The sequence below is a fragment of the Squalius cephalus genome (assembly GCF_949319135.1).
Source record: "Squalius cephalus genome assembly, chromosome: 11".
Taxonomy (NCBI): domain Eukaryota; kingdom Metazoa; phylum Chordata; class Actinopteri; order Cypriniformes; family Leuciscidae; genus Squalius; species Squalius cephalus.
Genome location: NC_137132.1, coordinates 25,740,647 through 25,812,735, shown reverse-complemented (window position 1 = coordinate 25,812,735; position 72,089 = coordinate 25,740,647). Strand labels below are relative to the sequence as shown.

The window sequence follows — 72,089 nt, the reverse complement described above, 5'->3', positions numbered from 1 at the left end:
CAGAAATTATGGTGACAGAGGAATTATGCTGAAGGAAGAACTTCAAAAGCAAAAGATTTGTTTGTAAAAGTACTACTATTTTTTCCAATATACTACACTATATTCAATAATATTTTTTTTGTAGGTTAATGTTATTCGGAAACTATACAAAGAATGCGGTCTGGACTCCACTGGATCTCGGAGTGACCTCCTCCTCAGATTGTCTAATGAAATGAAATCGAGGCAAACCTATGACAAAATCTTCGAAAAAATCTGTGGTGCCTCTGTTTTTCATGTCAACGGTGTGTTATACTTAGCAGCAGTCTGTTATCAAGAAATAACAGAGCATATTCTACATTAGAATTCAACCAAGCCATGTAATAAACTTGCTTAATGGTTACTTGCATGATGTTCTGATTTTGCATGCTGTGACAGTTTTTACAAAAAAATATATTCAGAACGTCAAACTGTATGTGCTGCACAATGTAACTTCATATTAACAAATCTGTTTTATTATTTGTGTATTTTTGTTGCAGTAAGATGACAGCCAAAATTTCACCTGGCAAATGGGTGCTACTGAAAAACAAGGTTGGTTATAAAGAAGTCGGCTAAAGTTGGGACTGAAGTGTCAAACCCTTAAAAAAAAAGGAGAAACATGAGGTTATGCTTCTCCTTTTTTTTTTTTTAGGATATCCCACAACAGATTGGTGGTGTAGACTGTGGAGTCTTCATGTTGATGGTGAGATATTATGTTTTGATATAAATAAACCAATGATTGTTGTGTTTTTTGTTTGTTTGTTTGTTTGTTGTTGTTGTTGTTGTTGTTGTTTTAAGTTGTTAAAATAAGGAACATGGAAACTTTTTTTTTTTTTTTGACGATAATGTTCCTTAACTTTTGCTGTTTTCCAGTATGCTCTACATCTTGTCTTGGGAGCACCCTTTGATTTTACATCTGTAAGTAATTACCAGGTCAAGTAATTGACCTTTATGATGTTGTAGCAGTTGAAATATCAAGATTTCTCTATTTTTGTCTTCCAGTGCGACGTTCCAAACATACGGAGATGGTGGGCTCTTATTCTTCTGGAAAACTTTGGGGTTTTCTCTGAAAGGTAGATACTGGACATTTACTCCAGCCCACTGTTACATTTTTACCCTCTTCTGATCAATTTTAAATTAACCAAGATATGTATATTCCAGTGCAGAAACCCCTACAAGAGTCAAAAGAGAACAAGCTACGCTTAGCAGCAGTGAGGCAGTGTGTATATATTTATATAATTATATTTATAATTATAATATATCTTAACTTACATTTATAAGAAATATTTAAGTCACATTTTCCTTTAATATTCTGTAATGAAGGAGCTCTCAATAATCTGGCACATCAAAGAATCTGTGAAATGGCTCCATTCCAACAGCCATCTGCTCAAGGGTCCTGTGGAGGAGCCTCTTTTCATTCGAATGGATGAAGAAGATGAAGAAGAAGGGAAAAGGCCCTCAACAATCTCCGGGAACAGTCAGAAGCTTCCAGAGAGCCCTTTGTATTTCGTTTTGTGCTCAGGGATGACATGGAGGTTTTTTTGCAAGAATGTGAGTGTGGTGATGTGATCAATTACGGTAGTGATTAGGGGCGGATACGGTACGTTCAATGAGTATAAAAGATGAGATTGAATCTCATCTTTTATACTCATTGACATCTCACTAAGCGCGTCTTTCTTGGTCCTGGGATTGACGTCATTTCAGGCGCGCCGTTTTTTTTTTTTGTCCAGGAGGTAAGAGCTACTAGTGGCATTCTCTTCATGAACGTTTCATGTGTAAGGGTAATTTGAGACTCATCTGATTTAACAGTGTGTGGCTGAGGAGTACGTTAGACATGTCGAACAACTATTTGTCAATGTGAGGCCATAATTGGCACGCTATCGAGTGCACTGGGCACACAGTTAACCATATGCAGGTATGTTACACTTACTTTAATGTTAGGTTCACAGGACAGTGATTTCTTAAATTGAAATGTGTATTATATTTTAACAGTGACACGGGAGGCCAGGTGTTGCAGCAGGCTTCGTGGGCGCTGTTAGGCTTTATGCGACACATTGCTGGTCCGGTGAAGTTGGGATTGCCTGCAGCTGGTAGTCATTATTCGAGTTGGAGTGCTTCAGAACGGAGTTGGATTCTCCTCTGCAAGCTGTCTTCGACCATTCCTTTGCCTTTTACTGGAATGACGCATTTACTGCCGATCTGTACTTTCACTCTAATTACTTGACGATCTCCTTTTAGCGAACGAGGGTCTCCTTGACGACCGGAACAACGCATCTGTTGTTTATCTGTAGGCTACTTTTACTCTAATTACTTGACAATTTCATTTTAAGGAACGAGGGTCTCCTCGACTACCGGAAAGAGAGCGCGTTCACAGCCGTAGTAGTGACGCATCTAAATTTAGTCTTCTCCAGAATTGATGTTGAGACTGAGTGATTTGCAGTGGCGAGAAGCTACTGATTTTCTTTGCCACTACTATTGTGTTTTGTGTATATTATGTCTCTTTGAATGTCGGTTGTTTGTGAATGTGCTTTGAGTATTGTAGTGTGAGAATACATTTTTATAGGGCGGCGCTGGGCTGACAGAGTTAACTAGTACCAGCCAGTGAATGATTGCATCATTTTGATAAACCGATTCTTCTGGCAGCATGTGACAAGTGTAATTGATAGACCATTACATGGAACGTGTATTTGTGTGTTTGTTTGTATCTCCCACTCAGAATTGGGGTTCCAGATTAGCCAGAGTCCTCTGTGTGTGGTGGTGGTTCGGCTATTGATCTGCAGTGTTCACAGCGGGTGAATTTGGTGTGGTGTGAGAGCACAAGTAGCTGCTGTGTTTATTGGATAGGCAAGACGAACTCCCCAATTCTGAAGTGGTAAAGTGTGTCTGTGTATCGTGCTGCATGATTGATGCATTTCCCCCTTTTTTAATGTTTGTATACTAAACATACCAGTTTGTATTATCGTACGAAGTATTGAATAAAATCTGTGAATTGTTTATCCATTGTTTGATCTCTGACTCAGCCACTGCGAATCTGTGTGCTTTACAGTTTATGTGACTGGGTCCCCGGCCCATTTCCGGGGTGGCGTAGTGCCGTAATTGGCATTTTAGTAAACATTTGAAATCCAGATTGCCACATGAGGACAAAATGGGCCTCAGAGTGAATTCCTCATTTGATAGATTTTGAAGTTTATTTACATTTTTTTTTCTTTTGTTTCTTGATGCTGCTTTTCAATTTCTTTTTTAGATTTTTGACATGTTTTAGTTTACATAAAGAAAAATGTATGCTGCACATGTTCTTGTGAAATAATGGATATTTTATATAAAATGCCCATAAGTTTCAAGCATTATTTTTCAACATTGTGATCAGTAAGTAACTCTCATAATACAATGAAATGGATAACTATACAATTATATACAATACTAAATTAATGTTTTAAAATGCTTATTGTACTGTAACTGTACCTCAATGTATCATTATAACACGTATAAAGAATGACGTTTCGTGTGTAATAAAAGCTAATTATGCTCCAAAACCTTAAGTGGCGCTACTCGGCAGTAAACTCCGCCCCTCACTTCCGGTTCTGTGGCTGGGGTTCTGGCACTGGGGTTCTGAAACTGGTGGTGCTGCGGGTCTGCAGCTGGATACTATAGAGAGCCTAAGTCCCTCAACCTTCCGGTGGACCACCATGGGACCTTATTTCGTAAAAATATTGTATGGTAGTCAATGGCAAGAGACACCAAATATTTTGATCTCGTTTGAATTGTGCCCTGAATTACACATATGATGTTTGTCAATTTAAAAGATACATTTTAAAGTCAAGAAAGTTGCAGTTTGATGTAAAACTGTTGAGGTATAAGACTGTGAAAATATGTAATTACAAAGACTACAAACCCAAAAGGCGCACATGTGACGTCATACCTTTTCTCTCAATGAATGAAGCTAACTTTACTGAAGCGAACGTCTGTCATTTTTTCTGTAGTCTTACGTTATAATCGTAACATTACGCCGTCATGCCTGAGTGTTTTGTACCAGACCGTACATAGTGCGAGACGAGAGATGTAGTTCATTGAGCGATTTTCACATAAAACTAAATGTTACTCTTCTGTTTTATGACAAACTGCAACTTTCTTGACTTTCATAATTATCTTTTAAATTGACAAACATCATATGTGTAATTCAGGGCACAGTTCAGACGGAATAAAAAGATAAGTTGTCTCTCGTCATTGACTACCATACATATTTTTTCCGAAATAAGGTCCCATGAGCCGGAAGCGGAGGGGAGGGACTTAGGCTCTCTATCGGATTTATGAGCTCATCTACATGGCCCCTCCTCTACTGAGTTTGAGGACTCTATACGGCAAGTCTGAGAGGACAATCCAGTTTGGAAGAGCGCGAAAATGACAAGGAGAGGATTTGTTTTGCAGCGTAAACACACTGTAAATGACTGTGAGTGTGAAGTGTAAATGTAAATGAATTTTGTTCAAGAAAAAAATAAAATAATAAAATAAAAAGGTCTAGCTTAAGATCCGGCGCGATGTAGTCTGGCTCGCCCCTCCCGTTATCAGAGACCAGAAAAATGTCTGTAGAGTCAAATAATTGACTGCGATTAGGGACTGCATAAATGCCCAGCTCATTTGCGCATCAATATCCCTTAATTTCCCTTTATGCAATCCCTTAAATACATTAAATTATATTTAAATTATAAATAACAAAGTTCGGGAGGAGCACGTTCAGATAATCAACCAAATCAGCACGGGATGAGTTAATCAACTCATTGATAGTTTTGAGTTAGCCATTTGGCTTAGAACTAGGCTATTAATGTCGCTGTCTTCACGAAGTAAAAAAAGCAAAATCGTATTTCCAGGCCATGATTATATCGCATATATTGTACTGTATGTCATCGTGGTCTCAAGCCAAACAAACTGTTTTAAACCCTCTTAGATCATTACATAATCAGGCCTTGAAAATCCTCGATAAAAAGCCTCGGCGGTACCACCACTGCAATATACTTGAAAAGTACAGTATACTAAGCTTTGACAACCTGATCAGGTATTCTGATATCCGTTTGGTTCATAAAATCCTTAATGATGCTGCCCCACCCCCTTTAAAAACTTATGTACAGCTACGCTCTGAACTAACAAACAGAGCGTTGAGGTCTGTATCTAGGGGTGATTGTAATGTACCCAAAAGAAAGTCTGCCTTCTCTCAATCAGCCTTTTCCTATAAAGCCATCAAAGAATGGAATGGGCTTCCAGACAATCTAAAGAACAATGCAGATTTTTACAGTTTCTCACGGACAGTCAAAGACTGGCTTTTAGACCACCAGTCAGTCCTGTTCACACTAAAAGTACCAGACGGGTATCTGGCCATCAGATGATACCCTCGTGGGTACCATTTGATGGCTTTTACACTGTATTGTGTTTTGTGTGTTAAAAAAAATAAAAACTGTTGCACTTTATATATTTAGCACCTTATAACATTGCAACTAGCTAATTTTTGCACACAAATTGGTAATTTGCACTTTATATTTGTATATTGTACCTTCTCTGTAAACTGTTTTTTATATTGTATTAACTGTCTTTGCTATGTAATTTTAACTTTATGTAATTTTAACTGTGTAGGACTACAGATGGAAATTAGCATAGTGCTAAATCTGGTGCAGCCATCTTTTTAATGTAACTGCACATTGTCCTGATATAAATAAACTAAACTAAAAAAAAAAAAAAAAAGTGCTGAAATGTCAATGTATCATCATGACATGGCCTGTCAGGAAAAGAAGACCCAAAAGCTGGGAATTTGTAGCAAATCAAACTTTATTTTTATGGGGTGGCCAGCCTGAGTGTGCGACTCCCGGCCTAATGGTGTCCCTGACCGGCATTAGCCTAAATAATTCACAACAGTAAGCATTTAAGTTAACTGAAATAAAGCTGAAATTATAATATTCGTTGAATTTTTTTTACGAAAATTAGAAATGTTGCCTTGCAATAGACTGAAATAAGTTTAAGTTGAAACTCTAAAATTATGAACTGGAAAGAAATAAAAACTTAAACTAAACTTAAATAGCCTATAGCTAAATTATACTGTATATAGGTGTAACATCAGCGGGTTGAAGAAGAAGGTCAAGCAAAGATACAAAATACTCAATATTTATTTCCATAGGCAAAATCCAAACAAACACGAAACAGTGTGCTAGTGCACAAACAATAACTGGCCAAGACAGACTGAACAGAGAGAACCAAATACAGACACTAATGAACTATAACGAGGTGAGGACAGGTGACACGGATGATGAAGACGATGAACAGGTGGGTAATTGAGGGAGTGAGTTCAGGTGTGGAGACAAGGAGGATTCTGGGAAGTGTAGTGAAGACGAAGACAGAATGGTGCATACGATGACTGTGACAATAGGCTAGGCCTAAACAATTTAATATAGCCTAAATTAAACCTAAATAGCAACATTTAAAAAAAAAAAAAAATTAAATGACAAAAGCTAAAATCACCACAAAAAATAAAACTAATTAAAAATCAAAATATTAATAAAACTAAATTAAAAAAGAAAATAACTGCAGATCTCCGCAGTCACGTAGCCTAAATAAAAACGATGAAAGCCGTGACCGGCCAACCAGTAAAAAAATAAAAATTGAAAAATAAAATAATAAAAAATAAATTAAAGAAATGTTTCCCTCTGATCTTCTATTTCGTTAATAAAGTTGGATTTCCTACATATTCCCACTTTTGGGTCTTCTTTTCCTGACTATAGACCATGTCATAATGATACTGACATTTCAGCACTTCGTGAAGACAGACATTACTAGTTATAATAAAGCGCTTAGAGCTTGTGTGAATTGCACATAGAAAAGGAAGTTCAGTTGAATTTGAGAACTTGTATGCTAAAATTTACACTTACAGCTCTGATGTGAAAACCTGTCAAATAAAAATCTGAAATTGAATGTTGAGATTTGCACTCACAGTCACAACAAACCTGCATTTCTGAATTTGTAATTATTATAAGACATAGCCAACTGCTAATTCCAAAAACAGGTCATTGTGCTATAAAAGACAAGTAATATTTTTTCCAGAACATTTTACTGTTAGTTTGTTATCATAATGTCACATGTGTGTGAATGTTTAAGTAAAGATAACTTAAAAGGCAAGTGGACTAAACTCAAACTTTCCAGTTTATATTTTGTTGTTTACTTATTATTAAATAAATTATAAATCATTAAACTACTTCTAATGCATACAGACTGAACATTGTATATTAACATTTAATCAGTAAAAAATACATTTACAATACTTGCAGTAAATTAAATCAATTGATTAAAAATGTCTTTAGAAATCATAATTTAAAACTTAAGTGAAATTGACAAGATCAGAACAATTGATCAGAACAATTAAAAGCACACTGTAATGAACAACAACAGACATGTTTGTCATCTACTTTAACTTATCTTTAACTTAACTTACAGTATCTTTCACCCTTTGTAATAGTTGTGTGCGAGTCCCTCAGTTGTCCTCGGTGTGAATAGATGGTTCCCTTTCGAGAACGGTCTCTCGTATTGCATAGCTATACGCTATGGGAAAACTCCTTTTCACAAGAATATTGAAGCCTTTATTTTAAAACGCAGTGCAGCTGCACAGCAAGCATAGGTCAGAGCTGACTAGCGCACTCATTGGCTGTGCTGTGGTAACTGCACGAACCTATGGAGAACCAATCATGGCGTGGCTTCTGGCTATATAAGCGGGCCATTTCACCATAGGAATCAGATTTAATCTCCGTCAGCGAACTCGTAATTTCGCTGTTTCTCCTGCTAAGAAGCCTTCGCCATCGACGAGACCCAGCAGCGGAACGAGCGACCTGCAGCAAGCAGCTCAGTGGACGGCGGCCTCCCGATCTACACACTAGAACTTGACGCCGCCTCTTCTGATTCACCGTTCACCTGCAGCCATCCGGCGAGTAGCCTATATCCTTTGAAAGCGTTTTACAGTGTGTTCGAGTCAGGCTTTTACAGCCGCTACTTCCTTGTTCCAAAGAAGGATGGCGGCCTCAGGCCCATCCTAGACCTCAGACACCTGAACAAGGCACTCATGAGATGGCCATTCAGGATGTTGACAACCAAACAAATCCTTGCGCAAATTCGCCCGGGGGATTGTCTTTTGTCAGTGGATCTGAAAGACGCTTACATTCATATCCAGATAGCCCCCCATCACTGGCCATTCTTGAGATTCGCCTTCGAGGGGCAGGCTTATCAATACACAGTCCTGCCATTCGGCCTGTCTCTGGCACCTCGTACATTTACGAAGTGCATGGACGCAGCTCTTTCCCCCCTGAGACAGCGGGGAATGCGCGTTCTGAATTACCTCAATGATTGGCTCGTTCTGGCCCAATAGGATGCCGAATTACTGACCCACAAATCCTGGTTTCTCAGCCATTTGCAGTGCCTTGGGCTTAGGATCAATCTTTCCAAGAGTGTACTGTCTCCTAGCCAAAGTGTAACCTTCCTGGGAACAGTTATCGACTCTGTTCAGATGAGAGCATGGCTCACGCCAGACCGCACTCTCTCCATTCAACAGCTAGCAGCTTCGTTCAGGGCGGGCTTTCACACGCCCCTCAGAACATTTCAGAGGATTCTGGGCCTTATGGTGTCAGTCGTTCTCATTATTGTTCTCGCAGCTCACTATCTGCTAATGTGAACACGCCCACGGAGAGTGTGCACTATTCAAACGCAAATTATCTGAGGCAGTCCATGCAAACCTGTCAATGCCCACATCAACTCGATAAAACACATCAAGTTTAATCAGATTAACCTACTTTGCGTTGTCTTGCTTCGCTGTGAGGAATAATCCTGGGAAATTTACCTCAGAAGTGCTGGTTTACTTTCTATTCGCGATATGGAATAGTGTCTGTAAAACGCAAAAAGACTGTTTAAATATGAATCGCGTGTCTGTGTGAGAATGAATAAACGGCACAGATGTTTACAGCTGTAGTTAACAACAGCACATGTGTGCCGTTCATTCACACTTGCACTTACATTAGTAAACATGTTATTTTTACATGAACAAGATCTACTAATTTAGCTTTTACCAAACTATATTGCTATACTGAGATGAGTAAAAATCGACTGAAATATGTTGAAATAAAATGTCTTTGTATAAGCAACGTATTAAACAGCAAATTAACATTTATATGCTAATATGAATGTTTAGACAATATTTCGTTGATTAGTTTTGGACAGATTATAAAGTTTTTACTGTAAAAAGACTACTGCCACATCAAATAAGCTTTTGTTCGCCAATTTCTGCTCATATGTTAATTCAATTCAATTCAATTCAAGTTTATTTGTATAGAGCTTTTCACAATACATATTGTTTCAAAGCAGCTTTACAGAAAGTGCATTTCAGAAATGTACATAGAAAAATACAGTTAGTTAATCAAGTATTAATTTAGGGCATAACATATCGACGGCATCGAGTCGTCTCTTCACAGGTGTTGGGGCATCTGAAGTTTCCTTGAGAGGCTGGATACAAACTGGAGCTGACGAACTCTATTTACTAGCGTCCCGAGATAACAACAGAAAAGCAGATGGGAAATAATTAGCGTAGCTGCTGTTCATAATATTAATGCATTCAATCTGATTCAACTGTAGTATAAAAGGTAAGTATTATGTGAATGCTTGGCTAAAGAGATGCGTCTTTAATCTAGTTTTAAACTGGGACAGCGAGTCTGAGCCTCGAACAATATCAGGAAGGCCATTCCAGAGTTTAGGAGCTAAATGTGAAAACGCCCTCCCTCCTTTAGTGGACTTAGATATCCTAGGAATGACCAGAAGCCTTGAATTTAGTGATCTTAAAGAGCGCGATGGATTGTAGGGTGATAGAAGTTCCGTTAAATACCCAGGAGCTAAACCATTTAGGGCTTTATAGGTCATTAGTAATACTTTGTAGTTGATACGGAACTTAATAGGTAACCAGTGTAGAGATGATAGAATTGGTGTTATATGATCATATTTCTTGACCTAGTAAGAACTCTAGCAGCTGCATTTTGGACTAACTGTAGCTTGTTTATTGAGGATGCAGGACAACCAGCTAATAAAGCATTACAGTAATCTAGTCTCGAGGTCATGAATGCATGAACTAACTTTTCTGCATCAAAAACAGATAGCATGTTACGTAGCTTAGCAATGTTTCTAAGGTGGAAAAAGGCTGTTCTTGTAACATATGAAATATGATTTTCGAAAGACAAGTTGCGATCTAGTATAACACCCAGGTCTTTTACTGTAGTGGATAAAGTAACAGGACATCCTTCTAAATTAAAGTTGTATTGTAAGAGGTTTTGTGGGCAGTTTTTTTGATCAATAAGTAATACCTCCGTTTTATCTGAATTTAATAGCAGAAAATTACACGTCATCCAGTATTTTATATCTTTAACACACTCTGTCAATTTAGATAATTTATTGTTTTCATCTGGTCGTGATGAAATATATAATTGAGTGTCATCAGCATAACAGTGGAAATTAATTTCATGTTTTCTTATAATATTACCAAGTGGCAGCATATATATTGAGAATAGCAGGGGGCCTAACACAGATCCTTGCGGCACTCCATAGTTTACTAAGGTTATCTTCGATTTTTCCCCATTTAAACAGACAAAATGGTAGCGGTCTGATAAGTACGATCTAAACCAGCTTAATGCCTGTCCATGAACACCAGTGTAGTTTTGTAGTCGATCTAAGAGTATTTTGTGATCTATAGTGTCGAACTCAGCGCTAAGATCGAGTAAAACTAGTATTGAGATACAGCCTTGGTCAGAAGCTAGAAGTAAATCATTTGTAATTTTAACGAGCGCAGTTTCTGTGCTATGATGCGGCCTGAATCCTGACTGAAATGTTTCATAGATATCAGTTTCTTGCAAGAAAGAGCACAATTGAGCGGACACAACTTCTTCTAGTATTTTAGACATAAATGGAAGATTTGAAATGGGTCTGTAATTTGCTAGGTTATTATGATCTAATTGTGGTTTCTTAATAAGAGGTTTTATAACTGCCAACTTGAATATTCTTGGAACATGACCTAAAGATAAAGACGAGTTAATAATATTGAGAAGAGGCTCTTCCACTACAGGTAACACTTCTTTCAGTAGTTTAGTGGGTATTGGATCTAATAAACATGTTGTTGGTTTAGATGCAATGATAAGTTTATTTAGCTCTTCCTGTCCTATAGTTGTAAAGCGCTCTGCCGTGCAAAGGCAAAAGACCGTAACTTCGTTTTTGGTCGAAAATGAATTATTTATATTTTTGGCACATTCAAGACCTTCTTTATCATGTGGATAAGTATCTTGAATCAATTCCGGGTTTTTTTTTCGAGAAAATAATGATTTGTCTTAACAGTAACTTCCAAAAGCCCATGAGAAACCAAGGCAGAAAACCGTAACATCAGTTACCGCTCTTTGGCTTTGTTTTGGAACACTCAAATTACGAGTTACGGTGCTCTGCCTTTGTTTAGCCGCGCATCAATATGAAGTTACTGTGCCGGTGTTCAATCAAATAATGCTACCTACCAGATTGTACGGTTATCTGCCTTTGTTTTAATGTCCATTAAAATTAAAATTACGGTGTAGCCTGTGTACTTTGTACAGCTGCCATCAGTCGCTCTAACTTCTGATGTCCTCAGAGCGGTCAGAACATTTAGTATGGTCTGCTCCATCGACAAGCGTGCGATATCGATCGCGAAGGATTATGCAGAGTTGACAGAAAAACGTTACACATTGCCGTATCAGATGAATACAACCAAGAATTAAAGCTCGGCAAACTAGCTGGCAGAGTGCCAAAACTTCGCCTTCAGCCCTGCCCTAAACGCGGTCGATCGAGTCAACGCTGGACTAATAGGTATTTTGTCATGTCAAATGTATTAATAATGCCATCAGAATGCAACCAAAGCACAGGATAGCAATAAGTAGATGGCTATAAATAATTGTAAATCATACAAAATAAATGCCATGATCACTAGATTTTATACAGGTGTGTACTATAATGATTTTGTTAATGGTGATCAGCAACAAAATATTGATAATGTGGAAGTTACTGCCTTTTGCCTTGGCATGACTTCTCACTTTTTGCTGACAATACAAAGGCAGAGTACAGTAACTTTAAAATAGTGGTCAAAAGTCAAGTTTGAGCTCAAGATTTTTTTATGTATATAATTTCCATTACTAAAACATCTATTTGCCAGATTTCCACTGTCCTACCTATAATTAATTTGGCGGGACAACTAAAAATCTTTAAAGTCATTTTTCTCAGTTCCACATTCTAGCGACTTAAGGTCTTTTGCCTTTGTAGGGCAGCGGCTGTAGTTCCCTGTCAAGGGAACTCGACTGTGTCAATGACACTTTGGGGACGCTCCCTTAGCGTAGCGGCTCTGAAGCATGAATGAAAACTAAACCAATCCTATTGGCGTTGCGTCGTGACGAAATGCGTGACGGCATAGGCGGAAGCTATAACAGGACGCCGGCACAGCATTAAGTTAGCTTTAGCTCTTCAGCAAGCGCTCTCTGTTGTGTGTGTGTGAACTGAAAGTGAAAAAGAGTTGTAAAGTGTTAGGAGATGGCAAGCGAGGATCAGTTTAGGTTGTGTGTGCACCCTTTCCCGCGCTTTATTACGGGCGGGGACACTCATGACTTGTGTGTTGAATGTTTGGGAGCGCAGCACGCCCAGGCAGCTCTCGAGGGGGCTGCCTGCGGCCACTGTGAAGCACTCCCGATCAGAGTGCTGCGCTCCCGGCTGTCTATATTCAATGAAGCCGGCCAACCTCGCGCTCCCCGCGGTTCTGGTCCCGCGTCCGCCGAGGCGGCGCGGCGGCTCAGATCGTGGGGCTCGCAGAGGGAGCTAGCAGACGCGATCGAGACTGCTGCGGCACTTTCTCGATCCTCGTCTGATAGCTCAGATTCCCTTCCTCCCAGTGCGGAAGCCCGCCCCGCGGCTTCTTCCGTTCACGTTGATAATCCCGTGCTGCAGCTGTCTGATTCTGAGGAATTAGACGTGCTCGGCATTGTGGAAGGAGAATTAATGGAGACACACACAATGCCATCTCACTCTGCTCCAGTAAAATACGAGGAGCTCGTGGAGGTTGTAACGCGTGCTGTAGAAAAATTAAATATCAGCTGGCCTCAAGAAAAACGGGAAGCGCGTTCTTCAAGTAAGCTTGATGAACGCTTTCTACAGCACAGACCACAGCCTCCACGAAGGGCTTTGCCATTCTTTCCTGACTTACACATCGAGTTGTGTAAGTCATGGAACAGGCCATATTCTTCTCGCCTGTCTAATCCCCCGATATTGGACTATTGTAATATTGTGGGGGTTAAGGAGAATGGTTATGGGATGATGCCGCCGGTCGAGGAGCCCTTGGCCAACTATCTTTCACCTGATGCGGCTTCATCCCTCAAAGCCCCGGCTCTGCCCTCTAAGCCCTGTCGCATGACATCTGGCTTAGTGGGTAGGGCATACATGGCGGCGGGTAGGGCTGGTGCAAGCCTGCACACCATGGCTATCTTACAGGCCTACCAAGCCGACCTGCTAAGGGACATTGATGAGGGTGAGGGCCCGACACCTGAGGATGCCGCTGAGCTGCGCAGAGCCACAGACTTGTCTCTCCGGGTTACAAAGGAGACAGCCCGTGCTGTTGGGCGCTCCATGGCAGCTCTTGTAACCACGGAGAGGCATCTGTGGCTAAATCTTTCTGGAATTAAGGAGAAAGATAGGGCTTTTCTTCTGGATGCCCCTCTCTCGGCGTCTGGTCTGTTCGGCGACGCGGTTAATGCGGTCGTCGACAGATTTCAGGAAGCTAAGAAGCAGAGCACAGCTTTTAAACAGTACATCCCTCGCCGCTCAAGGTCCAAGAAGAAGGCTGCTGGTGGCCAGTCTCAGCGGCCCTCCATGGGAGGTTCCCATCAGGAGGGACCTGCTGACACAGGCGGAGGGCTCAATATTTCACCCTCGCCCAGAGCTGTGGAGTCTTTGGGTCTGGCCCCTGAGGGGGCACAGTACCTAGAAGCTGGTCTGTCAGCAGGAGTGACTGAAACCATACTAAGCTCTAGAGCTCCCTCCACGAGGAAATTGTACGGCCTTAAGTGGAATGTCTTCGCCACATGGTGTGTAGACAACATGAAGTGGATCCAGTTAACTGCCCAGTGGCTTCAGTGCTGGAGTTCCTCCAGGATCGCTTCTCTGCTGGTCTTACCCCATCCACACTTAAGGTGTACGTGGCTGCCATTGCGGCTTTCCATGCTCCTCTGGGTGATGGACCGCTGGGAAGACAACAGCTGGTCGTACGTTTCCTCCATGGGGCTCGGAGGATGAGACCTGCGGCTCGCACCAGGGTTCCCACCTGGGACCTGGCAGTGGTTCTCGAAGGGTTGGTCGAGGCCCCCTTCGAACCTCTGGAGTCGGCTGAGGCCAAGAACCTGTCCTTGAAGGTGGCTTTCCTGTTGGCCATTACCTCTCTGAGGAGGGTAGGAGATCTTCAGGCGCTCTCTCTATCTAATGGGTGCCTGGAATTTGCTCCAGGCGACATCAGAGCCATTCTTCATCCTAGGCCGGGCTATCTACCTAAGGTTCCATCCAATGTGGCTCGGCCTGTGGTTCTGCAGGCTTTCCATCCTCCACCTCATGAGACGGCGGTCGAAGAGAGACTTCATCGGCTCTGCCCCATCAGAGCTCTCAGAATTTATATTCAGAGGTCCTCTTCGTGGCGGAAGTCGGACCAGTTGCTGGTGTGTTTCGGGTCGCCCAAGAAGGGGCTTCCTGCCTCCAAACCCACCATCAGTAACTGGATCGTCCAAGCTATATCTTCGGCCTACCAGGTGCGCAATCTGCCTTCACCTCTGGCCGTGAGGGCTCATTCTACCAGAGGCATGGCGTCCTCTAGAGCTCTCCTTTCTGGGGCTCCCATCCAGGAAGTCTGCGATGCAGCTGGGTGGGCTACCCCGCATACCTTTATTAGGTTTTATAGTTTGGACCTTCCCTCAACACCTGGCACCCTTGTGCTCTCGTCCTGAGTGTGCCTGTATTCAGCTTCACACTGGGACAGGCAGGGTTTGTTGTGGCATAGTGGGTATTTGTTCCCCAAAGTGTCATTGATGCAGTCGAGTTCCCTTGACAGGGAACGTCTCGGGTTACGTATGTAACCCTTGTTCCCTTAGAGGGAACGAGACTGCGTCCCTTCGCCACGCCTCCCTCTGCCTGGGAGCGCTTGCTTCATCGCGAAGCTAACTTTATGCTGTGCCGGCGTCCTGTTATAGCTTCCGCCTATGCCGTCACGCATTTCGTCACGACGCAACGCCAATAGGATTGGTTTAGTTTTCATTCATACTTCAGAGCCGCTACGCTAAGGGAGCGTCCCCAAAGTGTCATTGACGCAGTCTCGTTCCCTCTAAGGGAACAAGGGTTACATACGTAACCCGAGACGTTTTTCTTGAGGGGCGATAATTGAGGCTGAATCATAAGACACCATTAAAGATTGTACATTTACAATTGTGTTTCTGATGCTTTCTATTTTCTTAGTGAAGAAATTCATAAAATCATTACTACTAAACTGTAACGGAATATTTTGCTCAGGTGATGTCTGTTTATTTGTTAGTCTAGCCACGGTGTTAAATAAAAACCTTGGATTATTTTGGTTATTTTCTATTAGTTTGCGGAGATGCTCAGCCCTGGCTGCTTTTAGGGCCTTTTTATAACGTGACATACTGCCTTTCCACGTGATTCTAAAGACCTCTGTTACGGACCCTGGTCTAGGTCAGGGAAGTAACATAAACAACAACACAATGCTTCTCAGTTAGTCTTTTTATTTGACTTCTCTTGCTCTCTTGATTGTTTTCAGAATATGGTATCTCAGAGTTTACAAAGTGTTTTGAGTAAATCAAGTAAATCAAACAAAGCAATATATGAAGCAAAATCTTCAGGGGTGAGCTAATGCCAAAATAACAAACAAACAGAAACTAACTTTCCCACAAGAAAGCTAACTTCCCTAATGATCACAAATAAAAAGAAACAAAAGATACAGAAAAAGTACCCTATCTCCTTAACTATCCAGTAAACAGGAGAAAAGTGAAGGCCTTTTGGCCTACAAAAAAAACGAGGCACTCACCCCCTACAGCTTCTCAAAGTCATGTAGCTGGTATATAACAGATGTAATCACAAGCATTGAGGTTTCTAAAAACATATCACCCAGAATTAGGTGGCTAACAGCACTCTGTTAACTCTACACAGGAAGAGCACAGCAGACATTGTGTTACACTTTCACAGGTCAAACACACAGTACAACAAAGTGCAAGCAAAAAAAACAGAGAGCTCCCTCCAGAGGAATTCCAGGGGATTTTATAGTCCAGGCCTCTTTCTCTGGTCCAACCACCAACGGCTTCTCATAAAGTCCAGGACCAATCCTAAAGAAGGAGACAGCAGGAACAACAACAAAAGCATCACAACCGTAACAACCTCTAAATTAGTTTGTTTCCATTTACTCTCTAAATTACGAGTTTCTCTCTTGATAACATGCGTAGCACTGTTGTACCATGGTGCTTTAGTTTTCTTTATAACCTTTTTTAATCTAATTGGTGCAACAATGTCTAATGTACTAGAGAAAATGGTGCTCATAGTGCTAGTCATTTCCTCTAGTTCATCTGTTTGTTTGGGTTCACTGAGCAGCTGAGATAGATCAGGTAAGCTATTTGAGAATCTATCTATAGTTGTTGGAAGGATTGTTCTGCCTAGTCGATAATGTGGCGCAACATGACAAATTTCAGAAGTACGTAGTATGCAAGTTACCATGTAATGGTCAGTGACTTCATCACTTTGCGGTATAATATTTATATCGGTTGGATTGGTTCCATGTGATATAATTAAATCTAGTGTATGATTAAGACGATGAGTGGGACCAGTGACGTTTTGCTTGACCCCAAAGGAGTTTAATAAATCTGTATACGCAGCCCCTAACGCATCATTTGTGTTATCTACGTGTATGTTAAAATCTCCAACAATTAATGCTTTATCGACATTGACCAATAGATCTGAGAGAAAGTCTGCAAACTCTTTTAGGAAATCAGCATCAATGCTAGGGCTAGCATGTTAAATATTTAGATGGGATGTTTTGTCAAAAATAAAGTAGGGATATTGAATTATCAACTAAGATGTTATTATAGTGTTTGTTCCAATATTCAAACTAGTGAATCCTTAACTTTGAAATACGTATGATAAAATGTATTTTTCACTGAAGACCACACTTTTGCTAGCCCTAGCATTGGTCAAGCGTGTGGGTGATTTACAAGCGCTCTCTGTTGAGCACTTCCTGCCTTGAGTTCGGGCCCAACGACTTCAAAGTTGTCCTCAGGCCTAGGCATGGCTGTGTTCCCAGAGTGCTCTTGACTCTGTTCAGAGCTCAGGTCATTTCTCTATCAGCTCTTCCCCCTTCGGAAGAAGATAGAGATGTGTCTCTACTCTGCCCTGTTAGGGCCCTTAGAGTCTATTTAGAGTGTTCTGCCCCATTCAGGCAGTCAGAACAGCTCTTTATATGCTTCGTGGCCACACCAAAGGGCTTCCAGATGGATAGTAGACGCTATCACTTTAACCTACGCTTCTATGGGCCTTCCTTGCCCCATTGGCATCAAAGCTCATTCCACGAGAGGCATGGCCTCATCTTGAGCCTGGTCCAGTGGTATACCAATTGAAGACATCTGTGCAGCCACCGGCTGGTCCTCGCCGTCCACATTTGTAAGATTTTATAACTTAGAGGTTCCTGCTCTGCAGGCTCAAGTTCTTTTTGTATAAAGGCCTTGGCCTCGGGGGAGCCCAAGCCTTTTATTACCCCTCTGTGGGGCTCAAAATGGTCCGGCCCCCTTTGGATTTGACTTTAGCTCTACTATTAACCTCGGGCTTCGAGCCCTAGGTGATAGTCAATGGCAAAGTTTTAAGTTGATAGCACGGCATTTTAAAATGGGTTCCCATAGCGTATAGCTACGCAATACGAGAGACAGTTCTCGAAAGGGAACATGATTCTCAAGGCAGAATTTCAGGCACGACCAAACATATTAAACAGAGACAGAATCATTTAAATTACTTGAAATTTACACTTAATCTGAAGATTTTTGCTGCCAAATGAGTACATTAAACACACCTGTTTAATTTTTTATGCCAAAACTTGCTATCATAAGTAATGTTAAGTTATGATAACTTGATTTCTTTATTAATGACAACATTGGGGTTTACAGTACAGAGGAGCCGTCGCCGTCCACCAGGCGACCGATGAGTGTCGAGCCGTCCACCGAGGGCTATCCAGCGCCACCGCCAGGTACCTTGGAGAAGATCGCCCAGCTGGTGGAGGACCAGATGGCTGCACGTTGTGGGAACCGGATAAAAAAACTGTAAATCATAAGAACCCTCAAAACATTGCTTTAAAAGAAAAAAATAGAAATACGACACAAAATAGTTTGCTAAAGCATTATGTAAACATGACCAAACAAATTTCCCATTCGTGCATCACAGCCTCAAAACTATTCAGTTTTGTTCCTGGTAACCTGCTGCAGTCATTCCTTTACTGCTAAAAATGCAAAACCTGAGTATTTATACTTATGAGGAAACTAGGAATGACTGACATTACTAATTTTATTCTAGATCACAGTGGAAGGGTTCTCTTTCAATAGATTTCAAGGATGAGTCAGGGTAAACTGTGGTATAGTCATGTCAGTTTGAATATTGGACATTTAACAAAATACATAATAACAAAACTAAATTCAGACAAAAAAAAAAAGTTACATAGAAAACCTTTAAAATTGCTGTTATAATTGCATGATTACTACTTTTCCGAGTGAAATGATGTGATCTTAACAGTATTTGCATTATATTTTTGCTTCATGCCTTAATACCCTTTATTCTTGCTGCATCAATGAACTTTGCCATGACAATTAGTGTCTTGTTTTCTGAAAGCTTCTGCAGATTCTCATGTTAGGTCTTAACATACACATTTTTTTGCTTGTAACATACACATTTTTTTGCTTGTATCATAATATAAAGAGGCCAAAAGCACAAGTCTGTTCCTTCTACAATGCTGTCACTGACTTAAGACTATTTACAGTGCATGAGCCATATCGACCTCTTTTATGGTGCTTTTTTCCATTTCGAAGATAAATTATAAACTAGACTCAATGGCTTAAAAGATCTGGCCTTTTAATAAGTTCACAGTTATTAGTTTAGCAGAAGCTTTTAGCTAAAGACGCGGCTTACAAATGAGCAGTAGCCTACAACAAGCTATTCTTCCTAGCATGAGAAGAACTGTAATTCCAAGTTCAAAGATTGTTTAAAGTTAAAGATACATCATGCAGATATATTTTTGTTTGTTTAAATAAGCCAAAGAAGGGTTTATTTATAAAGGAAGAAAATAAAGTGAAGATTATAGCCTCTAGATGGCATCCACTGTACTGCTTTTAAACACTCAAGAAGAAAGATTATCAACAGAATGTGGCACGTCAAATTTGCATTTGTTTTTACATAATATTATATAATCATGCTCAAAACACCAATATCAAAGTGCAGAACTAATTATCTGCTCTGCCCTTAATTCTTAGTTGCTGTTGTCATAAACATTTGTATTTTTAAAATTATTATCTGGATTATGTTAATAAAGTATATGATTCGATTGTAGGTTGCCATGGAAGACTGTAACTTTAACCTTTGAAAGCTGATATTCAAAATAGTTTTCTACAGAAGCATATTGTTGCATCATCACTCCACCCCACTTTCTCTTTCATACAAGAGGGGAAACAACCACCAATTGTTCATGTGAAGACGTTGTTGTGAGCTTTAATAACACACACCTGCAGAAAGAACAGAAGGAAAGGACTGAAAATGGGTAAGAATCTACATCTATGCAATATTCCTGTGGCTATAACTATGTTTATACTAATATTATATAGCAAGCTAATTTCTGTTTTATTGAGACAGATGCCTTGTGAAAAGAAGTGAGTGATGTGGGCAGTTTATGTTTTCTGCAATGCCTTTTCAAAATGACATGCATTTTTTATTCCTCCACCCCTTGGTTTAGTTCATTATCTTGACTTCTTTGAATTGTTGATTTGAACAAGATTATGCAGCATGGCGCTGAGTTAAAAGCTTAAACTCTAATCCAACAGAAGTCAAAAAGAGATCTCATCATCCATCCCTGCTGTTGTTTATCAGTGTAAACCACTATTTTAAGATAAAAAAAAAAAATATATATATATATTGCATCTCTGGCTAGTTTTTGAGACTTCAGTCACGTGTGCAATACATGTCGTGTATGTCAATATTGGTTAAAAAGCTGTGGTCAGAAAGGATGTGTCATTTGCAACTGTATTTACTGCTTAATGCAAAATGTATTTGCTTAAATGCAAAACTGGCTGAAAGCATTAATGAGACCAGAAAAGCAGGACAATTATATTTTGTCTTTTCAATGTTCAATTTTGTGGTCTTATGTTGCATGTGAATTGTGCAACAAATTTTGCTTACAAAGTCTTTTAACCTACCAGCCACAATTTAAGCTGTAGACAGCAAAAATACTTTGTTGGGTTATAAGTACTTTTGTTTATTCTTTTAAAAGCGTAAGAGCATATTTTTTTTGTTAAAATACTCCGTAAAAGATACACACATCATGCATGTTATAGAGAATAGGACACAATGCTCCCTGGTGGCATCATGGTAAGACTGAGCAACTCCTTTTATCATAATCTCTAAATTTGCAAACATTTATTCCCCATAATTCTGACAAATAAAATTAGATTATTCATTAAATATAATTTAGCCTAATCTTGAGCATGATTAACAATGAACTGGTAACTAAGGTTCTAATTTCAACAACAATATAAAGATTCATACTTAAAATCAGAGCTGTAATAACTATACCAAAATTATTTTACAGACTGAAAATCATTCATTTCCAACTCCAGTGAGCTGTTAACCGCTGCAACCGGATTGCTGAATCAGTTGGATTTCTGAATGAATCCTTCTAATTCAGTTTTCAACCAATTCAAAATCAAAAGAAAGAATCAGAAATGTTATGACTTTCTTTTACAGTTTGCTTTCTCTTTTTTTGTGCAGCGAATGCAACCTTTTTGAGTGCAGTGAATGGGACCAATGCAACTCAGATGGAAGCCTTTTCAAGCATTGAAATCTTCAATATATGCATATATTTTGTCGTCTTCGCTCTGGGTATCGTTGGAAACGGGCTCGTCATATTTGTGACTGGCTACAAAATGAAGACGACCGTCAACTCCATTTGGTTTCTCAACTTGGCAATTGCAGACTTCATCTTCATCTTAATCATCATCCTCTACATTGTTAATGCCTTTAACAAGATGGCTTGGCATTTCGGTGACTTCTTGTGCAAGTTTGTCAGCTTCGTGGCGGTGCTGAACATGTTTGCCAGCATTTTTTTGCTGACTGCTATCAGCCTGGACCGATGCCTGTCCACCTGGGTGATTGTTTGGGTTCAAAACAAACGAACTCTTGTCAAAGCCAGGATCATCTGTGCATTCGTGTGGGTTTTATCGGTCCTCTGCAGCATCCCCTTTGTCATCAACCGCTTTGTAGAAAATAACCGGTGCATTTATTATGAAGAACCCTTCAAGTCTTTGGTCATATACAGGTTTATGGTGGGTTTTCTCATCCCTTTCCTGATCATTGCATCCTCATACATTGCTATCGGAGTGCGTGCCAAACGTCTCAAAAGGGGGAAGAAGCTTAAGCCTTTCCGGGTCGTCATATCTGTGATCATGGCCTTTTTCATATGCTGGTTTCCTTTTCATGTTCAACAGCTGTCCTCCGTAATTGCAAAGGAGAATAAGTGGAGTGACTTTGAAAAAGTAATAAATGACATAGGACCTTTCGTAAACTGCCTGGTTCATCTCAACAGCTGTCTGAACCCTATTCTCTATGTGTTCATGTGTGAGGAGTTTAAGACGAAGCTTAAACAGTCTCTACTGCTGGTGCTGGAGACGGCGTTTGCTGAAGAACATCTGCCTTTCCGATCATCTCACCCTTCCACTTGTTCAGGCCTTTCAGAATCAATGTTCTCAAGATGAACGACACAACCTTCTCGTCAACTGGCAGCAGCCAGGACAACAAAACATGCTTTTAGAAAATCAGTCCCAGAGATATTCATTCCTTGTATTAGTCTGAAGTGATCCAATAAAGCATATTAAGAAGCTTTCCATTTTGCCGCCTTGAACCCCTCATCCCATGTCAGATAAGCAGTGATTCAAAGACTTGTTTGTTCTAAAGTCAATCCAAAGGTGTAATTCATGCACCATTAAAATACCATTTCAAGCAGGTTTCTCTTCCCCTTGTTTTCCATTGGTTGGACTAGCAGATAGCTCTACCCCAAACTCATGCCATTGGTTGAGTCAGTGTTGTTGCGTCTAAACTGGTTGGGATGATAAAAATGTTTTGTATTGTTTATGCTTTGTATGAGAAATCTACAGATGTTTTATTATATACTTATGGCTTTGGGAAAATATTTCATACATTTGTAATGTATTTCTTTTCCATTGACTTGTTTTACACAATCTTTAAGCCACGTTGCAATAGGCTACTGTTAATTTAGTATACTATTATATGTTTATATAGTACTATGTTTATTTAATTACCAAAACTTCCTCTTTCTCTTTTTTTGTATACAAATACAAATAACATTTTTAGTCACAGTGTTAAACTTTACCATGCTTTTATTATGACAAATAATAAGTGTTGGGTGTAATTCATTGCAAGTAACGCAAGTCAAAAAGTAATCAGAAAAGTAATCAAGTAACTAGTAGAGTATTCATTACTTTTAAATTTGCAGCAGGTGATGTTCAAATAAGTAATGCAAGTTTGTTTTCACATGTATTGACTGACAGCTCTCCTGTCCCCATGTTGTGTGTGCTGTGTGTGAACATGATGCTATTGTAGCTCTAGACTAAATGTGAACATGCATTTACTCATCTCACTTGCACAAAAACACATTCAGTATTCATCCAAATAAATAATGACACTGAAATGCAAACTCAGAATATTATGAAAAAATGCGTTAAATAACACAAATATACTTTATGTATTTAATCTCACTTTTGTATCCAATGTCTTTGCTGTTGACCTTCAATGATCCAATTAAACCATACAAATAAGATTTTCTTTCTTTCTTTCGTTCTTTTTTTTTAATCCGAGAATGGCAGCACAGATGACAGGTTTGTTTGAGCTGTGCCCTCTACTGCATGATTTTGCATTTCCTTTTGCATTTGCACTTTTACATTTGAAAAAATAATAAAGACAAGCAAGCAAGCACAGCCCAGGTGAGAAGAGGTAATGCAAAAGTAGCACATTACTTTTCATTAAAGTAACTAAGAAATGCAATTATTTACTTATAAATAATAAATTTATTTTCCCTAACACTGCAAATAACCATATTTTGAAGGGCAGCTCAAACACTGACTATATTATATGGGCTAATTATTGTAATTAATAATAAGAATAAATAAAATACAGAAGCATAAATACATCAATCTATCCATCCTTCACCACATGATCAGAACTATTTATTTTCAGACTTGCAAAGTGAACAGAGCAACTTTCTTGTGCAAGAGCAGTGTTTACCAACCCTGAATAAGCACTATAAATCACCAAGTGTGTTTGTGGAGTACCTAAAATCAATAACACATTGAAAATTGGCATTACTAAAATACAATTCCTCTTATGGCATGACATGCGGAGTCCCTCAAGGCTCAATTCTTGCGCCACTCCTGTTCAACCTGTATATGCTCCCAATGAGCCAAATAATGAGAAAGAACCAAATTGCTTACCACAGCTATGCAGACGACACACAGCTCTACTTAGCCCTATCGCCTAACGATTACAGCCCCATTGACTCCCTGTGCCAATGCATTGATGAAGTCAAAAGTTGGATGTGTCAAAACTTTCTTCAGTTAAACATAGACAAAACTGAAGTCATTGCATTTGGAAACAAAGATGAAGTTCTCAAGGTGAACGCATACCTTCACTCTAGGTGTCAAACAACTAAAAATCAAGTCAGGAATCTTGGTGTGACACTAGAGTCAGACCTTAGTTTCAGTAGTCATGTCAAAGCAATAACTAAATCAGCATACTATCATCTGAAAAATATTGCAAGAATTAGATGCTTTGTTTCCAGACAAGACTTAGAGAAACTTGTGCATGCTTTCATCACCAGCAGGGTGGATTATTGTAATGGACTCCTCACTGGCCTTCCCAAAAAGACCATAAGACAGTTGCAGCTCATACAGAACGCTGCCGCCAGGATTCTGAGCAGAACTAGAAAATATGAACATATCACACCAGTCCTCAGGTCTTTACACTGGCTCCCAGTTAAATTTAGGATTGATTTTAAAGTATTATTACTGGTATATAAATCATTCAATGGCCTAGGACCTCAATACATTGCAGATATGCTCACTGAATATAAACCCAACAGATCACTCAGATCACTAGGATCATATCAGCTAGAAATACCAAGGGTTCACTCTAAACATGGTGAATCTGCTTTTAGCTATTATGCCAGCCGCAGCTGGAACCAGCTTCCAGAGGAGATCAGACGTGCTCCTACAGTAGTCACATTCAAATCTAGACTCAAAACACATCTGTTTAGCTATGCATTTACTGAATGAGCACTGTGCCAATGTTCGTCCGACTGTTTGTACTGTACTGTATTTTATATTTTTTTTTATTTTTCTTAACTGTTTTAATTAGTCTTATTTCTTTTTATTATTTTAATTTCTTTTATGTAAAGCACTTTGAATTGCCATTGTGTATGAAATGTGCTATATAAATAAACTTGCCTTGCCTTGCCTTGCCTTGCCTTATGGCGAATACTACTAAAGCAGGTGCTGAAAGAGAATATAAACCAGACAAAAAAAGGTCAATAAACATTAAACTGGTACTAATATGTTAGAGTAATTAGAATTGGTTTATTTCCTAAGAATGAGCCGAACGCCTGAATTTCTCATTAATGAGCCATGACAGAGTGACCTTGGACAGACTTCAGAAAGCAATTGCTTATGAAATCACAATTTCTGAGTTTCCAGTGAATATGATAAGCGAAAAGCCCACCCCCTTCTCTCTTCCCCTTACAAGGATATTTAACTGTGATCAGGGATGATAAGTAAAGAAATATGTACTGACCGCTTTCCAATCAACTCACATTTTTAATTATTTACAGAGACAAAAGGTAAGATTATTGGCCTTTTCTCTTAAGTTTAAATGTTTAGCATGTTTAACAGTTTCTGCATTATATTTTAATTCATTTACACTTTGTATAGTTTTTGTTAAAAAGTTTCATAGTTTTCTCACATTTTCTTCCTTGATGAAGTGGATTATAATTTGTTTCTTTAACCCTATGTATTTTGAAAATTATTTAAATTCAGGCTCAAATGTTGATAATGCTCAGTTACAGATATAGTTTGGCTAAAAAGATTTTGGTTAATATTTTGGGGTATATTTGTTTTAGCCTCTTCCACAAATATAGTCATAATGAGTAAGTACAGCTGTGATTCTTACTAGCAGTTTCAATTAACAGAGTTTGCAATATCCTGTTGAACTCCACATTTCTAATGAAATATCTAGAAATACAATGAGCATGTATACTTGTCTGTGTGTGTTTCTAGCCATTGTCTTTTTTTACTTCAGACCAAACTGTAGCCCCATCAAATATGACAACATCAACCAGCAATGCCGTTGTCACAGTGAATTCCTTAAGGAAAATCAGTATTGTCCTCCACTGTATAATATTTGTGCTTGGTGTTGTTGGCAATGGACTGGTCATCTTCATCACAGGCCTCAAAATGAAAAGCACTGTCAATACCATCTGGTTTCTGAACCTGGCAGTAGCAGACTTCTTATTTTCATTTTTCCTGATCTTTAACCCCTTAACGCCCACTGTCGCGAATTTGCAACAAACCCCTTCCATTCAGACTGCAGGCGAGTTTGTTTTCCTGTTTTCCCCCAATGCCTGTTTGTGCACATTCGATACATACCTAGGAACATTTTGCACGCACTGGTTTCTCGTAGGAGCGGTCGGAGTGGGAACTACATCCGGGTCACCGAAGCTAATATTTTGTTTTGCAAAATCCGCATATCAAGTGCGCAAATGTGGAGAAATTTCCCAAAATGAGTTAAGTTGTGCTAAGATAAAAATATGTACCAGCTTATTGATTGCTTCTATAGCTATGTTATTCATATAGACTTCATGTGACGAATATTTTTTACGTACTTTGTAGATTTCTGTTTGTAGCAAATTTGCGACATTGGTCCATAACGGCTGGATTGGGCTAATGGCTACATATTATAATAATGCTGTATTTTTTTTTCACAAAAAATAGCATGTTAGGATATAACACTATAAGAATATATAATGTATGCACTGGAGAAACAAGGAAAGAGTTAAACAGAGTGTAACATGGAATGTATAAAAACTACTGTCAATGTTAGGGAGTAGGAGAGTGTTTTGTTTCTTGCTGTTGTCAAGATTCATTAATTTGTCAAAGTTTATAAGTATAAAGTTTATAAGTTCTAACTACTTTGTGCCATGAATAAAATCTACATTCCTGAGATGGGAAAATGTGTTTTATAAATTTTTCCATTTTGTAAAAAATTACCCTAAATGCCCACTGTCGCAAATTTGCAACATACCAAAATTTCTATTTATTTGTTGTGCAAAAGTGAAATTGATAATCTCAACATTATTTACCATCTACTTAAAGTCAAAAACACACAGAATTTTTTTTTTTATATACAGCTTTATAAATTCAGGCGTTAATTAATATAATTCACGAATACCGTGAGTTCGACTGGCCTTTTGGTAAATTTATGTGCTTCTTGAACACCTTGTTGAATATGTTTGCCTGCTTCCTGCTGACAGCGATCAGTCTGGACCGCTGCCTGTCCGCCTGGTTGGTGGTGTGGTCCCGGACCAAACGAACTGTCCTGAAAGCAAGGATCATTTGCCTGCTTATTTGGTTAGCGTCAGTTGCTTGCAGCCTGCCTTTAGTCATCTCTCAGAAAACGATTTCCCCTTCTGCACAACAAACGCTGTGCATTCATTACATTCAGGAACCAGAACCATATTACAAGAGAAATCCAGCCTCTGCTTCGCATTGGGGTCCAAATCACCCTGTCAGGGGTTATTTTGAGAGAACCACCGGCTGGATGTAGATTATCCCTTACGTATGACGTAGGCATAGCGTAAGCTTAGTTTAGAATACGCCTAACTCTCTCGTGAACACGTGTATGACCTTCGTTGGAAGCCAGTGATTATAGTTTATATAGTTTCAAATATGTATATACCAGATTAACCAGAAATTGGTCATTGTATTGTGTATTTGTATGATTTCTGTATGTTCTTTATATGGACTCTTATGTTGTTTTTCCTTGGGTTCCCATGTTTCCTTCCGGTCTTCCTGTTCCTTTCCCCTTTGTTTTGTTGTTAGTTGGTTTCTATAGTTACTCATTGGTTACTTGTTTGTTTTCACCTGAGTCTTGTTTGGTTCCTCATTTAGCCATGTATGTAAGCCTTCATTTTGGTACTTCTCTTGGTCTTACACTGTCGTTTTATGTTTGTGGAGCTGTTATGTTGATTCATGCCCCCTGGATTGCCTTCTTTTTTTTCTTTTTTTCTTTTTTTTTCTTTTTTTTCTAAATAAACTAAATCTGCTGCAATGGAGATCCTCTGCTCCTCTTCCCTTGCCTGCACAATGATGGTATTTGTATCTAATTTCCATGGGTTTATCTACATACTGAAATCTAGGCTTATTGTCTTTGCTTTGCAGATTGTTTGAATAAATCCCATGTAGAAATAACTATTTCAATAAACTTTATTTTTTTTATATAACAATTAAAGGCAACATTAAATCAAATATTAATGACTACACAGTAACAATAATTTTCTGATTTAGTTAGGCCTATTTCAACTTATTTATTGTGTGTGTGTGTGTGTGTGTGTGTGTGTGTGTGTGTGTGTGTGTGTGTGTGTATAAGTATACTTAAAGGGATAGTTCGGCCAAAAATTATATTAAACCGATGATTTACTCACCCTCAAGCCGTTCGAGATGCATATGTCAATCATTTTTCAGACGAACACATTTTCAGTTATTTTAGAAAATGTCTTAGATCTTTCAGTGGTTATAATGTCAAGTTATGGGTTCCACCTCCTTCAAGTCCCAAAAATGTGCATGCATCCTTCACAAAAGTAATCCAACGAAGTAATAAGGCCTTCTGAGGGTAATCCGTGCGGTTTTGTCGTAAAAATATACATATTTAAAACTTTATAAATGAAAATAACTGGCTTCCGGCAACGGTCGACGCGCGTTCACGGGAGATGGATGCCGGCGTATGACGTAGGACGTAGCGTAGGAAGCGTCGTGACGTAGAACGAACGCGACAGCGCAGCCAGAGAGCAGAGCAAAACAAAACTCCACTCAGGATTTCCGTGAAGAGTTATTTGATTTAGCTATACTTAAGATTTTTTATTAGGCTTAAAATGGTTCAGGCCTGCATCTACCCTGGATGCTTAAACTTATTTAAAACTGTAAGGTTACGCGCGCGGGCGTCAAAAGAAGATGCACCAGTAGCATTTCACAGATTCCCAGTACATGATTCAGAGCGATTGCAGTTATGGCTGCTCGCTATTGGTTGGGATATAAATACACCAAAGTAAAAACTCTTGCGATATCGGATGTGCAGTGAACATTTCAGCCCAGAAGATTACGAGGCAAAGATGGGAAATACAAAACGACTTCTGAAATCGTCAGCCGTGCCTGTAGTAGCCCTGTACCTGTGCTGCTTTTCCAGCAAAATCCGATATGTATTGAGTACTCTGTACTGTAGGGTGTATTGTATTGTGTATTGATTGTGATGCTACATGTAAGGGATAATGTATTTGCAGCAGGTTGTTATATAAGTCCATACAGTCTTGTATCACACTTTATGGGCTTATTTCACGATAACAATCGTCTGTTTGTACATTACATCATAAGTAAGTTAAGGGACATTAAATATTGATTTAAAATATTTTATTTCCTAATTTTTAACGAATACAGAGTTAAGTTTTAATTAACGTTTTTAGATAAGACATGACGTTAAAATGTCATGGACACACTTTTTTGTTATATAAATATTTAATTTTTCTTTTAAAATGTAATCATGTATGATCCATTGTTGTAGGAAACACAAGTGGATCCTGTTGTTGCTACTCAATCAAGTCTCTGTTACACAGCAACACAAAAGGATCAGGAGACAGATGTCCTGGGTGCATCAGCATTTTTTGAAGGTGTTCCACAGTAAACTCCAGTCAAACATATCGGCAAAGAAGAGAATGAAGGAATTGTGGCAGGATTCAAATTGATGCTTAAAAGTCCAGAATCAATTCCAAGTAGGACAGGTCCATCAACATCTGGGACATACATTGCCTTCCCCCCACCACCATGTCTCCCGGACTCTCTGTCTATTAGAGGCTGTTAGTTGTGCCAATGCAGCCTCCTCCATATTCCTGAGTTCTTCATCGCTGTACTCCGGTTCAAACAGATAGGGCTGGGCCAAAAACTCAATATCCTCTTCTCTAATATCAAAATCCTCCGACATTTTATTTTAAATACACGTTTTTTAAATTGCGGAAATCCTGAGTGGAGTTTTGTTTTGCTCTGCTCTCTGGCTGCGCTGTCGCGTTCGTTCTACGTCACGACGCTTCCTACGCTACGTCCTACGTCATACGCCGGCATCCATCTCCCGTGAACGCGCGTCGACCGTTGCCGGAAGCCAGTTATTTTCATTTATAATTATAATTTTACAACTATAATTTTTACGACAAAATCGCACGGATTACCCTCAGAAGGCCTTCGTTTATCCCCCTGGAGCCGGATGGATTACTTTTGTGAAGGATGCATGCACATTTTTGGGACTTGAAGGAGGTGGACCCCATAACTTGACATTATAACCACTGAAAGATCTAAGACATTTTCTAAAATAACTGAAAATGTGTTTGTCTGAAAATTGATTGACATATGCATCTCGAACGGCTTGAGGGTGAGTAAATCATCGGTTTAATATCATTTTTGGCCGAACTATCCCTTTAAGTAATGTTCAAGTATATGTTTAAGTATACTTTATGTAGTAGGCTAAGTATAGTAATGTCAATATACTAGTAGTAAACTTGTAAGTGTAATAACTCAATAAGTGTCCTATTTCAATACTGCTTGGGAGTAAATTTGCCCACTTTTAGTATATAAAAAGTATACGTTTAAGTGCACTACAAGTGTAACAGTAGTAAATTGTAGGTGCACAACTATTTCACAACTACGTTTTTCATTTGTACTAGCTACTTTATTTTAAGGTGTCATTGTTACTGTGTAATTATATATTTAAGTACTGAGTAATATTAAGCAACTACATGTACTTACTATAGGGTTAAGGTAGGATTAGGATTTGGTTGAAGGTTAGTTGCATGTAATTATGCATAATTGACTGTTATTACTATGGTAAGTACATGTAACATATGTAACAAGGACACTGTAAAATAAAGTGTTACCTACTTTTTTTAGTTTATGAAAGTACACTTTGAAGAATACTCTCAGTAACAACTAGTTTAGTAGTTTTATACTCAAGGATACTTGTAAGTTTTATTTAAATGAACATAACATCATACTTATAGTTTACTATTCATATATTATTTTTGCACTTTAAGCATACCTATAAAATGTTCCTTAGGTATTAATTGTTTATACTTGAAACATATCTTTAACTGCACTTCCATTAACTACCATTAAAAACATTTTCTCCTCTGATGTTTCTGTCAGTCTTGTCTTTATTTAATGTGCCTTTGTGTTGTGCTTGAACACATGGCTCTGTCTTTCTTTGTGTTGGCCATGTGCTCCTGTGTTCCTGCCTCCTTGTTTCCACACACCCTCTTGTTTAGTCATTGATTAGTTTTCCTTTGTATGAGTGTGCTCTCACCTGTTCCTTGTCTGAGTGTGCTCACCCTTTCCTCATGTTCTCAGCTCCTCTTTTGTGTGAGTGTGTTCACCTGTTTCTCGTCTGAGTATCGTGTTTTCTGCTCCCTTTATAATGTATGCTCTTTCCCTCATGTTTTGCAGATTTGTTAAACATTATGCCTTTGTGTAGTGATGGTGAAATGAAGCTTTGTGAAGCACCGGGGCTTTCCCCTCACTGTATCTTAAAATGGTTCATTACTGGAAGCTTTTCATCATGTTGCACACTAACAACATCTTGTGGTCAAAAGGTGGAAAAGCTGTCTTTCTGTCACAGAAGACCCATCAATTTTTTTGATTGTTTCATCTAATACATCACTTTGTGCTCTGTAAACCACAAAGCAATAAAATGAATCATCATAATTCATGTGTTTGTGTTGATGTAGTTCTTACACAATGTATGAACAAACAATTGTATGAATTAATTAATTTAAAAAAAAATAATAAATGGGACAAATTAACTTGTACAGAAGCAATTCTTTTTAATCTGCGTTGATCAACAAATGCAGCCTTATTCACATAAACTTTAGCCTCAGTCCTAATCTTACGAGTTCATAGGCAAGTCTCATATATATAATCAAAATAAAAGAAAATTGTGGAATGGTGAAGTGCTTGAGAACTGGGTAGTGAAAGTGCTTGTGAACTCGGGAGCTGATATTTTATTTTGTGGGTAATTTAAGAAATTAAAGATTTTTTATTAAGGAACAGTACTTGATCAACAGCGTGAGGGCTAAGTCTATTTCTTTTTTTATTTACCACTACCAAAGGGCATGACACTCGAAACCTGCTCAAGGGGTTCGCGCTATTTTTCAATCTGAATACGAAGCAGTCATGTGACGTGACTGTGCTTCTCAATATCCCTACTCGTTTCCTCGCTCCTCCGTCCTCCATCCTATGACCCGGAAACCAATCGAGCTCAGCCATCCTGAAGGACATCTCAATTCTCTAATTGCTCTGCGAGGAGGCAAGGATTGAGTGAGAAGGATTCCTGAGGAGTCATAAGCGAGGATGCACAGGTGTACCCCAGGCGGAAGAGTTTTATCGACTAAGCGTGACACACGTATAAATTCTCCTCCCCCTTCACATCGGTCACAATTTTAATTTATACTTTACCTTTGCAGTTTAAATAAACCATACATCTCTCATATTTCAACAAGGTATCTTGCTTTATTATTATTTATTATTCATTTCTTAAATAACCTCACTAAAAACAACATAAGGGCAGATCCTTTGAGCGCAGCTGATGACGCAGTGAAGTGACGCTCGAGTGATCAAGTTTTCCAATGTATAAAAAAAGCTTTCGCTCGATTCCTTCATCCTCCTTTTTTTCCTTGCAGGTTTCCCTCACATCCTACAGGGCTGGAGCTGAGACATGAGGAAAGGAAGTGAGGAAAGGCAACAAGGATGCACAAATAAGAATTGAGAAGCACCCCATGTGTGGAAAAGAAGCTTTGGATGTCACAGATCACGTGGTCATGGCAAAACGAATCAAGCTCCGATACACTGTTTCAATGTGAGATGTTTCGTTTTTTTTCGAAGCCTTGATGCCGAACGTCATACCTCTGTGTACTTCTGTACTACCTAGTACTTTTCTTGTTGCTAAATTCTTTAGTGTTATTTGTACAAGTTACTTAGCTTGCTGTGCATTCTTTCTGCCTTCGTTCCTGTCTTATCTTTTCCCTGTGTTTCTAGTTTCTGTCCTGTCCAGGAAGCAGAGCTTCCCTGGCCGCTTACACTCCTTGCCTAGCAGCGAGCCTGGTGCAGAGCCTGAGATGTAGCAAAGTGCATTGGCTGTTGTACTTGGAGTTCCTGCCTGGCCATCGCTGGTATCCTCTGGTCTTGCTCTGCCCTGCCAGAACTGCTTTCCAGCCTACCGTTATCTTGAGCTAGTTACAGCACTCTAAAAAATGCTGGGTTGTTTTTTAACCCAGAATGCTGGGTCAAGTCTGTTGGGTAATTTTGTTGGGTTATTTTATCACATTTTAAACACCTTTGGGTAGTTTTAATTTTCCAGTTTTTGGGTTAAACCTGCTGGGTCGCAACGCTGGGTTGTTTCACGAGCTTCCCGCCTTGGAGATGTTTAAATTCGCTCCCAAGCTGTCATTTTGAGAGGACAAAGGGGCAAAGCAGTTGGGTGCAACTGTTTTAAGGTAAGTTTATATAATGTTTTATTTTATTCTTTATTAATAATTAGTTTGAATTAGCACAATTATAACTTTTTTCGCACCAATAATTCTTAAACTTATATAGTCAGACTAAAATTGGTGATGCAACTTGTAGGCTACGACAAACAGTTATTACCTCAGAATCAGATATTGACTCGCATAGTCATTTTAATGTGAGACGACAGATTAATACAGTTAATGATTCTGTATCACACGGAACTATGAAATATGTGAATATCTGTGAAAACAGAGGAAAGAGTCGTTTCTGTCACCATCTGTCACTGACAAGCGAATTGAACAAAGTGAGTCGAGTCACTCAAAACAAAACAATTGAGTAATATGACTCGCTGCTCTTAGGTAAAACGCCTGCAATTGTCCTTACCGACATGTAAAAGACATAAAAAGTAGCCTACGTAAATGTCGTGGGACCGTATAAAAGAAACTACCATCCGGTTCAATAAACCGGTTCACACTTCCAAGTTTGAAACAAAATGATTCCCGGAAATGAATCGACTTATCAGCACCGCGAACACTTTCAAAGTGCGTGCGTGCATCAGTGCCGTGGGTTGGACCAGTGAGGTGATTTGGTGTGGTACAAAAAGTATTTTTTACATAGGCTACATAAATTCGTTTTTGGTAAGTGATGTAATTTAAAATTTCGTTTTTTTTCCTAGTTAGAAAACCATATGGATATGAACTCTTCTCTTCGAGTGGCAGTTACCCAGTCTTATCGACAAGTTTAACGGTAAGTTCATGTTTATTATACACTTTTGCTGCTTTTACATCTATAATTGACTGCCTGTGATAATCAACTCAACCTCGCGGAACTTAACGCATATAAATTTGATCCGTGCTTAAATATAGGTAGGCTGCCAACTTCTGAATTTAGCAATTTATAAGCTTGTGGTTCGATTCCGATCTTGATTCAATGTCGATTCATTTGGATAAATATCAGTACATGTTCATTTTTTAATGAACCTACTATTCAAACCTATTATAGTATGGCCCTACTATTCTTTTTATTTTTTTCAACTTTAGTTAGTGTGTTATGTTGCTGTTTGCATAAAAAAGATCTGTAAGGTTACAAAAATCAGTCACTCCAAAGGGAGATAGCCTATTTTATGTAACAGAATTTTAAGGATTGCAATTAATTTAGAAAAATTGAATCAGTCTTTGGAAAATATTCCACAAGGTGATGTTTGTTGTTTTAAATCTTCAATACAACATAAAAGGCAAGGTATTTTGTATCATTATTGCATATTTATTTTTTATGTCTGTAGCTTATTGCACAAACTTTAGTATATTTGTTGTAGCTGGTCCTGATTCTGAGATGTTATGTCTCTTTTCTGCAGAGAATAGAGGTGATTTTGCTCTTTTGGTCCTTCCCCTTCTTCTTCCTGCCACAGTGTATTGGTCAGAAGGTAAATCGGCCATCTATTGACGAAGCTAGAAAGTCTTTCATTGATCTTCAACTAGTGAGTATAAAACCGCATAACTGCTATTTAAATTGCATTGTAACCTTACTGGAACTGCCTGTGCATTATGCAAGGGGTACATCCAGCCAGTTGATATTGCAGAATAAACTTCAACAGGGTAATCAACACAAAGTGGAGGGATCTCGTATCACCCTGAAGGAGTTTATTTTGTGATGAAAACGTACTCGGTTACTAATGTAACCTCGGTTCTCTCTAGAAGAGGGAACGAGTATTGCGTAAGGTTAGCTTACGCATCGGGAAAGTCTTCTTTCTTCGAGATCTGAAGCCAAAAAATTATCCTTAATTTTGTATACATTGTCAACGCAGTGCAGCAGCCGACAGACCTAGGCAGGCTGTATTAGCGTGCTCATTGGCTGCTCGGCGGCAACTGCTTAAGCCTATCGGTGAGCGCTCTGAACGCGGCAACCAATGAGGGCGCTTCGCGCCCTCCGCACCCTTCTAACCGTCAGAATGGGTGTGGCCAGCGTGTATATATTCAGCGCTCATAGGCTAAAATTCTGGTTTTCGCAGTCTGAAGCGCAAAAGCTCGTGGCGCGACACGGCAGGTTACGCAATACTCGTTCCCTCTTCTAGAGAGAACCGAGGTTACATTAGTAACCGAGTACGTTCTCTTACGAGAGGTCTCTCGTATTGCGTAAGGTTAGCTTACGCATCGGGAACCCTTTGTCAACGCCGTGTGCGCCGAGCATCCAGCCCATGAATCCCAGGGAAACCGGGGAAAACACTCTGCTGGGAAATGTGGCCGGTCGGAGAGACGGGCCAGCGCAGTACAGGCACTTCATGCAGCATATGAAATAGAGCGGCGCGGCCGGTCTATAAACATATAACAGTACAAACAGTAGGGCCGGCAGAGCGAGCCCATACAGTACATAAGCACTCATAAGGGTAGGAGAAAAACGACATAGTCGGTCTCACATGAAGGGAAAAATTCCCGCGCGACAGAGAATAATACGGGCGGCCAGCAGCGCGGGCCAGCACCGACAACAGCGCGTAACGGGAAATAGGAAACAGAGCGGATCAGCCGGTCTGAGTCAAACACTTCACCCTGAGTATAGTACCAGAATAGCGCCAGCATATGAACGTAGTCTGCACACGAGAAATGGGCAGAGCATACATGTCACTTATGCTGACAGTATTTTTGCCTGTAGGGCAGGAACTTCCAGGTTAAAAAACCTCACGAATGTTGATGGGGAGGCCCAGCCCGCCGCCATACAAATACCGTGATAAGAAATTCCGCTGGACCAGGCCCACGACGAGGCCATGCCTCTAGTGGAGTGGGCTCTGATGCCCAGAGGGCACTGCAGGTGTCTGGAGGCATAAGCTGCTGCTATCGCGTCCACTATCCACCTGGACAAGCTCTGTTTCGAGGCGGCAAGACCCTTGGTGCGTCCGCCGAAGGAAACAAAGAGCTGCTCTGAACGCCTGAAAGCGGCGGAGCGCGTGATGTAAACTCTCAGCGCCCGGACAGGGCATAGGAGGTTATCACTGTCCCCACTGTCGGATGCTGGCAGAGCCGAGAGGGACATAACTTGTGCCCTAAACGGGGTTCCAATCGCTTTGGGGATGTAACCGTGTCTCGGTCTGAGAATGACTTTCGAGTCATTCGGCCCGAACTCAAGACATGCAGGGCTAACAGATAGCGCGTGCAAATCACCCACTCGTTTGACTGAAGACAGAGCTATCAGAAAAACGGTTTTAAGCGACAGATACTTTAGATCCGCGGATTCAAGCGGTTCAAAGGGAAAAGCCTCTAGGGCCGCTAGGACCAAGGACAGATCCCACGAGGGAACCGAGGGGGGCCGCGGGGGATTCATCCGTCTAGCTCCTCTGAGGAAGCGGATAATGAGCTCATTCCTTCCCATTGCCCGGCCGCGCGTCGTCTCAGCGAACGCTGCAATAGCGGCCACATATACTTTGAGCGTGGAAGGGGATCTGCCCTTTTCCAACAGCTCTTGTAAGAAGGAGAGCACCCGCGGGACCCCGCATGCGCGCGGATCCAAGTTTTTAGTAGCGCACCATTTAGAAAACACCGACCATTTAGACGCGTAGATCCGTCTCGTGGAGGGGGCTCTCGACTGTGTGATCGTGTTCACGACCCCTTCTGACAGGTCAACGGGTATCCGTTGATCACCCATGCATGCAGCGACCAGCGCTCTGGATGGGGATGCCAGATCGATCCACCGGCTTGGGAGAGGAGATCCTTTCTCACCGGGATCGGCCATGGGGGTGAGTGCGACAGCCTCACTAGCTCTGGGTACCAAGTTTGGTTTTCCCATCGCGGGGCTATAAGCAGCACTGAGTGGTGCATTTCTCTGATCCTCGAAATGACCTGTGGCAACAGGGAGATCGGAGGAAAAGCATACAGCGGGAGGCTGGGCCATGTCTGGGACAGCGCGTCCTCGCTCTTCGAATAAAACTTCGGGCATTGAGCATTGTCTTTCGACACAAAGAGGTCGATTTCCGCTCTGCCGAATAGGCGCCAGAGAAACTGGACTGTCTGGGGGTGCAGAGACCATTCTCCCGGGGGAATATTGTCCCTGGACAGTCTGTCTGGACCGACATTCAGGTGGCCCGGCACGTGCGCGGCTCTCAGCGAGCGCAGCGAGCGGTAAGCCCACACGAGAAGGCGTCCTGTCAGCCTGCACAGATTCCTGGATCTGACACCGCCCTGTCGGTTCACATAGGATACCACGGACGTGTTGTCCGAGCGGACTAGCACATGGTGATCCCGTATGAATGGGAGGAAGCGCCTGAGGGCGTTCTCGACCGCTATCATCTCCAAACAGTTTATGTGGAGGCATTTTTCCCGGTCTGACCACAGGCCAAAAGCCGGTTTGCCCTCGAACAGAGCGCCCCAGCCTGAGGTGGAAGCGTCCGTCGAGATAACTTTGCGGTGTGAGATAGCTCCCATTGTCACACCCTGCTGGTACCAGTCGGCCGCTAACCAGGGCTTCAGAGCTGAAACGCAGCTCTGAGTCACTCTGATGCGGATACCGCCGGAAGCCCATGCTCTGTGAGGCACTCGGGCATTCAGCCAGCGTTGTAGCGGGCGCATTCGTAAAAGACCCAGCCGAAGCACTGCTGCGGCTGAGGCCATACAACCTAGTAACCTCTGAAATGTTTTGAGAGGTACGGTGCTGCCCGGCCGGAGGGACGCGGCCAGGCGTCGAATGCAACGCGCGCGCTGTGTCGACAGGCGGGCCGTGTACTGATATACCTGACCGTCGAAGGCGAATCTCAAGAATGGCCTGTGACGGGGTATTATCAGGATCTGAAAAGCACGCGTCTTTTAGATCGAGAGATATAAACCAGTCCCTCGGGCGAATTTGCGCGAGAATTTGTCTGGTTGTGAGCATTTTGAACGGTCTTCTCATAAGAGCCTTGTTCAAACGTCTCAGATCCAAAATTGGTCTGAGAGCTCCGTCCTTCTTGGGAACGAGGAAATAACGGCTGTAAAAGCCCGACTCGCTCATGGAAGGGGAAACCGGTTCTATAGCCCTTTTGCACAGAAGTGTAGCTATTTCTGCTCGAAGTAGATGTGCTACTTCCCCATTCACTCTGGTCTCGATACGCGCTTGAAAGCGCGGAGGGCGGCGAGCGAACTGCAGAGTATAGCCTTGTTTTACTGTGCTTAGCACCCGTTCTGATGGGCCTGGAATAGTTTCCCACGCTTTTGCGTGTGCAGCCAGGGGCAGAATGGCCTCCGGGCTCCGACCGCCGCGCATCGCGGGCTCGAGAGCTCGAAACGGAGGGGCGGGCGCAGCGCGCGCGCTCTTGGTGCTTAGATACGGCGGATCGCACGCAGCGATAGCTGGCCGTTTTACACACAGTGTCCCGGTGGCTTTAGACGGGGAACATAAAGTGTGAGGCGCGACGCGCAATGGCGGCGTTGGGGGCGAAATGTTCGTTAGTATGTGTGAGCGCTCGAGGGCGGGCACAGGACTTACATTCAGGGGCGGGCGCGGCGCGCGCGCTCTTGGTGGTTAGATACGGCGGATCGCACGTAGCGATAGCTGGCCGTTTTACACACAGTGTCCCGGTGGCTTTGGACGGGGAACATATAGTGTGAGGCGCGACGCGCGATGTCGGCGTCGGGGCGAAAATGTAGTTAGTATGTGTGAGCGCTCGAGGGCGGGCACAGGACTTACATTTAAAACATGACCGGTCGTGCGAGGCCGTGTGACAGAGCGGGCAGTGAGTAGGTGTGGGCATGGAGAAGTGGACACGTGACCTACTTTTAACACTAAAGCGGCTTCTGCCTGCTTCATGAGAGTGGGCTCTGTGAGAGACACGGGATGTATAGTGCTTGTGTACAGGGGTGAGCACAGAACTTGGGCACATTCACTGTACTAGAAACACATACGGCGTCAGCCGTGCAACCAGACATATGCTCTTTTGAAATTTTTCTGGGTTGCCGTGAGAACGGCGGATGCGCGCAGGCCGAGCGGGTAGATACCGGCTCGTAGACTGCGGGGTAAACAGCTGCAGTAGCCGTGGCAACGGGGACTGACAGAGCGTTAAGCTTCGACGGTGGTCCAGCCGCAGGGCTGCGGGATTTAACCGTCTTTTCTTCTCTCGTGTTTAGACGCTCAAAAATACTCGAGCACCCTGAGAAGGTGTGGTGCGAGAGGCGGGTTCGCTTTCTGTAAGTAAGAAAGACTGGCCGCGAGCTCGGAGAAGCAAGCAGCATAAATTTTTATTTTCCCCGAGAGCTGGGATCGAACGCGGATCTCTCGCATGAAAGCGTATGATTCTGCCACTGAGCCACAGGGGAAAACACATAAGCTTTCAGTTAGCGCGAGCATATAAAAAGCGACCTCATGTGTCGCGTCGGCGTTTGTTTGCAGGCGTGCGTGTGTTTAAAACAGGCTCGTTTACTGCAATAGTAATATTTCCAGTCGCCTGAACTTAAGAGGGGACTGAGAAATGTGTGAGGATTGGCGGTTGTCCAGCCGTAGCGAGACTAACACACTCTCTTCTCTTTTCGCCGGCGAGTGAGGCGCGCACGCTGAACGCTGCTCGTGACCGTCCGCTTTGTCATCCCTTGAACGGCGCAATCTGCGCGGCCCAACGAGGGAGAGAGCGGGCTTGTTTTCTGTATGTAAGAAAAACTGGCCGCGAGCTCGGAGAAGCGAACAGCATAAACTTTAACTGCCGCGAGAGCGGGGACCGAACCCAGGTCTCTAGCTTGACAGTCTAGGATTCCGCCACTGAGCCACAGGGGAGAATACATTAGTACTCGGTTAGCGTCATCATGTCTTGTGACGGCGTTTGCTTGCAGGCGAGCGTGTATTTATAACAGGCTCGTATACTGCAATAGTAACAATTCCAGTCGCCTGAACTTAAGAGGGGACTGAGAAATGTGTGAGAATGGAGGTTATAGTCCAGGCCACGGCGGGACGAAAACACTCTGTTCCCCTTTCACCGGTGAGTGACGCGCGAGGACGGAGTAGCTTTCTTGTAACGTAAAGAGAGCTCCAAGACCGTCCGCTCCTGCCATCCCTTGTGAGCGGCGCAGTTTGCGCGGCTCGAACAGAGGGAGAGGAAACTCGCTCCGAGACCGTCCGCTCCTGCCATCCCTCGTGAGCGGCTCAGTTTGCGCGGCTCGAAGAGAGGGAGAGGAAACTCGCTCCGAGACCGTCCGCTTCTGCCATCCCTTGTGAGCGGCGTAGTTGCACGGCTCGAACAGAGGGAGAGTACGGGTATCTATCACATTCGCCTCATCTCCTGACGCGGCGGCGGCGCGGGCAGAGCCGGCGGTTGAGCGGCCGGGAGGGAGAGGGCGAGAGAGAGAGAGAGGGAGAGGTTCCGGCGAGCTCCTCAGTCACAACAGTCTCCGGTGGTCGCTGCGAGCGGCGCTTCTTATTGCGCGGCCCGGCAGGGACAGGCGGAGCGACAGCTTGGTCGAAAGCTTCAAGTCGAGCCCGCAGGGTCGACATTGAAAGCTCTTCGCACTCGGAGAGTGCGGTGGCGGCGTGCCCGCGGCCCAGGCGGAGAGCGCAGAGAGGTGGCGGTCTCCGTTGCTGAGCGGGGCGCGGCACGAGCCGCAAAAACGAGGCGTTTTTACAAAAACGCCTCGTGCTCTTTTAGAGTACACACAGAAACAGTAATAATGTAAAGGATATGTCGCCGGATAGCGTAGCAGGCACGGATGGCTGAAGGCGGCGAAGACGGCCGGCTTCCTCAGGCGCTGTCCTAAGCTTGCTGGTCGCTGGTTTCAACGGCGGCGGCTCTCAAGATCCAGCGATGCGAAGAGCGTCGCTGAAGACAAGAAAATCAGAATTTTAGCCTATGAGCGCTGAATATATACACGCTGGCCACACCCATTCTGACGGTTAGAAGGGTGCGGAGGGCGCGAAGCGCCCTCATTGGTTGCCGCGTTCAGAGCGCTCACCGATAGGCTTAAGCAGTTGCCGCCGAGCAGCCAATGAGCACGCTTATACAGCCTGCCTAGGTCTGTCGGCTGCTGCACTGCGTTGACAATGTATACAAAATTAAGGATAATTTTTTGGCTTCAGATCTTGAAGAAAGAAGACTTTCCCGATGCGTAAGCTAACCTTACGCAATACGAGAGACCTCTCGTAAGAGAACTGACTGGATGTACATTACCTCAAAACAATTCCTGTTAAGCAACTTTGATCCTAGACAAAAAAACAAGATCAAACAAGACATAATGTAAAGCATACCACTTATTATATGGCTTTTCGCCAAATAAAAATATTGATTGTTGAAATCATGATAAACTCCATTTCATGATAAACTTCACACAGTTATTGAACTGAATTGAATCAACACTGAACTGACTTCAACTGAATAATGAAAACAATCTGTATTTTTGTGTTTATTTTCTTTTATAGGTCGGAACGAACATGGTGGAGTTTCTAAACCGGGCAGAGTCTACATAACCCGTGTCTAAGAGTCGTCTTCTTCTTCGGAGTCAAAAAAAAGTAAATTTCACTGTGTACATACTGTAAAATAGGCCTACAATTTTGCACATCTGTGAATATCACTTTAATTTCCTAAGAATTAAATGGTATAAATTACATTGTTCAAAACTAATTTTCTTTCTTTCTTAACTGTATTTGACTTTATTTAACTATACTTGTGTACATTTTTGCATATTTTAAAAATGATTTTGCATTCGCTGACTTTAAAATGAATTGTCTGTTGATTTCACTGCGTATTTAGACCGTTACACATGTAATAGTTAAACGTATAAATGTCATTGTTCAGAACTAATCTTCTTTCTTTCTTTAATTGTATTTGACTATTTAATACTTGATGTATTTTTAAATGATTTTGCATTTGCTGAATTTAAAATATAATTGTCAATGTCACTGTATTTAAACCGTTAAACATGTAATAGTTTTAGAACTAATCTTTATTTATTTATTAAAACTGACAATATTGAACTACTTTGATGTCAGCACTAAATGATTTTTGCATTTAAATTTAATGTGCAGTTTGTTGTCATTGTTGCCAATTTTAACACATTTGTGAATGTCAGTTGACAAGCATTAAAATTATTTTAAGTCTAAACATGTTCTTCATTGTTTCTTAATTCAAAGTTTTACAGTAAAGCACAGGTGAAATTATAAGAAAAATAAAAATAACCCAGCAAAAATAACCCAGAATAGCAAATCCATTAATGGTAAAAAAAATTACTACATCTTGGGTTTCTAGACAACCCAGCCTGCTGGGTTAAAATGTCACTGGGTTAATTTAACCCAGCATGTGTTCTGTCCAATATTTACCCAGCACTGGGTTGCCAATTGGGTTGTTTTTAACCCAGCCAATTTTAGAGTGAGCAATTGCTCTTCCTGCTTACCTGTCATCGTGCCCTGTTCCTTGCCTACTGTTTGGACTGTTATCACCCCCTCTTCCTTACTATCTTGTCTCGTCTGCTGTTTTGTCAATAAACCCCATTACACTCATTCTTCATTTGAGTCTTCCCTCAGAGATCCGTGACACATGCATCATTTTTTATCAACACTTGAATGTGGGTAAGTTTAATAAATAAATAAAAAAGTCAACACTTTAAACAAAAAGCAGAGAAAATTGCATTTTTGTCAAAGACTTTGTTCAGAGGGGATTCAGAACAATGATCAAAATAGATGCAGTAGATCGAGTCCATCAACACCCCCAAAGCTTCACAGTCCTACTCATCCTGGGTCGACATTTCAATCTACTATTAATTGTTTCTTCTTCACCTGTGTTTTGATCCAGAGATTCTGTACTCTTTTAGAAGATGTGTAATAGTGCCCCTATCGTATAACAGTGAAAACACTGATAGCCTGAAATTTCAGTCAATGGCAGGGGAAAAGTAAAGTAGATTTTAAGTAAGTTCCCAAGTACTCTACCAGTGGACTAGCCTACACAGAAATGTAGATACTCAGAATTAGGAACATATCTGTTTTCTTTATAGAACATATCTATAAGACAGTAAAACTATGTGAAAAAGTATTTACAGTTTTTCTGAATATCTAAAACACATTTCTTGAAACCATCACTCACTTTCTCAAAACCTTAAACACAAAACCAAATTTTCAAACCACATTCAGAGAACCTCTGACGACTCTGGAAAAATCAAACAATTGCCTCAAAACCATTTTAAATAATGTATGCACTGCAAGTATAGTATTGTACTGAATATTATATAGTATTGAATGTCTGTATACTTGCACTTGCATACTGTGAAAATACAGTGACCAAAAATAAGCCAAAAAGTTTACAGTAAAAAACTCTAAATGAAAAGCATGTTACAGTCACTCAGAAGAGATGTGCAACTGCAGAATCAAGGAGAGATTGATTCTGCTTCAGCATCACGTCTTCATGTTGGGACCGGCTGGAGGACTTTGTCCACATCACAGGCAATGTCATCTCTGCAGGCAAAGGGAAAAACCCTGCAGCCAGATCCAGCCTTGACAACATTCTCCATACCTTGCTCTTCCTCGTCCTCATCCTCTTCCTCCTTGTTCACCACCACCTCCTCCTCTCCCTCTTGTATTATGTTATCAGCATTCAGTGTAGGGCTGGGCGATATGGAGCAAAAAATATATCTCGATATATTTTGCTATATCTCGATATACGATATATATCTCGATATCTTTACAGGAAAAATAACCCCCCAAAAACTACTGCAAAAACAAATATGCCAAATACCACAAAGTCTTTTTTTTTTAAGTGCAAATAGGAAGGCAGTTCATTTAGGAACAAAGTGTTTCTGCGACATTTAAAAAAAAAAAAAAAAATCCCTGTATACAAAAATAATAATTTAACTGTAAATTAAAGGAAGAAATAATACATATTGCACTATTTTAAATAAACCTGTATAGAAATATCATTACTAATTTTGGCAAATAAATAAAAAAATGCCATATATCCCCCAAAAACTGCACAACTGTAGAGTAAAACATTAATTTAAAAAAAAAAGTGATACTAATGCATCTAAAAATTGACATGATTGTTACAAAATCACACTGTCTGGGGCCTCTGGAGAACTCAGAACAACTGCTAGCATAAAGTTTAAGGTAAAAATAACTGCCATTAAATTACAGTATCTTACTACTATGCAATTAGATAAACTGTTCATTCATTACATCGCTTTACCTCTGTCTTTATCCACCTTTATCCTCTTCTTTTTGGCACTGTATCTATAGCAGAATAGGTAGGCTAATGCTAATTTATAATGTGTCATGTAAATTCGGCCATCCGTCACAATCAGGAAACTTTCACCGTGTCTAGACCTGGCGCGAGCTGCCAGGCCCGTTTCTACAGGGGAGCATGTTAATTGTGAGTGTGTTAAGCGCCCTCAAACAAAAGCAATGCGGCGAGAGGCGACGTTACACAAAAAATTACCAACAACAACTGATCGCGCGCGCGCTGTTTCTGACGCACTTCAAGCACTCGCTGGGCGGGGAAAGATTGATGTGCCTGACCGGACTCGGGGGACTTGGTTGAATGAGACAACACGCGAGGGGAGGGGGAACAAAAGCAAGGAGGTGGAGGAGGGCGGGGGCGAGCACAGCACAGAGAAGGCAAACAAGCAAAGTGGCGAAATCAGAATTAAATATAAACAATACATCGATATATACGATATGTCAAAATCCATATCGAGTTTAAAAAATATCTCGATATATCGTAAATATCGAGATATCTCCCACCCCTAATTCAGTGCAACATTTTGAGTCAATTTTGGCACTCTGAACTGACTTATATTATGTACAGTTGGATTGGTCTCTGTCACGGTTCATGAATTATTCTCTCTCCCTGTGTGTGTGTGTGTGTGTTGGGGGGGGGGGGGGGGGGTTGTGGCTGCTGATTGCCGCTGATCAGATCATCAGCGCCAGCTGCGGCTTATCAGCTCTGCTATTTAATGTCCTTGCCATCCGCCTTGTGTTTGTCAGATTGTTTGGAGTTCCCAGTGTTCTTGTCCTGGTCCTGGCTCTCTTTGTGGTTACTGCGTTTCGTGTCTGGATTACAGTATCTGTCTTCCTGGTCGCTCTTCCTTGACTTTCACGGAGGATTGTGTTGCCCATTTGCGTCCGAGCGCTGCCAAGAGAGACTGTTGCCGGGCACCTCTATTCATCTGACCCACGTCATCTACTCTTATTGTCTTCTTAAATAAATACTGTTGTTTTCACACTCTCTACTGAATCCTCTTTCATTGATCCTGACAGAACGATCTGACCATCAATGGATTCAGCGAGTGAGTCCAATCTAAGTGAGTTTATGTCCAACAGCAGGGCTCGCATGGATCGTATTGGATCGCAGGTGAATTTGTTAAACAGTAGGAGTACCTCGACCTGGAGGAAGTGTTTAGTAAGTCCCGGGCTGTTTCTCTTCCTCCGCATCGTCCCTATGACTGTGCTATAGATCTACTACAGTTATACAAGTGTACGTCTCCTCCAAGTTATACAAGGGCAAGTTATACTCGCTTTTTTTCACCAAGATGGTTCCTTCCCCTCCATCCTCCCCACCACCACCAGGATGGTCCCTTCCCATACCTCCCAGGGGATCGGCTGCACCCCTGCCTTAGTCATCAGGCAGGAAATGCAGATTCCATGCCCTTGGATTACGAGTCTTTCTGGTAGAACTGAGAGACGACTGCCTAGGGGAGGGAGAGAAAGTCTTAGTCAAAAGACTAAGAAACTGTTATATGGCAAATATGGTCATCATCAGTCCTGCAATGCAATTTGGCAAAGGATGCTGAATTTGTTTATTTACTGTACTGTAATTGACAGTATACTGTATTGTATTGCAATTCCATGTTCATGTTCAGTTCTTTGGTATTTCAACTTTTCCTTTATAGTGCTTTTCATCTACTGTACGATCTCTTTACAGTGTAATGAAAATAAACTTTTTAAAGGTCCCATTGCATGAAAATTTCACTTTATGAGTTTTTTTTAACCTTAATATGAGTTTCCCTAGCCTGCCTATGGTCCCCCAGTGGCTAGACGTTTTTATGGGTGTAAACCAAGCCTTGGGTATTTTTGAGAAAATGAAAGCTCAAACGAGCGAATCTAGAAATCTTCCCCTTATGTCGTCATAAGGGGAAAGGTTACCTCCCTTTCTCTTCTTTGCCCGCAAAAAGAATTTGGCCCACCTATAAGAAAATGAGCTGCGCGAGCGCGATATTGGTTTATCCACGAGAGACATCATGGCTTGCAAACGAGCGAAGCATGGCAGTTGCTCAGTGTTTGGATGTACAAATGAACACAAAAGTATGTTTTTAGTTCCTTCATCCGAGCCTCTGAAGAACCAGTGGGTTATGTGAATTTCTGATGTGTAATTGTTCAAGTTCAGACAGATAATCTTTCTCTCAAAGTCGTTCAATACTGTTTATGCATCAGTAAATCAAGTCAGTGACTAAACGATCAACTTCACGTCGTTTCTCTTAGTTAGGATGAAAATAATCTTACTTAAACTGTGATTAATATATATACAGAAAGCGATCAAAGAACAATCCCTTTCCAATCGGCCAAGCTGTCAATCAAACAGCGCGAGTTTATCTGGACACTTGCCAAAACTCGTTATGAAATCAATGATGCTGTTACACTGCACAACGAAGCTCTTACTGTACTTACCTCATGTTTGCATTGGTGAAAGCATTAGTGAGAGTGCAGAAACTGCGTTGCAATGATAAGATCTTCATTCACGCGATCAACAGGCTGTCATCTGCTCAATGCTCATTACTTGAAATTGAAATCCATGGCTCAATGCTCATCACTTGAAATTGAAATCCATGGCTTAGTGTGGATGTCAAAACCAAAATGGCATATTACTTAACAATTAGTTAATAGTCATGTGCCTCAACAAGTAAAGCCATAACATAATGATGCATTTGCATATCATTAATTAATGATTAATTAAAGCAGACAACTGGAAGTTGAAGTACATTGCTTTGACCAACTGTGGTAATTAACGCATTCATTTACACTATTAGTTAATAAAATAAGTTATTAAGGAAATAATACATTATGGCACATTTATTTAATAACAATTCATATATTACTTAATCTATTAATCATTTAGAATCTTTATTAGTTACTGATGCAGTAATCATTAATTAATGGTTTAGTTCTTCATGAGTCACACATTAACACATCATTATCTGTGCATTAGTTACGCATGAATTAATGCAGATTAGTGCACCCGTATTGTAAATTGTTACTAATATAATTAGACCTTTCTGTCAGTGTAAGTCAAGTATTCTTACTGTAAGTGCAGCTGCAGCTCAGTTAGCACATATTACCCAAGTGGAAACACAAAATTTAACACACACAAATCAGAACCTTCAATAGATAAAATGGCCCGAGTCAGTTCATTCAGTTTTGGAACAATGGATCCAGAAAGACATGAAGGAAGAGGTCGAGGACACTGGAGAGAAGGAGGAGGAGGAGGAGGAGGAGGAGGATGAAGAGTAGTAGGGGGTGGAGAAAGTGGTGAAAGAAGAGGAAGAGTTTGAGGTGGAGGAGGAAGAAGTGAAGAAAGGTGAAGAGTATGAGGTGGAGGAGGAAGAGGAAGAGTATAAGGTGGAAGAAGTGGAGGAGGAGAAGGAAGAGCAGTAGGGAGTGAAGGAAGAGGACGAGGAAGAGGACAACTAAGGGCAAGGGCAAGGAGACAAGCAGTCTTGGATGAAATGTGGATTTTACCCCCACTGCCTGGCTTTGGCCAATTTAGCCTGTAATGCTGACGAGATTCTCTGGCCTGTCCAAGACCAAAGACAGGTTTTTTTTATGTTTGTGTGTAAATTGTTGTGTTTAACATGTGAAAAGATTTTTGAGGGAGAGAACCACAAGCAACATAAATCGCGTATTTTTGTAGTATTGTTTTGAATTGATATCACCAGTGTGTAAGACTATGTTGTAGTGTGTGTGTGTTTTTGAGGGCTTGTGTGTGATGTCTGAGGGCAAAGTTTGTTTTTTTCAGCAAGATTGAATGTTTTTTGAGTGGAGAGATTAATTTTGACCTGAAAATAGGATGTTTGGGGAACTGGGTGAGACGTTATGGATTTGTGTTTAGAGCTTCAAGAAAAGGAGGCACAATTTCAAGAAATGTTTTACCTAAGCAATCGAGAAAAACTGTAATTCATATTGGTTTAATACCAATGTGATCAAATTATCTGTGTTAGTGGAATTGTTGCTGTTTTTACATAGCCGCTGTGACATAGATAGCTTATTAAAGGAATAGTTCACCCAAAAATGAAAATTATCCCATAACTTACTCACCCTCAAGCCATAGGTGTATGGTCATCTTCTTTCAATCGAACACAAGCGAAGTGATATTAAAAAATATCCTGCCTCTTCACAGCTTTGTGGGTTAATAAATGCCTTCTGAAGCAAAACGACTCTTACGTTTATTTACCGAGACAACAGGTACGATTATTTGCCTTTTCACTTAAGTTTAAATGTTTAGCATGTTTAACAGTTTCTGCATTATATGTTTTATTCATTTGCACTTTGTATTTTTGTTTTTCTTATAAAGTTTCTTTTCTCACATTTTCTTCCTTGATGCCGGATTATTATTTGTTTTGGCAGATTGAGTACCATTTGTATAACCACAGTTTTACAACAAATGGTTAAACTATGGCGAGTGTAGCAAAACCATGGTTAATTTGTAGTTACCATGGTTTAACTATAAACGATCAGTCTGGAGCGCTGCCTGTCCACCTGGCTGGTGGTGTGGTCCTGGACCAAACAAACTGTCCTGAGAGCAAATATAATTTACCTGCTTATTTGGTTAGCATCAGTCGCTTGCAGCCTACCTTTAGTCATCTCTCGGAAAACAATTTCCCTCTCTGCACAACAAACACTGTGCATTCGTGAAATTCAGGAACTAGAATCACAAGAGGCAGGTAGTGTACTGTTTTGTGGTGGGGTTCCTCCCGTTCATCATAATCTCTGCTTCGTATGTAGCGATCAGAGTTAAGCGCCTCTGGAAAAACAATTAACTAAAACCCTTCCGTATTATCCTGGCAGTTATCCTGGCCTTCTTCTTCTGCTGGCTTCCCTTTTATGTTCACAAATTACTTGAAGTGTGGTTGCATGAGATGAATGCGACAAACCCATCGCTGACCAGCTTCAAGGAGGTTTATGACCAGATAGGGCCCTTCACAGTCAATCTTGTCTATTTGAACAGCTGCCTGAATCCCTTCTTGTACATATTCATGTGAGAAGATTTTCAGAAAAAGCTCAAGCACTCTTTAGTATTGGTGTTCGAGAGTGCATTCGCAGAGGAACAAATGTCTCTCCTCTCAAAACATTCCCAATCCAAATGCATATCTCATTCTCAGGGTGGAACAGGAATGGAAATGACCCAATCTTCAACACTTGAAGTTTAAATGAAACATAGAATCAAATATTTACATATATCAAATTACAAAAATAAAATAATATGCTAATTTAACGTATAAAGATGCAGTGTAAACAAAATAGTGTTCTGTGTTGTTGTTGTTTTTTGAGGATGGATGATGGAAGCTGATGTGTCAACAAAAAATATAGATTTGTTGCGTCATAAATGTATTGAAGGGGGTGGATTGGAATCCACTGCTGCTTCAGTGTATATGTAATTAGATTTTAGATTTTACTTTGTTATAGAAGTTACCAGTGTGGTTACTCAAATGTTCTTTTCATGTATTCTTTAATGTCAGTATTTGATATCTGAATGCAGCTTGCTTTTTTATCCCGGCTTCCAGAAATGAAATAGGGACATGTTTTGTGTTTGAGAAAGGTCTTCAATGTGTTAAAACATATAGGGGTCACTGAAGTCTATAGTTTAAGGGACCATTTCTCAGTTAAAGCCTATATTTTCCATTTAGACTAAAGTGTCCTATCCTGAGAGAAAGAACTTGTTATCTTGATGTTTTGAGACGAGACTCCTGTTTATAGTTAGAGCCTGGCAAAATCCAACCTTGGAAAAGCTGTGTGTCGGTGTGTGTGTGTTAGTCTTCTTGGTTACAGAGTTGTTGTTCGGGACATGCTGGCGCCCAGTAACCCAAATCTCCAACCAGGAAGGTCAGAAAGTGTCTAACTTCAGGGTCTGAGTGTCGTAATCTATGTAGATATGCTTCAGTCTATCTGTATATGTGTGGAAAATTACTATGTTTATCTATTTCTTAGCCAATGAGATTGAATCATTCAACCTGTAAGCAATGACGTTGCTTAGACATTGGTGAAGGGTATAACTGCTGTGATCTTTGTAACTGTAAGCGGGGCGGCCTACGAACTCCTGTGTGAGTCTTGAAGCTGACTTCTGCTGATGAAACTGCAAACTATCTTCAGTAAAACTTTTCTTCAATTTATTATAATTCTGCCTCCGGATCTTCTTTCAAACATCTGGTCCTTGGGTCCTAAACTGTTAACCCCTAACAGTATAAATAGCTGAAATGCATGCCTTACCAAAAGGTTAGTTCACCCAAAAAATTTAAATTATCCCATGATTTACTCACCCTCAAGCCATCAGGTATATATGACTTTCTTCTTTCCACTGATCACAAAAGTTATATTAAAATAATATCCTGGCTCTTCCCACCTTTGTAATAGCATAACAGTTTTTCTTGATTGCTTAAAAACTATAACCAGGCTTTTGAACTAAAATTTCAAAACCATAAAACCATTTATCAAAATGGACACTCATTTCCCTAAACTATAAACACTATTCCCCTGTTTTGACACATGAGTCAGATTTGTTGAACTGTCAACAAATAGATGGGAATAGAAGAAGAGGTGAAGGAAGAGGAAAAGTAGGAGGTGGAGGAGGAGGAAGAGCAGTAGGGAGTGGAGGAAGATGATGAGGAAGGTGAAGGGGAAGGGCAAGGCCAAAGAGACAAGCATGTCTTTGTCCATGGTATGACTATGAGGGAGGCTGGGCAACGAGTACAGCCAAACTTGAGTCACTTAACCGTCGTCTCGATCATAAGAACCTTCAGGGAGAAAAACAGGCAGAAGTACTTCAGACTGCTCTCTACTGTAACTGTTGAGTGCAGTACACTGTGCTGTTATAACACATACATGTACTGTAGCTGTTGCCCTGTACCACTGTAATACAGTTTTTCTCGATTGCTTAAACACATTTCTTGAAACTATGCCTCGTATTCTCAAAACTGTAAACACAAATCCATAACGTCTCACCCAATTCCCCAAACATCCTATTTTCAGGTCAAAATGAAGCTCTACACTCAAAACCATTCACTCTTGCTGAAAAAACAAACTTTGCCCTCAGACAGGACACACAAGCCCTCAAAATCACACACACTACAACATAGTCTAACACACTGGTGCAATAAATTCAAAACAACATTTCCAAAACTGGTCAGTTATGTTGCTTGTGGTTCCCCCCCTCACAAACCTTTTCACATGATGAACACAAAAGACAACCAATGGATACATTGGCACATTTTTATTCATTCATGTACTACACAGTACAACACACACACACAAACAAAAAAAAATAATATATTTTTTTACTCTCTCCTCTAATTTCTTTTTTTATTTACTTACAGTAAGATGTGTGTGACCGTCATATGACAGTAAAAGAGCACACACAAACCTTATTCTAATATGGAATTGTATTGGAATGGTAAAGAGTGTTGTTATGTGACAGGAGGCCTCCACTCAAGGAGACAATATGATGAACACGTCTAAGAATGTTTCACGTATGGTTGAAATACCATCATTTGCCTAGAAAGATAACATTCTGGGAGTCAAGACTATAAAGGAGAAAGGATGCCCTCCCTTCACTGTCCCACTCTGTGTCACTCTGTGTCACTCTGTGTGACTGTACGACTGCTGGCCTTTTCTTGCAAGAAAATACACCTCATCAAAGACTATTGGAAATGTTTGTCTTTTATTCAGTGATAGAATTTTGTTTGTCACCACACCTCCCTGAAGGTTCTCGAGGCGACGGTAAAGCGACTAAAATTTGGCCTTACTCGTAGCCCAGCCTCCCTCATAGTCATACCACTGACTAAGACATGGGCAACAACTAGAGTGGTTTGAATTTCATCTGAGACTGCTTGTCTTCTTGCCTTTGCCCTTCATCCTCCTCCTCCTCCTTATCCCTCCTCGATCTCTTCCTTCATGTCTTTCTGGATCCATTGTTCAAAAACTCAATAAACTGATTTGGGCCCTTTTATCTATCTATTGAAGGACCTGATTGATGTGTGTTAAATTTTGACTCTTAGTGTTTCCACCTGGGTATTTGTGTGCTAACTGAGCTGAAGCTGTGCTGACTTGAGTGAACAATATTGAATGCTAGTGCTTTCTAAATGACAACATGGTCATGAGAAATGAAGGGATTTGTGTGTTGAGTTTTGCAGTGACAGTTCAACAAATTTGACTCATGTGTCAAAACAGGGAATAGTGTTTATAGTTTAGTGAAATGGGTGTGCTTTTTGATAAATGGCATTATGGTTTTGAAATTTTAGTTCAAAAGCCTGGTTATAGTGTTTAAGCAATCGAGAAAAACTGTAAAAAGAAATGCATCAAATTGCTTCACATACAGATAGAGTTTTCTGAATGCTTCTGTCACGGGTGACGGATTTCGAACAGGGAGGAACTTGAAATAGAGCCCGAGTTTCCCACGGGGAGCGCTTCCGGCGGGGGGCCGATGAGGCTGCCGGTTCCGGGTGTATGGGCGAATGACGGGATTGACGACTGGAATTGCAATCAGGTGTGGGAGCAAGAAGAACAGAGCGGTGATTGGGGCGCGTGCGGTAGTAGGGGAGTATAAAAAGGCATTGGGATTGAGTTCATGAGTGGGTTCGAGTTATTCGGTGAAAGAAGAGGAGAGAGATTTGGACCCGGGCAAGGGGAAGGACGGGCTGAAGGAGAAAGGGAGAAGCTAAAGCGAAGTCAGCACCTTAAGTGAGATAAGTGTCGAACTCTAACTGGATTATGGAACAATTGACGTCCCTGTGAATTGTATGGAATCGTATGATGATTGAAACTTCTCTTGGAGAACCAGTAACTGCATCGAGTGATTTGCGCCTCACAGCTGCTTTCCATCTAGCTTAACATCAGCGAGTGGTGGACGAGACCTCATGCCTGCGCTTTCTCTGTGAGTTGTGAGATTTGCAGTGTTTTATATATAGATATTCACGTGTGATTGCTTGTGTGGGTTGCAGTGAAGCACGAGTGTGGGAGTGAATTGCGGAAGGCATTGGTGGTTCTAGTCAACATGCAGAAGACGCTAAAAGCTGTGAAAGCCCGTTGATGTGGTTCAAAATACTCACTTCTCTCTCTGTTTGAATTCAGTTGCAGAAGATGCTAAAAGCTGTGAAAGCCCGTTGATGTGGTTAAGAATACTCACTTCTCTCTCTGTTTGAATTCAGTAGCAGAAGACGCTAAAAGCTGTGAAAGCCCGTTGGTGTGGTTGGAAATACTCATCTCCCTCTCTGTTTGAATTCAGTTGCAGAAGACGCTAAAAGCTGTGAAAGCCCATTGATGTGGTTCAAAATACTCACTTCTCTCTCTGTTTGAATTCAGTTGCAGAAGACGCTAAAAGCTGTGAAAGCCTGTTGATGTGGTTAAGAATACTCATCTACCTCTCTGTTTGAATTCAGTAGCAGAAGAGGCTAAAAGCTGTGAAAGCACGTTGGTGTGGTTGGAAATACTCATCTCCCTCTCTGTTTGAATTCAGTTGCAGAAGACGCTAAAAGCTGTGAAAGCCCGTTGATGTGGTTCAAAATACTCACTTCTCTCTCTGTTTAAATTCAGTTGCAGAAGACGCTAAAAGCTGTGAAAGCCCGTTGATGTGGTTCAAAATACTCACTTCTCTCTCTGTTTGAATTCAGTTGCAGAAGACGCTAAAAGCTGTGAAAGCCCGTTGATGTGGTTCAAAATACTTCTCTCTCTGCTTGAATTCAGTTGCAGAAGTCGCTAAAAGCTGTGAAAGCCCGTTGATGTGGTTCAAAATACTCACTTCTCTCTCTGTTTGAATTCAGTTGCAGAAGACGCTAAAAGCTGTGAAAGCCCGTTGATGTGGTTAAGAATACTCATCTCCCTCTCTGTTTGAATCCAGTAGCAGAAGACGCTAAAAGCTGTGAAAGCCCGTTGGTGTGGTTGAAAATACTCATCTCCCTCTCTGTTTGAATCCAGTTTTATTATTTAAAAGTTAAATTTAAAAGGGCAGCAAAATCACAATTTCATTCTCAAAAACCAGGGGAGACAATAAAAACATGAATTGTCCAATATTCTGTCCCAGGGTGAAACAATACCCAAATCCAGTCAAATCCGGATTTAGCTCCGTGTTTCCCCTGCCGCCGGCAAAGAATGTCTGTTTCAGCGAGACCTCAAACGGCCGATTCCAATCCCGAAAAATCCCGGACCAGGATTTCCGCGGCGCCGCTCTGCGTCTGTCAGTGGAGAGATCGTGAAATCAATGGGCAGCTTGCTCGTAGTCCGGCAACTTAAAATCTTAGATGACTAAAATGACAACTTTCCTTTCCTACTTAAAGTGGGCTCATCAACAATGCTATCGTGTCTGCTGCTCTGCCGTCGGCTCCTGGATCTGTCACCTTAGCAGAAATGGACATCTAAAAACGCCTCCTTTAACTCAGATGTGTAAAACACACACGCGCATCAGCGTGGGAAAAAAATAACCACTTCCCTTTAGTCGGAGTTTTGTGAGCGTTGACACTGCAGAGTCTGAGATTCGGCTCCACCAGGCACAGGAAATCCAGCCAGCAACAACACCGAGGGAAAAGAAGATCAGCAAAAGTCCGCTGCAGCACACGGCTCGTTCATCTGTCCAGAGCGTTCTCTCTGCCGGTAAGAGATCTAACGTCCTTTTCATTGGAAGTGATCTGATCAGCTAGCAAATTAGATCGCTGATGTGATTGGGGTTCTACAGGTGTGTCAATTAGTGTTTGTTGTTGTAGCAGTTTATGAAGGAGGAAAAACAGTACCATTAATGGTCCAGCAAAATCACAGCAAACAAGGAAAACCACAACAAACAATATAAAAGTGAATCCACCACAAACAATATAGTAGATTAGTCCACAGCAAACAAATATGAAAGTTAAGGCAGAAATTGCTATATCAATCGATAACAATTTCCAAAATAAAATAAGGTTAACCAATCAATCACACTGCTCTACTTATTTTGTATTATATGACACTCCTCCCCCCCTTAACAGTTGTCGTCCCGACAAAGTCTTAGTGTCCATACCTGTCTGGAGGCCTACCCCTATTTTGTCTCTGGGACCTACGCAGGGGTGATCCATCTTCTGGCTCAGGTCTCACAATAGGGGCTACTGGGTCATTGTCCACTGAAACTGCAGGAGGGGCACAGGCTATGGGCACAAAGTTCAGAGGTAACGTCAAAGGCCCAGGATACAAGGCATTCAACAGATTGGGGTTCACCGTTTCAGTCTCTGGGGCTTGTTGAGGCTCTTCAGGAGGGTTGAAAAGGCAAGGCCTTAAGTGATTCCGATGAATTGTCCTGATGGGGCCTTCTTTTCCTTCAGGCTTTATCTGAAAAACTGGCAGGCCTGGGCGTAGTTGGTCAATAACCACATAGAGTTGGGGCTGCCAGTGCGGTGCCAACTTCCCTTGTTCTCTACGGCGGAAGTTGCGCAGGAGCACCCGCTCTCCGGGCAACAAGGGGAGTTTCTTTGTTTTCTGATCATACCTGGCCTTGTCCCGCATTCTGCTTTCTCTGGTTTTTGCTGCCACCTGTCTGTAGACTCTCTGTAGGGTCTGGTTGTGTTGGTGAACCCAACCCTCCAAGTCTTGTCTTTGGGTCAATGGTGGCGCCCCAACAGCCGTTTCTACTGGCAGGCGGGCGTGTCGGCCAAACATAACAAAGTGTGGGGTCAGTCCAGTGGTCTCATGAGGGGTGTTGTTATACATCTGCAGGAGAGTCGGCAAATGATCTGGCCACCGCACTTGGTCTTCTGAACTCAATGTTCCTAAAAGAGACAGAACAGTCTTGTTAAACCTTTCGCAGGCCCCATTTCCTTGGGGCCAGTAGGGTGTAGTTCGAACTTTGGCACACCCATACAGACTGCACAGCTGTGCCACCATAGTTGACTCAAAGGCTGCTCCTTGATCTGAGAGGATTCTTTCTGGACACCCCCATGGCTGGATAAGATAGCGCCAAAGGGCACGTGTCGTAGTGGCTGCTGTCTGGTCTTTTGTGGGGACAGCCCATCCGTACTTAGAGAAAAGGTCAGTTATTACCAACAGATAAGGATAAGTGTCACCATGCCTACCAAGAGACAAATAGTCAATTGAAACGGTTTCCAAAGGGTATGATGTAAGAATAGGCACCAAGGGTGCCCTTACCTCTGGTCCTCTTTTCTGTTGAGTGCAAATTGAACATTTGGATGCCCAGTCTTGCAAGTCAGCACCCATCCCGGGCCAAAAGAAGGTTTTTCTCAACAAGCCCTCGACCTTGGCTATCCCCATATGGCCTGAGGCGTTGTGATACTTCTCCCACAACTTATAAGTCTTGTCTTTGGGAACCACGATTTGATAGAGGCTCAACCCTGTATGACGCTCTTGGGCCCTCCGCTTTAACACACCCTCCTGGATGTGTAACCGACTCCATTCCCTTAAGAGGCGTTTCGTTGCAGGTAGGCACGCTTTCCTCTCCTCGGCTCCTGGAAAACAATTTCCAACCACCCAACCCTTCATTTGGGCCACCATCTGGTCTTTCTCCTGCCAATCCCTCCAATGGTCTTTGGCTTCTATGCTAGCCTCTGACTCCACCACTGCTGTCTCCACTTGGACCTGTCGGTTGAATCCTGTTTCTTGTGGTAACCTGGACAAGACATCAGCATTACGATTGGAAGCGCCAGGGCGATATTTAAGTTCAAAGTCAAAATTCGCCAGCTGCGCTGCCCACCGCTGTTCTGTGGCCCCCAAGTGTGCCGTATTCAGGTGGACCAGAGGGTTATTATCCGTAAAGGCCAGGAATTTATTGCCCCACAAATAGTCTTTAAATTTAAATGAACTGTAGTTTTGGTCATTCCTCTCGGTGGGGTTAAGGCTTCTGCTGGCATAAGCTATAACTCTCTCTCTACCATCCTGTAGCTGTGCCAACACAGCCCCCAGACCTCCCAGGCTGGCGTCCGTATAAAGATGGAAAGGTTTTGAGAAGTCTGCATATGCCAAGATTGGGGCACTCACCAGGGCAGTCTTCAGAGAATCAAATGCCATCTGGCAATCTGTGGTCCAGTTGATGGAGGCATTTCCTTTCCTCATACTAGCAGAACCTTCTAGGAGAGCATTCAGGGGTGCAGCTATTTTAGAAAAACCTTTTACAAATCGTCTGTAGTACCCCACAAACCCAAGGAATGAAGGCGTACCTGCTTAATGGTAAATGGGATGGGCCAGTTCTCAACGACAACTGTCTTTTCGGGATCTGTGGATATTCCCTCACCAGAGATGACATGGCCGAGGTAGGTGACTTTTCTCTGGAACAGGCTGCATTTATGGGGCTGCAACTTTAAGCCATGGGCTGCCAGCTTCTCAAAAACCTGCTCCAGGTGACTGATATGGGTGTCAAAGTCTGGGGAGTATACAACAACATCATCCAAGTAGATCAGGAGAGAGTCATGGACCTGCCCACCCAGGCACCGCTGCATCAGGCGTTGAAATGTTGCAGGTGCATTACAGAGGCCAAAGGGCATCCTCTGGAACTCGTACAAGCCCAGGGGTGTGGTGAATGCAGTCTTCTCTCGATCCTTCGGGTCCACATCTACTTGCCAATATCCACTGGCCAGGTCAAGGGTAGAATACCAAGCAGCTTGCTTGAGGCTGGTGAGGGATTCTTCTATCCTTGGCAAGGGATAGGCATCTTTGTGGGTTAGGGCGTTCAGCTTCCTGTAGTCCACGCAAAAGCGCCAGGATCCATCCTTCTTTTTCACAAGGACAATTGGTGCTGCCCAAGGGCTGGAGCTTTCCCTTATGACATCATTATCCAGCATGTTTTGCAGAAGTTCCCTCAATTCAGGGTAAAGGCTTGGTGGAACTGGCCTGTAGCGCTCCCTGATGGGTGGTGCAGAACCTGTAGGTATGGAGTGGAGGACTGCACTGGTCTGGCCAAAGTCCTCATCACCTACTGCAAAGATGTCTCTCCATCGCTGTAACAGTGAGTCCATCTTCTGTTGTTGGTCTGTTGTTAAGCCATCACCTTTCAGCAGGTTGACTGGATGCTGATCTTTTGTGCTGATGTGGTTAGTCTGCACATCCACTTCCACCACACCTGGATCTAAAGTCTTCAAAACAAGGTCCTTTTCCCCTCGAATCTGCCTTGGGTCAACCTGGAAAACATTAGCAAGGGGGCGGCGTTGAGGTATCAATATGGGGTAGGGATTAAGGTTGCGCACCCTTATAGGGAGGCGTCCTTTCACCACAGTAGTAACAGTCCGGGCCACCTGCCACTCGTCATCTCTTTCTGGGCTCTCCACCAAAACACAAAGATCTGACCCAGCTTTTGCACCATAGAGGTGTGTCCACAGTACCATCTCACTGTTCGGAGGCAAATAAACTGGGTCTTGGCGGGTTAACCTTGCCACTCCAATCTGTCCATCGGATGATTCAGCCTGTGAAACCTTTTGACAGACAGCAAAAGCACGCTCCCATTCCCCCTTTGCTTCACGTGACATAGTTGCACCGAAGACAGTCAGGCCAGGGTGTACTCCCTGAAACATCTCTTTCCAACAATGTGAAATGACATTCATCCCTAGAATACCCCTTTCAGCACTCAGGCACTCATCCTTTACAATGATAGCCCCTTTACCTGGCACGGTAACTCCTCCCACTAAAAAATCCAAGATGGCGTAACCAGTATATGGGATCTGTAGTCCATTAGCTGCTTTTAGAGAAAGCCAGTGCAGATCTTGTGGGCTTCGCTTCTGCTCTCCGCTCAGCCATTTCTGGAAGAAAGTTTCACTGAACAATGTAACCTGTGAGCCTGTATCAAGCAAGCAGGGCAATTTCACTCCTGCAACAACAACTTCAACTCCTGGACACGTCCCCACCAGGGATGGTTTGTCAGTATGGTTTCCCTGGTCCCCCTCCCCAACCACCTGGCTCTCAGTGGTTGGGGCTGTTAGTTTAACTGCCGCCTCCCCTGTTGACAGTACCTCTGAATGTGACCAGCCTTCCCACAGCGTCTGCAGATTGGTTTGCCCCGGTCATCCCATTCCAAAGCCTGGTGACGCCTGGGGGAGGCAGTATAGCGGCCTTCCTGAACAGCCCCCCTAGGGGATAAAGGCGGATCTCTATGCACCCAAGTCTGAGGAAAAAGTTGGCGTTTAATCTCGTCAGTTAAGGTTTCTTTAATAACAGAAAGTTGGTCTGTAATTTATTTTCTGAGTTCGGCTCTCACTGTCTCCCTCCACTCCTCTAAGCTTGGTGCGACCATGGATTGGTTTGTCTGTGGCACAAAGATACGTGAGGCACAGACAGGCTCCATCTTCAACTCAGCTTCTAATGCTCTCACTTCATTACACATCTCAGTGAAGGACAATGTAGGTTTTCTACGCACCTGCCTTTGGAGTTCCTGTTGCACCACACCAGGCCTCAAACCCAGGACAAGCTGGTCCCTAATAGTCATCTCATCCTGGGCAGAGCCCGCTGGTTCCTGCTCCCTCCATGTGGAGAATAATTCCCGGAGACGGAGAATGAAAGCAGAAACAGTTTCCTCTTCCTGTTGATGACATTTAAAAAATTGTGCCCGGATCTGGGCTACTGGTGTTACACGCCCATACAGCCTCTTTAACTCACTCAGCAGGTCTACACTTGTTAAGCGTCTTCCTGGATTCAGTAGCCTCATCTCTCTTTTTGCCTCACCCTCAAGTGCCCCATATATAAAGTCAATTTTCTGTTCCTCATTTAACCCTTGTGCCCTCAGCATAGCCTGTACCTGCCCACTCCATTCAGAAAAACTCATTTTACTTGAGTCACCATTAAACCTTGGGATCCATGGGACCCCCATAAACCAAGGCATCATCATTGCATTTATCACAGGCTGACTAAATGGAACATTTTCTAGTCTGGCCCCAGTTCCTTGTGACACATTACACCCTGGGCCTTCAGGCTGCCCTTCATTTTCATCTGCCATTCTTCACTGTGTGGTGTGGAAAGGGAACCCTGCCCGACTACGCCACTAATGTAACAGATTGGAAGTCTGTTAATTCTAAATAAATCTAGATTCCCAGCCACACCAACACAGGGAGAAAGACACAAGAAATACCAAAATAGTATTTTATTATTTAAAAGTTAAATTTAAAAGGGCAGCAAAATCACAATTTCATTCTCAAAAACCAGGGGAGACAATAAAAACATGAATTGTCCAATATTCTGTCCCAGGGTGAAACAATACCCAAATCCAGTCAAATCCGGATTTAGCTCCGTGTTTCCCCTGCCGCCGGCAAAGAATGTCTGTTTCAGCGAGACCTCAAACGGCCGATTCCAATCCCGAAAAATCCCGGACCAGGATTTCCGCGGCGCCGCTCTGTGTCTGTCAGTGGAGAGATCGTGAAATCAATGGGCAGCTTGCTCGTAGTCCGGCAACTTAAAATCTTAGATGACTAAAATGACAACTTTCCTTTCCTACTTAAAGTGGGCTCATCAACAATGCTATCGTGTCTGCTGCTCTGCCGTCGGCTCCTGGATCTGTCACCTTAGCAGAAATGGACATCTAAAAACGCCTCCTTTAACTCAGATGTGTAAAACACACACGCGCATCAGCGTGGGAAAAAAATAACCAATTCCCTTTAGTCGGAGTTTTGTGAGCGTTGACACTGCAGAGTCTGAGATTCGGCTCCACCAGGCACAGGAAATCCAGCCAGCAACAACACCGAGGGAAAAGAAGATCAGCAAAAGTCCGCTGCAGCACACGGCTCGTTCATCTGTCCAGAGCGTTCTCTCTGCCGGTAAGAGATCTAACGTCCTTTTTATTGGAAGTGATCTGATCAGCTAGCAAATTAGATCGCTGATGTGATTGGGGTTCTACAGGTGTGTCAATTAGTGTTTGTTGTTGTAGCAGTTTATGAAGGAGGAAAAACAGTACCATTAATGGTCCAGCAAAATCACAGCAAACAAGGAAAACCACAACAAACAATATAAAAGTGAATCCACCACAAACAATATAGTAGATTAGTCCACAGCAAACAAATATGAAAGTTAAGGCAGAAATTGCTATATCAATCGATAACAATTTCCAAAATAAAATAAGGTTAACCAATCAATCACACTGCTCTACTTATTTTGTATTATATGACAAATACTCATCTCTCTCTCTGTTTGAATTCAGTAGCAGAAGACGCTAAAAGCTGTGAAAGCCTGTTGATGTGGTTAAGAATACTCATCTCCCTCTCTGTTTGAATTCAGTAGCAGAAGACGCTAAAAGCTGTGAAAGCCCGTTGGTGTGGTTGGAAATACTCATCTCCCTCTCTGTTTGAATTCAGTAGCAGAAGACGCTAAAAGCTGTGAAAGCCCGTTGATGTGGTTAAGAATACTCACTTCTCTCTCTGTTTGAATTCAGTTGCAGAAGACGCTAAAAGCTGTGAAAGCCCGTTGATGTGGTTCAAAATACTCACTTCTCTCTCTGTTTGAATTCAGTAGCAGAAGACGCTAAAAGCTGTGAAAGCCTGTTGATGTGGTTAAGAATACTCATCTCCCGCTCTGTTTGAATTCAGTTGCAGAAGATGCTAAAAGCTGTGAAAGCCTGTTGATGTGGTTAAGAATACTCATCTCCCTCTCTGTTTGAATTCAGTTGCAGAAGATGCTAAAAGCTGTGAAAGCCCGTTGATGTGGTTAAGAATACTCATCTCCCTCTCTGTTTGAATTCAGTTGCAGAAGACGATAAAAGCTGTGAAAGCCTGTTGATGTGGTTAAGAATACTCATCTCCCTCTCTGTTTGAATTCAGTTGCAGAAGACGCTAAAAGCTGTGAAAGCCCGTTGATGTGGTTCAAAATACTTCTCTCTCTGCTTGAATTCAGTTGCAGAAGTCGCTAAAAGCTGTGAAAGCCCGTTGATGTGGTTCAAAATACTCACTTCTCTCTCTGTTTGAATTCAGTTGCAGAAGACGCTAAAAGCTGTGAAAGCCCGTTGATGTGGTTAAGAATACTCATCTCCCTCTCTGTTTGAATCCAGTAGCAGAAGACGCTAAAAGCTGTGAAAGCCCGTTGGTGTGGTTGAAAATACTCATCTCCCTCTCTGTTTGAATCCAGTTGCAGAAGACGCTAAAAGCTGTGAAGTATACTCACCTCCACTCTCCGTCTGAGTCCAGTGAAGAGCACGCTAAAGCTGTGAAGTATACTCACCTCCATTCTCTGAGTCCAGTGAAGAGCCTGCTAAAGCTGTGAAGTATACGCACTTCCCGTCTCTCTGAGTCCAGTGAAGAGTCTGCAAAAGCTGTGAGTTATACGTACTCTCCTCTCCGTCTGAGTCCAGTGCAGAGCCCGCTAAATCTGTGAAGTATACGTACCCTCCTCTCCGTCTGAGTCCAGTGAAGAGCCTGTTAAAGCTGCGAAGTATACATACCCTTCTCGCTGCCTGAGTCTAGTGAAGAACACGCTAAAGCTGCGAAGCATATCCACCTCTTCCATTCGAATCCTGTTGAGGCAAACGTCGAAGCTACTACAGTAATTGTTTTAAAGAGATGTTTTAATTAAATAAAGAGACTTTTGCACTTACCTTTGGTTGTCCTGTCTGCTGTGTCCTGCGGTGTGTAGCAACATTGGCTATGAATCATGGCTCATTGAATCAGAACACAAACGCACATTCCTTCTTGCTGTCCCACTCTGAACCCCCGAAGGTAAATCAGTTGTGTTGGCTCCAGCTAGTCTGCAACAAATGGTCTTTCGTGACACTTTATTGCACCTTGGAGGATAATCAGGCAACACATTCCCTTAACTTTGCAAAGTTCTGCATTCCAAACCCCCTTCCCCTCTCTGGACCACAGAGAGATAACGAAACATTCTATGTGACACACACACACACACACACACAAAGAGATCCTTTGGGTGCAACTTCAAATAGAAATATGGCTCTTGAATGTATACCTTCCGATATGTATGTGTGATTAGTTTGCTTTATAATAGAGGTGTGGTTTCGAAATGTATTCTTTAATCAATAGTGTTTTAATGAGAGAATGTTCACTAACATTCTCTGGCAATTGGCTTCTCCCCCACTTTGTTTTTATTGCCCTAACGGAATGTCAAGCAAACTGAGATTCCAGGAGAGGAGTAGGAATAAAGTGTTAATCCTACATTTATGTATAACCACTTAAGAAATGTATAAACAAGGATTTGATTTTCCCATATCAAATTTGTGTATCTGCAATGTTATCGTGTATTAATCAAAACTCTAAAATGTTTGTAATTATGCATATCTTATGTAACTTGGTGTCCCTACAATCTTCCTATGACAAGTTTCATATCTCTGTAATTCTCTCAATCTAACAGAGTCGAATTTCAATAGCAGAATGCAGTAATGTACATTGTTTTATACAATGCATATGTCTTGAGCAAATCGTCTCAAATTTGATATCCCTCATTACTCATTCGAGTGGGCGTGGTCTACGAGACAAAATAAATTTTTCCCGCTCTGAAATCTCTGAAGGTTATTGGTCGGCGTACGCACAGAGGCATGAACCCATCTTTTTCCATAAAAGACCAACTCAGAGAGTTCTTCAGTGAGCACTTTTACGAACCCTCTTCGCCAGCGAGAAGATCCATATGGCTCCCTTTTAAAGGAATACTCCACCGTCTTTTCATATTAAACTATGTTATTCCCTTAACTAAGACGAGTTGATACATACCTCTCTCGTCTCAGTGCGTGCACTCAATCGCTCTGGCGCGCGGCGAAACTTTGTTCACTCAGTTCATTCAATACGGGCCAAGCAGAGAAGCTACTAAACACCTCCACGTTTTCCCTATTTAAACACAGTTACTCGCGTAGTGTAACTCGACCTAGGACGGTGACACAAAACAAAACGTTGCGCTTTTCTAAGCGTGTAAAATGGATAACTATATTGTATGGCGGAATACCATAGCAAGTGCTTATGAGCACTTCGACTTGGCGGGGTGATATTTTCACTCGTGAAAAATCCTCTCACCGGCCCCCGCTCCCTCTGGTGAAGATATTACTCCGCCAAGACGAAGTGCTTACAAGCACTTGCTATGGTATTCCGCCATACAATATAGTTATCCATTTTACACGCTTAGAAAAGCGCAACGTTTTGTTTTGTGTCACCGTCCTAGGTCGAGTTACACTACGCGAGTAACTGTGTTTAAATAGGGAAAACGTGGAGGTGTTTAGTAGCTTCTCTGCTTGGCCCGTATTGAATGAACTGAGTGAACAAAGTTTCGCCGCGCGCCAGAGCGATTGAGTGCACGCACTGAGACGAGAGAGGTATGTATCAACTCGTCTTAGTTAAGGGAATAACATAGTTTAATATGAAAAGACGGTGGAGTATTCCTTTAAGGGAGCATTCTCCGTTTTCTCTTTTATTTTCTTTAAGTCTTTTAGTTTTGTTTTCGTCTTCGAACTTCAGCCGACAACTTCAACTCAAAGGAAAAGACTCTTTTGAAAATCCCGCGGCGCGCGCTCCTCTTCCTTGAGGACGTGCACGAGCACTGCGTCTGAGGAAATTCCTGGCTCCATGGCTCCTAGGGAGTCCTCATCTCCATTTTATTTTCTTTACTAAGTTTTATTTTCATATTCGTTTCTCCCTCCACAAAGGGAAATGAACTCTGAATCATGTTTCTGGCAACTTCACGTTTCAGTGAACCTTTAAACTTCGCGCGAGTCTGCTCGCCCCGAAGACACGAGGAAACACGCCCAGCTCTTAAAGGAGCTCTTCTTCAGCAAATACAAAGAGAACCATACGCAAGTATTTTGATTTGTGATTTGATGAATCTGATTTCTTGTTGTCTCTCAAGGTTACATTGCCTGTGATTTTGCCATGCTGAGATCATCTCGGTGATCTCTCTCATCCTGAACTTTAGTTTCACTTTCTCCCTTTCATCCTCTCCCTCTCTCATCTGTTATCTGTTTAGTCTTGTATTTGTCTTTACTGTTTGTATTGTTATATGCATACTCATGTAAATTGTAGAACTTGTATTCCTTAGTTCGATGTAGTATTAGTCCAATTATTAAAAACCCATTATATCCTAGATTGTCTCTGTATAAGTGTTCATTTTACAAGTCAATGAAACGACGATCAAGCTACGCTTTACAAATGCGCTACTGTTAAGTAACCTACATTTTATAAGAACAAGAAAGTAATTTTCATGGCCAGAAAATATAGCTTTCTTCGAATTATAAGAAAGAGATAATTTTGTTGAGAAGTTGATGGAATTAATTTTACGAACAGTTTGCGGGACAAACAACTGTTTAATTAATACATTAATTTCCCTTAAAAATTATTCTGATTAATTGATCTGAAAGTATCAATTATTGGTATATTAATGATTAAATTATAATTCATTGTAATTGAACATTGATGTATACGAATGGGTCTAAATTTCAGTTTCAATAATTTATTAATATTGTAAGAATATAGATGAATCAACCCGATTCATAATTTTGATTCCCTATAATCATTTGAGCTAAGTCATATTCCTTACAGGTGCAACTCCTCACGGTGGTGTGCAAGTCAGGGGTGACGGCCGGTCATTAGGAGCCCACCCCGACCTGTGACACTTCCATTTTGTAAAAAGGATTTGTTAGAGATACAGTAATCAGTACTTCAATTTTTCTAGGACACAGAGATGAAATGGAAGAAGCCTGCCAAATATTTCAGCTGATGCGTGCCAGCGGGGAACAGGCATGCAAGTGGATTTTACCCCCCACTGCCTGGCTAGGGCCAACATAGCCTGTGATGCTGACAAGGTTCTCTGGCCTGACCCAGACCAAAGACGGTATGCTGGGGCAGAGTATTTTTTGTTTGTTTGTTTGGTGTATTGTACTGTACAGTACATTAAGGAATATAAAAATGTGCCAATGTATCCATTGGTTGTGCCTTGTGTTCATCATGTGAAAAGGTTTGTGAGGGGGGGAACCACAAGCAACATAACTTACCAGTTTTGGAAATGTTGTTTTGAATTTATTGCACCAGTGTGTAAGACTATGGTCCAATTCCTTTTAACCTCTCGACGATGCTCAATGGCTTCTTTAGTTTAGCAAACAAATCGCTCGAGTGGGTGTAAATACCACTCACTTTCATGTTTTTTTTTTTTTTTTGCACAACCAGCAAAAATCACTGTATGCCATTGCTGCTTCTGCAAACAGCTGACCAATGCTACAAACCAACACGCTTGTTGACACGTTTCCTGCCTGGAGCGTTTGCGTCGCTCTGCAAAGTACGTCACCCAGATCGTTGGTCTGATTGGTTGAAGGACTATCCAATTGCGTGCCTAGTCATTTGAACTATGCCCGTTGATCACGCCTCTTGTGCAGTAAAAATTTACAGAGCAGACTCCCCAGACTAATGTTCAATCTTAAAAGATTGAGTTTGGTCTGGTGATAGCCAGACTAGGATGTTTGGGGAACTGGGTGAGACGTTATAGATTTGTGTTTACTGTTTTAAAAAAAATGTGTTAAAGGAATCGAGAAAAACTGTAAATATCTGGATAAACAATTAACAGGAACATTTGTCTTTGCAAGTTTCTTGACAAAAATGGTTCCTTTTTACTTCAGACCAAACATAGCCTACTCAGAACGTAGTAAATGCAAAACGGTTTAAGATACAGACCATACATACATATACAGTGCCTGCTAAAATTAAAATGAGATAATCAATTTTATAATATAATATAATAAAACTATTCTTAATTCTGTATATTAATGTATCCCATGAATACATTTGCCTCACAGTTTAAATTACATTTACAGTGTTGAATGTATAAAAATAATGTTATATTTTTATCATTTATAAAAATTATATTATTATTATTCAAATGAATCAAACTGGACAATAAACAAATCAATATATAAATAAGCACAAAAGTTAGATTACAGATTTTGGTGCAAACGCCATTGGCATTGTTTTGTCCAAACAATGTATTTGAAATGTAGCCTATAACTGCTGGAATGCCAACATTGTAATGTTAGACTATATTGCATTTGGTCTTTTTTCTTAAATCTATTTGCTTTTTTAATTGTGACTGGTCTTCTTTATTGCATCTAACCACCTTTACAGTGCAAAAAAATCTTGAATTTATTACTGCTAATCAGTGCATTATATATATATATATATATATATTTGGCATGTTTTAAAACTCAGTAAGCCATGTGGACTGTGGACCTGTGGTGCTTTGATTCACAATTTGTAGTATTGTCTCAATAAAAGTCAAGTGATTAAGTGACTGATTTCCACATTAATAAATTATTGCCACAGTAATGGCCATATAAAGCATTCGGACAATTCCAAAAGTTTCTTATTCAATAGCATAGACAGAATCCTCACGACAAGACAAAACCTGTTTATATTAAATATCCTTCCTTCTTGTCAGTTCTTCGTAAAATATAGGATTTTTTGTTCTTCAGTGGACAATGAGATGTGAAAAGATCTACTTCCGTTTGGCCGAAATTCTCCCAATGAAGCTCCACCACCTCGGGGTGGAGTCTCAATTCCTAGGGCCTCAGCCCCTGCCTCGATAGGATGTTTGCTCCCTGATTTAGATACCTCGGGATGTATTCTGCTCTCAGAGAGATCAGCTTCCCTTGGGCCCACAGGAGTATCTGGTGTGCCAGCTTGAATAAGGGGCGCAACCGCATACCCCCTTGATGGTTTATGTAAGAGATCACCGATGTGTTGTCTGTGCGATCAAGAACGTGATGGCCCCTTAGGTATGGGAGGAAATGTTTCAGAGCCTGAAACACGGCCAGCATTTCAAGGCAATGTGCCACGAGCTTGACAGATCTTGACAGATCTTGAGCTGAGCGACCACTCATGATTGCCCCCAACCTGAGAGGGATGCATCCGTCATTAGCGTGATGCGACGACAAGGAGCCCCCTGCACAGGTCCTTGGGAAAGCAAGCAAGGTTTTTTCCACATGACTAAGGCATGAAGGCAGCGCCACATGATTTTGATCATACAGAGCAGATTTCCCCTCGGGGAATACCCCTTGGCTTTCAGCCACCACTGCAAAGGTCTCATGTACAGCAGGCCAAAAGGTACCCGACAGAGCTACGTTTCCGGGAGGAAGATGGGATAAGCACTTGATGGGAACCGCTGCGGCCCGAGACACACGAGATGGCGGGATTGGCAGAGCGGCCCCCTGAGGGCACTTGTAGGGCTGAGCAAATATGGGCAGAACTCTTTACTACCCTAGTACTTCAAAAAGCCTTTTAAAGGTAGCTATACATGTGAATTAAATGTGGCACAATGGCTTTCATCATCACAGTATGCTAATGCCTATCTAGTACAAGGGCTTCATCAATATGCTGATTGAGGACAGTTGGGACACTCCAGGCACAGAATGGTTCTGTCGGGAGAGACAGAGTTGTTTGCACCTCAATGACACGTCTGTACCATTTGCTTCACAGGACATGCTTTCAACTACATACTGTTTATTTACTAGTGTGTTCTAATATGTAACTATGTCATGTTTGGTCTCATCTGGCAGCCTATAAACTGAAATGAATGGTGGTGAACTTAATAGAGATATTAAAGTATCCTAATGTACAATCTATGTACTATTGGTTAAATATGCATTGAGGAGAAGATGTTAATGTTCTTCAGAATAAATATTATAAAATTTATAATGAAAGTAGTGGTCCCCTGGAGTTGTGTCACTGGTGTTACCGTTAAACAAAAATCTCTTATTTTTAAATAAAAATCACACTGATGACATCACTTGACTTCCTTCTTCCAATTTCCTGAATATCTATGAAGAAAAGCCCATGGTAGATCCACTGGCTCTTTTCAGTTATCAGAAATCTTCTCATTTATCTCATGATTTCATATGAAGCTTTTAGTTGAAGTCACTGGTATGACCTACTTTACTGTTAGGTAATTGTAAAAAAAACTAGAATACAAATGGATTAAACTACTTAATTTAGTTAGTATACCATGATTGACAACATGTGGTTTGTTACCTTGCAGGTAACAGGCAAATTAATTTTTCATGAAAATTGTCACTGGTGTTACTGTCACTGGTGTCACCTTTCTTATGGGTAACACCAGTAACACCAGTGACTTCCATTTATAGATAAAGTCTTTTTTTTCTGTCACATTAATGCAATGTCACATGTGACATAGTAATAATGTTACATCCATTTAATTCTGCTACACTCAAAAGTTAAGATTTAAAGGATTGCATCATTACTTGATTTTAACTGGTTTTCAAATATTTTCATTGTTATAGCAAATAGATGGTAGTGCAGATGAAATAACCTCATTCAAGCACACTTTTAACAAACCTGATTAAAATAAATAAAACATAATCTCCTTATTTGTTGCATTATTATTATTTTTCGCTAACTCGGTCTACATGTGCTGAAAAAAAATGTGAAATAATATTTCATAAAAACCTTTAATATTGCCAAAGAAGTAAGGTAACACCAGTGACAAAAAAATGGTACATGCAGTCTTTAAATAAATGTACAAAAAATATAAAAAAACATTAAGCTGTCATTTATGCGTATTCATAAGTCAAAGGGTAATCTAATAATGTGGTGTAGGCTAAGTTTAAATGTTAGAAAAAGAAATACATTTTAAGACATCTTGCCATACCAAAAGTGGACGTTTCTGTAGAATGACCCTCCTACATGTACTTTATTAAACAGGTGAGCACATTTACATAAAACTAATCAATGTTATATAGTTCAACAATGATAAAATGTTATAATAAGATCTGTATGTTATTCTGATGTTGATCTAGCTTACTGCTAGTCTAATACAGACAAACTAACACATACATTTCAACACATTTAAATGCAGTTTAGTGTGATAGTGTAATGTTAGACCAAGTGAAACAGCGCTGCATTACCTCGCAAGTTTAATTTGTCTAATAAACTGACCTGTGAGTTGTAATTCTGCACTTGCGTGTAGTTCGGTAGAATGAAATGTCCATATTCCTTTTATATCCGCGGGACTCGCGTCGCGTGTGGAGCTGATAGCTGTCTCTTAGCAATCCCGAACTGCTTCATATCACAGTCATGATAAAAGCATCGATGTATTCACTCATCCATAAACATTATTAGATCGGTCGGCTTGACGTTGACGACAAGATCCATAATTCTTAGCAAATGTTGCGTCATCAAACTACGCCTTTGTTATTGTGAGAGGTTAGCGACCCCTAGTGGAGAAAAAAATTACATAGTGTACGTTTAAAAGGTTAAATCCTACGTTTTCCTTTTAGTTCTAAGAAAGACCTTTACCTTAAAAGAATAAGAGGTTAAATAATAACAACAACTTTAATGGAGTCAGATTAATTATATTGGAGTCAGATAAATATTTGAATTATACACGTCATCCTTCAAATGCCCTTTGTTCCGATTATTGGTTCAAAATAGCAGCGTAAGCTTCCAGCCTTACACACTGTATAATGAGGTGGAAACTGTCTTCCCCCAGAAGGGTCTGCCTTCAGAAGCATAACACTAATGGCATCACAACTTTTTCTTTAACGAAGCCCCCTTAGCGACAATAACAATCCTCGGATCCGTTTTGCCCTTCGAAGGCTTTGCCTGAGAGCGCTACCCCGCATCCCAAACTTTTTGTGGGGGAGTACAGGTCTCCTGGTCCGGAGAGATAAATCTGCTGTTTGACGCAGTTCACTGATTATGTCAGTGCTGACCTCCTCACTGTCACCCAGGTCTTTAAGCAGGTCAGCCTGGTATGCCTGCAAGATTCATTGTGTGCAGACATGCCGCAGCCTGACCCGCCTCCGAATAAGCTTTACCCACCAGCTTTACCCATAATGCTGCTGTGTTGCCAGCTTCCTTTGTAGCTTCCGCCTTAGGCCGTCACGTCATTGGCAGCACCAATCAAGATTGGACGACTAGTTGCACATGCTTCCAGAGACGTAGTCTCTCGGAAGGGAACAACTCAGGCCTTTTCGGGTCATCTGTGGTCCTGGTCTTTTTCGTATCTTGGCTTCAGTCGTTGTTTTTTTACTTTTATATAGCATTTGCAGATGAAAATAAGTGGCTTTAAAGCTACACTGTGTGATAATTTCCCCCATCTAGCGGTGAAATTGTATATAACTACCCAGTGAATATTAGTTTCTGTTCCTTTCAATTTCGAGGGTGTTTTAACTCCTACGGTGGCCGTATTATTCCAAGATTAACATGGCTTCCAGTTCGACTTCGTCCAATTGCGCCTTTAAAACTATTAATCACCTGTGATCCGTCGCAGCACAGATTTATGTTACAAGGTAAACAATACTTGTTCACCATTGACGTGAGGAAAAGTAACGCAAGTTATACTAGAGGTCGTTCTGGCGTTATGCACAACCATGCTATGGTTAGACAAGCAACTATAAAACTTCGAATTTACACAAATAGGCTGGATTACCTGCCGAGAAGAAAGCAGGCAACTTCGGTGTCCGTTTTAAAATCTTTGCTCCTAATGAGCTCTTTCCATCTGGGAAAAGTTACTCCAATATTGACTTTGGTCTTGCTGATTTGCCTGTCGCGTTGACGTTTTAATTCTCTCTTTCGCTTCCTTGGCGACTCCGCTACATGTCCTCGAAAATAGGCGTGATCCTCCATCAGCAATCTTTCAAATCTGCCGGCAGTCGCGAGTATCTCCCCCTCGCATTCGTCTCTGTGTCACTGACCCCCAATTTCCACCAACTGCGGAACGGCAGCGGATCCGCTCCGGAACGGCGGCGGAGTCAATAGGTTTCCATTAAAGTCAATGTGTGTATTTTCACTGACT

At 41.5% G+C, this 72,089-nt stretch overlaps 2 protein-coding genes and 1 long non-coding RNA gene across 3 annotated transcripts; all 3 read left to right on the top strand.

Moving 5' to 3' along the window:
- The first annotated feature begins 868 nt into the window (after nt 1-868).
- Nucleotides 869-1,452, top strand: LOC307167369. The gene is made up of 3 exons (XR_013822765.1): nt 869-1,088; nt 1,177-1,234; nt 1,339-1,452. It is a non-coding gene; the product is annotated as an uncharacterized lncRNA (long non-coding RNA).
- Nucleotides 1,453-19,820: 18,368 nt separating this feature from the next.
- LOC307167351 (C3a anaphylatoxin chemotactic receptor-like) lies at nt 19,821-23,234 on the top strand. Its single transcript, XM_079886384.1, has 2 exons — nt 19,821-19,909; nt 21,133-23,234. Exons 1-2 carry the CDS (start codon nt 19,906-19,908, stop codon nt 22,113-22,115), a joined length of 987 nt encoding a protein of 328 aa, XP_079742510.1. The 5' UTR covers nt 19,821-19,905; the 3' UTR covers nt 22,116-23,234.
- Nucleotides 23,235-23,236: 2 nt separating this feature from the next.
- LOC307167219 (C3a anaphylatoxin chemotactic receptor-like) lies at nt 23,237-53,451 on the top strand (the record flags this gene model as incomplete). Its single annotated transcript, XM_079886209.1, has 8 exons — nt 23,237-23,255; nt 25,726-25,958; nt 26,857-27,084; nt 34,594-34,662; nt 49,193-49,407; nt 50,199-50,252; nt 52,788-52,933; nt 53,363-53,451. The coding sequence occupies 8 exons, from the start codon at nt 23,237-23,239 to the stop codon at nt 53,449-53,451; spliced, it is 1,053 nt and encodes a 350-aa protein (XP_079742335.1).
- Between the last annotated feature and the right edge of the window lie 18,638 nt (nt 53,452-72,089).